Source organism: Microchirus variegatus, assembly GCF_963457635.1.
Source record: "Microchirus variegatus genome assembly, chromosome: 16".
NCBI lineage: Eukaryota > Metazoa > Chordata > Actinopteri > Pleuronectiformes > Soleidae > Microchirus > Microchirus variegatus.
Window position 1 is genome coordinate 18,486,017 of NC_139817.1, and position 60,613 is coordinate 18,546,629.

Genomic DNA, 60,613 nt, shown 5'->3' on the forward strand with positions numbered 1-60,613 from the left:
AAAACAGTCCGATTGTCTGCCTGAAGTTTAACCTGCAGTTAAACCCTTAGCAGAGCAATACAAACATCAACAATGTTAGCAAACAAGCTAACGAACGTAGCTTCAAATGACTGCTGTGCGCTGCTACGAGCCATAAACAGCTAACACGTATGAAAGCGTGAACTCCGTGGCACTGGTCAAACTACGTGTACTTATCCGTTTGTGCTGGGACCGATTAAACGAGCACAATCGTCCGTGTATTTTTAAAACGGTGAGCTTCACTTCGCTCAGCGCGCTGCTAGCAGAGAGACTAAGAACTTATCGAGAGACATGAAGTGAAGAGAAGTTATTCCCTCCTCTCTTTGCTCAATTTACATATGACGTAAGCACGTTAGTGCATGCACATAAATCCTCATTAAAATGCATTGGAGGGTATGTTTTTCGAAAAAAAATGTTTTTAACATGAGAGTCAATGGGAGAATTTTTGGGCGATTCTTCACATCAGTCTAATCGCCCTAGAAGAGGCGGAACCATAAAATGTGACTTGAATCTGATGATTCTGATTGGACAATGACTGACAATATATCTGGAACACTGATAACAACTACCTTTGCTGGCAGAGACGACTGAAAGGAATATTAGTACTAGGATCTTGGAATTGCTGAGGAAAAAAATTATCTTTCTCCTGCTAGTTGGGAGGGCGTCGCCCAAATCGACCCTATACACCGTCCGCCCCTGCACATAGAACTGTATAAATTATTGGTTGTTTTAAATAATCCATTTGTTTGTTGTTTTTGTGACGAGGAAGCATGCTAACACGTTTGCATAAAGATCGCTAGCTTAAAATGCTAACAGAAGTTCAGCCACAGTTCACTCATTGTCCGGTTCTCCTTGCTTTCCTTTGGTAAACAAAGCTTTGATGATGACTGCTTTGATGACAATCACGCTTTAATTCCACACTGCACACGCTCAATAACTGCTGGAAAGTTCCACACACTCTCTCTCTCCCTCCCCTCCCTCCCTCTCTATGCATGCATATTAATTAGCCATGTGTATTCTCCGTCAGCTGATTGGCTGAAAAAACAACAAAAGCTCTGGAATGTGAGATCGCCACACCCAAACTAGGAATGATTCACAGCGATAAAACAACCTTAATTCAAACACAAAGTTTATGGTTTTAAGACCCACAATACTGTGATTCGAAGCATGTAGTGGCTTCTTCCAAACTTCAAGTTGAACAATTTCGAAAAAAACGAAAATCCCACATTTTGAAAAAAAACAAAACTTTTTTCATGTTTTACTGGTTTTGCGCTGGGCCGACTTGCTCCCTTTGTCCGTGGTGGTTCAAATTTGAACTTTCTGATTGGGGAAGCATTTGATCAACAACTCCTGTACTGGGATGTAAAAACACTGATTTTACATTTTCCAGTTGGAAAAATCTGTCAAATGATGTGTGAAACTTTGAACTGTGGAGGGCAGCACTCATCGTACAGCCTGCCATAAATTACTAACATTAGAAGAAATGTCAAATATTGTGGATTTAATCTGGTATTAAATCATTTGGTGAGTCGTCATTTAAGTGGTTAAAATCCCTGGCAGCCATGTTTTCAGTGAGAGTGATGCTGTGTTCCATTTACACTCGATGTCAGAACTGGGAATGACGTCACCACTGGGTTCACTGGTCCAGTTGAGAAGTTGGAAATGCAAACGTATCTAGCCGTTGTAACCATTGTTGGCAACACCAGTCAATAACAACACTCTACATGTTATGTTGTGAAAGTTCATTCATGTCTCCAGATTGAACTTTAGGTAAAGGTAAAATTAAACAGTACTATGTGAACACAAGTAAACAACGGCAGTGTTGGTGCGGAGCCAGCCATCATGGAATCCTGAACTTGGGGCATGTGTGGTTGTTCCTGAGTTGGAAATCCGAGGTCACTGGGCATTCCTGCAATTCTAAGTTCTGACAACAAAAGGAATGCAGCATGAGTTTCTATGTGGACAACAGTGCACTAGGAGCAATCAGTCTTCACTGTGTCTGTACCTAATGCAACCACGTATCAAAATATCTCAACTATATTTTGAAAATAAGTCCACACAGCTGACACAATTACTAGACTATGGCAGACGTGCTCGCACTCACATTCTGGTCACATGACGGCAGTATGCAATCATATTTAAGGTAGGGTTCTAATGTTGATGTCATCTTGTTGACAGATACTGATCAGCTTGGCATTTCACAACTTATTGTGGTGATTTTTTCAACATATCACTGTTGTATATTATTGTAAAAGAGCATTAGAAAGATGGTTACATGCAAAAGTAAATCATTACATATGTTTTCTCTTTTTTTAAATTTGACTTATTTTCTGTTGTGAGTGCTGCTGCTCTGTTTTTTTTTAACTAGTGCTGTACTGACCTGCAGTGTTTATGAGGGTCATAATGTCAGGACACTTTCTGTTTTGTCCATCACTTGGAGACAAAGTGTGTAGTAGACAGGACATGTGAAATGATTTGTTGAAATACCAATAACACATTCCAACACCTTACTTTCAGACTTAATGTAGTGCTCTTAAAGCTCACTTAGAGTGGTCCTGTTGCACATATATGTGAGTTATGGAGATCTACTTACATACATTAACTTGTTTTTATGGTCAAAAACCTCCTAGTTGCTGCAAACAAGCCCAAATCTCTCCTCACTGAAGCTCTCGTCAGTCGCGCTATTTCACACATAAATCTCACACCCAGAGTTGTGATTGGCCAGCCAACGAGAGCTTTCCCAACTGTCTTGTGATTGGCCAATACCTGGAAGTGACTTAATTAGCACACCCACTCTCAGAAGCACAGCTCCCCCTCTGGAACGGTGGATGCACTGCTACTCATTATCAAAACATTGTTTTAAAAGTGTTTAAAAATAGCTTTGTCACGACTCCCCGCCGCAGTCCCTTATGTACGCCTTTGACCCGGAGTCGGACCCAGAGTCAGAAGACACTGTCAGACACTGACAGGAGATGGGATCCTTATCTCACGATTCCAGGCTTTTTCAGACAGCTTGCAGAGCCCGAGAATACAATAATCTGAATCAGAATCAGAATACTTTATATCCCTGGGGGGGAAATTGTTTCAATTTAAAACCCAGCGTTCTCAGCAGTGGCTGAAATGTTTGTTTCGAAACATCATAAACAAGGTAATGGCGCAGATACACACCAAAGACAGCGTTAATTGGAACTTCTGGTCTATGGGAGCTTTAACTGGCTTGGGAGAGTAATCATTTCCGCTCTCATTTATCTTTGTTTGATTTGGCATCATTTGCCTCTCTTTGCCTGTTTGCTTCACCACACAGGACATTGCCTGTGGTGTTGTGTCAATGTCTTTTCTTCAAAATGAGGCTGCCATTTTGATTATGGGAGGATAGTTTACCTCCTCTTACTATGCTTGTGATCATTTTAGCCATTTGTGTTTGAACCAGCTGAAAGGTAGGGTGTATCCACACACTCAGCTACAGACCATTTTCAGGAAATAATGAAAACATTAAGTAGTTATTTTGAAGATTTTGTTCTCAGCATTGTTGAACCACCGTGAACCACTTGCAAACAGAAGTTTCCTCATTATTTTGGCGACCTTCTTACCTTTACTCTCATACCATAAACATGAATTCTTTTCACTGAGAAGTTTTAGATAGACAGGAGGGTGGAAAGAGAGGGCCCAATGAATTGGTTTAAGTTAGTCAGTTTAGTCTGCTATTTTCAGCCTTCCCACACTTACAGACCTATGATTTACTTTCAGAGCACAGTCATTACTCAAGGTAGCCAACACTTGTCTTTTATATTCAATGTCATTCAACTGTATAATTCATCAGGTCACTTTCAAACCACAATTCCGCAGCAAAAATCCAATGAATATTACTGAATCAGCAAGATGTTGCTGATGACCTGTGACTCACTCTGTGTGGCTGAATGTACTGTGCTCACTGCTATGGATCACGACTCGATGATGGATAGACAGGGGAGTGGGGAGCAGTGCATGGGGACGTGGTCTGGTAGCTCACATCGTGCTTCAAATGACCACTCTTGCGTTGATAAAACCTTGTGCTAGTTGGGCAACGGTCTGATAAAAACGTGTCATTGAACAAAGAGTGGACTAAGAAAACTAATGGTCAAATTTGAATGCAGTAGCTGGTGTTTGACCAGAGAGGAGGGTATCCGCGGGGTTTTAAAAAGTCTTAAATCCAATAATTTGAATTTAAGGCCTTAAAATGTCTTAAATTCTCCTAAAATCTCATAACAGGTCTTAAATACAATTTTGAAAGGTCTTAAAAATCTATTAACGTTGCCTTTATTTAAACCATGCATAAACCTCAGTCTCGCTTTGAAATGTTTCTATTTTTGAGGATGCGATAACATAACTACAACACGGAACTAAAGTAGGCCACCTGTGCTGCCCGGTGACAATTTATCGAGCACCACTAGCTAGCGTGCTGTGTGCGCGCCGTGGTGTTTTACAGCTTAGCATAGCAGTGGAGAAAACTTAATGAAAGCCCAGAGCTGAGCCAAATTAGAAGTTCATTGATTTGTGGCTGCTTCATTTCTTTTGTAATTTTTTGCCAGTATAGATTGGAAATGGGTCTTAAATTGTTTTCATTATGGTCTTTAAAAAAACTTAAAAAGTCTTAAATTTGACTTGTTGAAACCTGCAGAGACCCTGAGAGAGGGCAGTAGATACTGAATTTCATCACACCGTGTATAATTTCAATTTCACTTTATACTAAACTGTGAAGGTTTGCACATCAATCAACAAATATCATTAACCAGATACACATAAAGACTGATTTACACCTGAAAAAGTGGTTTAGGCACGTAGTTAAGCTTTTATACCACCAGGTTTAATGCATATGTAAATAACAATTACATATATAGCGGAAATAAATACTGCCAACAATGTGTAAGATAAAGTGCTTTTCCCATTGACTCCACATGGAGGTAATCCCATCTCTCCCTGCAAATAAAGATCCCATTGAAATAAAAGCTGGGGTTTCCGTCTAAGACAGCATTTATCAGTGTAACAGAGGAGGCACAGAGTAAGTCCCACAGCAGAAAACTGAGAGGCTCAGCACGGTGAGAGAAACAGAGGGACACAGTGTGGTTCGCATCGGATACCTAAGAAGGAGGTTGACCAGGACTTGACTTATTTTGATTGGGGAGATGATGTGAGCCCTTTCACTAAAGCCAGTAGTCTCAGACACGCGGGCGGAACGATATTTTGTGGCCCCCCACTTGATATCAAAGTTTAATGTAAGTGCGGCCCGCAGTGGAGATAAGGAAGAGCGGCGCAAGAGGGGGAGAAAAAAAGCTGCAGACTGTAGCATCTATATCACAAAATCTCAGCTGTTGTCAAGTTACTATAGCAGCCTTTGTGATTCTGTTTTTTCTTATACGTGCGTCCGTGCATCCTCAGCGGCTGCGCTGGCCCGCCACACCCGTAGAGCTGCAGTCTCTCCGCCTGCAGGTGCCAGGGAGAAGATGTCAGTCCACACTCGCTGCAACCAGGATAAAACCGCGGTGTTCAACAGAGTCAATGGCCCGTTAGTGTAAAGTTCTAGGATAAGACTGTGACTGTGGGACTGCCGTAATGTGACGAAGACAGAAGCCAAGCGCAGGCTTTTAGCCAGCATGGCGTGCGGAAGTCCTTTACTGAAAAGATATTAGATGCCCTACTTTTAGGCAGGACGCCCGAAAGATGCCCTATATTTTCCAAACAATGCAGGAGAGGGAGAAGAGCACAGTCAGCATGGGTGGTGCAGAGAAAACAAAGGCCCGCACCAGATGAGGGGCACCCTCTATAATTGCAATGCCTTGACTTTAGTTTTCTAAGTACAGGCAGTCCCAGTAATTAATTTAGTTTTTTCTGGGTTTTTTTCTCCATTTTGAGTTACTTGCCCTTACTTCATGAGTCACCATAATGGTCTTTCAAAAAGCCTCAGAATGCACCATTTTTACCTCATATTTTCAAAATGGGTGAGGCAGCTTCACACACATTGTGTACAGGCTTGATGTCAATGATCAATACTGATACTAAACACCAGGTGGGGCATACTGTGTAGTTGCTTTGAATATTTTTATCACACCAATAAAGCACTTTGTGCTACAATAAGTGCTATATAAATAAAGTTTGATTGATAATTACTTTTTAAATACTAGTGCAGTGCTGATGAGCCGCTGCCTGCCTGTTGTAGCGTGATAAATCAGTGAAAATTACATTTCCTCCAAAATATTTGAAAATCAAGGATGCCCACCATCGGGCACACCATCGGGTCATGCTCAACCCATATCCAAAGTCTTAGGCCAATCTGACTAACGGTCAGCGAGATATGCCTGTCACAGACAGACAGACACACCGACGCAACTTGCTCGACAAAATTCACAATGTAAATTGTATATTATTGCATTTCTCACTTCATTTATCAACTAATACCATTAAAAAGGTTAACCAACCTATATATATGTTTGATAACTGAATTACATCCTCATGTTTTGCACAATATTTATAATTCAAATCTTAAGTGAATGGCTTAAAAAAAATGTTGATTACCCAAAATTAGTCTCCTAAAGTCTCTTAAAACAAATGTTTGACTGATTAAAAGAAAACATGACAACCTTTGTGTAGTTTTATTGAGCAGATGGAAGTGCAGCATCATTAACAGAGAGAGACAGAGACTGAACCATATAAACTGCTAAATATTCGGAAGTCATGCAGCAGGGTGGATGAATAACACACACTACTGTATGTTACCCATACATTTATACCGATGGTGAAAACAACAGCATGGCTGCGTACAGCAGCTTTAAAACAAGCCATTAACCACTTGCATTCTTTGAAAATGTTTTCAGTCATCTTTTCCTCCCTTTTGGCACTCTGTAGTTCTCTGCTTCATCCACTGAGGGTTAAACCAGCAACATCATTTGTGCCTCCAAAGTATCTGTCTTCAGGAAATGTTTGTGTAACTCAAGTCTGCAAACTGTCAAATCCACCCCTGTCCAAAAGTCATGGCGAGGTTGGAAATGTGGAGGGGTGGAGGATGGGAGTAATGGAGACAAAGGATAGAGGACTGAGAGGCAGTGCACACACACACACACGCGCACACACACACACACACACACACACACACACACACATTTAACAAGCAGTTTAAACAGGAGAGGGAAGGAAAGTAGTGAGGTGGGCCAAAAGGCCCTCAGTCAGAACTCCAGTAGATGGAGCTGTGGCTTTGGCCTCTCAGCTCTCAAAGGGCTCTTTCATAGTGAAGCAGCAGATGGGAGGAATGCAGCAGACAGCCGTCTCACTCTCTCAGCTCTGCGTGGAAAAGACACATCCTATCACTTGAATCACTTATTTTCCAGTGCTGTAGATACATGTGATCAGTCGGAGTTACAGTCTGTGACCACATATAGGAAACTCTGGTTGTCGTGGTATTTCTTAGTCTCCTGACTAAAACTATATAATTTGTTGGTTGGGTTTATATGGAGGTAGATTTGTGTCTTTATTAATCAATCAAAATATTTTTTTTCAATCAAAAAAACCTTCACTTCAATCAAAAAAAACCTTTTCAATCAAAGAAAAGAGTGTTTGAGACTCACAAAATCGCATTTGAACACTGTTTTTCTTTTATTGAAAATGTTTTCTTGTTTTTTGTTAAAAGCAACTTTTTTAATTGAAGTAATGTTGTTTTGTGTTTGGGCCATATAACGGGTAGGACATTTGTATCTGTATAATGCAATCAAAAAAGAAGTTGCTTCAAACAACAACAAAAAAATGTCAATTAAAAAAATCACTTAAATCAAAAAAAAACTTTTTTTCGATCATAGAATAAAGGTTTTTGAATGCAAAAAACACATTTGAGACTCAAAAAAACTGCATTTGAACACTTTGTTTTCGAATGAAAATGTTTTTTTTATTTGAAGTGATTTTTGTTTGAGTTTTGGAGTTTTTTTAAGCAGTGTTGTGTCGTGATAACGATAGTGAATGATGATGAATGATTTTTAATGTGCTCACAGCAACTAAGAAAAATCCTAAATTTTTTTGAATTGTAAAGTGGATTAGCTGCAGAATGAAGGAGGCAGAGTCCGTACATGGCCTCACATTGCAGCTATCACAATCAGGAAACTTTGCATTTAAACCAAGCTGCAAAACCATCAATGAATCTGTCAGTAAAATGTTAGAAAATGGTCATAATATCAATCTGTGTTTTAACCCTTTAACAGCGAGCATATAGAAAACAGCAAGTTTGTGCAAGCACACATTGCATTAACAGCAGTATGATCAGACCAGTCCAGTTTATTATTAATGTGAACATCCAGGTATTTGTCAGATGTTACCATCTCAATGTCCATTTCCTGGATGTTCACGGCTGATGGAGGAGAGTGTCGTCTCCTGTGGAAGTCCACCACCAGTTCCTTAGTTTTCCCCACATTGATCTGGAGGCGGTTCCACAGGGACCAGTCCACAAAGTCCTGTACAATTTCTCTGTACTGCAGAAATCAAAAAACATGATCCCCACAGTGCTCCCAGACTTCTCCAGGTGAGAAAGAGCTCTGTCCTGCAGGTAGATGACAGCGTCATCCACCACGATGCTACGCTGGTACGCGAATTGCAGCGGGTCCATCGCTGGTCTTACCACAGGGCGAAGATGAGACAGCACCAGCCGCTCTAGGATCTCCATCAGGTGGGACTGTTGAGATGTTTTTGGCACCAGTACCACACAGGAGGTCTTTCATAACTGTGGTACTCTGTCCAGTTTAAGGCTCATGTTGAAGATGATCCCCATAATCCCGCACAGCTGAGCTGCACAGGATTTGAGGAGCCAGGAGTTGATGCTGTCAGGACCTGCAGCCTTTTTTGTATTTTTTTATTTTTTTATTTAACCTTTATTTAACCAGGAAAGTCCCATTGAGATTAAGAACCTCTTTTTCAAGGGAGTCCTGGAGAAGCCTTTTTCGCCTTGATATTCTTGAGCTAGCGTTATCTCGGCCTGTCCTGAGGACCAATCGCAGCCCTTGTCGTCTCCGTTCTCCCTTGACGGATTGACCGACACTTAGAAAATATTTCGTGCAGTCGGAGACTACGACAGCCTCTCCAGTGACGTAGAGGGGTCTCTGTAACCTACGTAGCGCACTTTACGCAGAAGTATACATTGGGCTTTAGGTGTGAAGGACAGAGTGAAACAGTGGTTGTGTGATGAAGGGAGGTAAGCTGGGAACAGTAGGGAGGGTGTAGATGAAAGGGGTTGCAGCAGGGCTGGCTGGGTTAGGGGAGGGGTGGGAGGCTGATCAAACCTCCTATTAAAGAATAAGTTTAGGTCATTAGCCCACTGTACAGTCTTTAGCTCCTCCTTGTTTCCTGACCTAAAAGCTTTCTTTTTCTCCTTAAGAAGAGCCTTTATGTCAGGATTAATCCAAGGTTTGTTGTTAGAGAAACTTCGTACTGTCCTGGTGGGTACAGTGCTTATTGTGTGTGTGAGACTGTCGATGTCCCTCACAGAGTTCTTCCCACAGAGTTGACTCAAAGCAACTTCTGGGGGGGGGGGGCTCCATCGCTCCAGCGCGACACCCCCGTTGTCTCCTCCTCAGCTCACGAGGGACATCGGGTCGCTCCTTCAGCAGCACAGTGTATAGTGGATCGCTAACAGCTGATCCCAGCTTTTTGTTTTGGTTTTTTAAATACATTTATTTCAATGCCATATTTTTTTCATTTTAAATTGTTATTACACCATTTTAGCATAAAGTAAATTGACAATAACTATTGTTATGGGTTAGGGTTAGCGTTGTTGGGTTGTTAGGTGAAAGTTATTCTGGAAATAATGTGCAAAAATCACTTACTCACAGTACATTTTATGGTTTAAAATAAGCAAAAAATATTATACGGTTATGGTCTTAAACAGTTAACATCAGTAAATTGTAAATATCTGACAGATATTGAGTTATTCTTGCAAATTGCCAAAAGCACTTAGTCACAGGACATTTTCTGGCCCTTGTATGGTTAAAATAAGCAAAAAAGTCCAGACGGACATTTTGAGGCTTAGGTGTCAAAGGGCTGAAAACATTAAAATTATGTTTTGTTTTGTTCATAAACCAAAACTCACTCAGTTTACTCTTGCAAAGGAACAAAACTCCCAGAACATATGAACTAGTTTTTATGAATAATAATAATAATAATAATAATAATGATGATAATAATAACAATAATAATAATAATAATAATAAAACACACAAAATAATTGGAAATTAATTATTATTATTTATTATTAACTGATTAATTGATTATACAACAGTCGTCTTTCTCAGCTCTACTAGTCTACATGCCGATGGGCAAGACACGTTGCTCCTGACGGCTGTGTCAGCAGACTGTGTATGAGTATGTGTTTATAAGTGTAATTACAAGTGTATAATACTCCTATATAATTTTCGTTCCATTAGATGCTACTAATTTTTACATACTGAACCTTTAAAAAACAGTATAAAACAATATACCTGTATAGTCTGTATATTGTACATATATTTTTCCAGGACTCACGTGTGGAAATGAAACCAAATGAACTCCAGCTACAGTCAAACTATCACCTCAGTAAACACATTACCAGGATCATAGTTGTGTTACTGTATAAACATGTGGGTCGTTAAGTAATAGTTTGTTGAATATCTCCCTGTTTTCTTCTTGATGTGATGAATACAGATACAGACTGTTGTCTCATGATGAACAGGAGCAATGCACGAATGTGCAGAACATACTGTACATACTGGATTTTTTTTGTGTACATGTTTTGGCTGAAGTCTGCAGTAACAGAGCTGACGTGAGCTGGCGTGGTGTCCCAGAATGAAGCAGTTACCTGAGAGAGGCAAAGATCAAACACTAGTGTTTTGTGCTTCAACCTGACTGTGATTTAAACTACTATGATATTTAGAAGATTAGACGTGGAGGTCGAGAAGAATGGTCTTTATTATCCATATATAGTGGCTGTGAGAGTGAACACAGAATCTGCATCTGCACCTTCTCCTCCTGACGGAAACTTTGCTCACATTTATGGCTGGATTAAACTCTAATCTATAGAGGGAAGTACGGCTACTGAAAGGAATGCTGTATGGTTTTACTCACTGCATCCACATCTGTCTAACACATGCTCTGTATCACTGGGACACAAGCCAATGCCAAGTCATGTTGAGCTAATAACCAAGCCATAAATTGTGTCTACTCTTGTGTGCCTGATCCTGATTAGCTTCCACGAGAGCCAGGCTCAATCTATTTGAGCAGCCAAAGTATCAATTACATATACAAATTAAGAACAGCCAGAGTGGTTAAACATGGAAACACAAAAATATGACTTTTGCCAGTTTATGTCATATTGTTTGTGTTGACATGTTTTTTTTCCTCCTTCTCCTTCTCTCTAATGAGTCAGTGTGGTTTTCCTGTTCAGGTTCAGCCACTGTCAACCTGTCCTGCTTTCTGATTGGCTGGTGTGGCTTGAGTCATTGCAGGCTTGAATCAAATTTCCAGCAAATGTAGTTCTGGGTTTGCAGTGTCAGCAAAGCAGCAGCAGGTCTCCACAGGTTGTGTCGACTGTCAACTGATGATCATGCAACAATTAGGAATAATTGGCTTTGAGATGTTAAACTAGTTGACAAACAGATAGTTAGTGTTGGTCAAACCTTGCAATTCTTAAATGTTTCTTAATTAATCACATTGTTTTATATATATATTTCACAATGTTCCAGTGAAGTATAATTGTGCATTAATTTCCAACTTTATTTATAAAGCACGTTAAAAACAACAACATTTTAAACAAAGTGCTGTCACACTCTATAATTGCAATGACTTGACTTTAATGATGTCAGTACACACAGTCCCAGCCATAACAACAAAATTAGATTAATAAACAATGTTACAGAATTGGCATAATAATTAATTTAGTTTTTTTCCATTTTGAGTTACTTGCCCTTACTTCATGAGTCACCATAATGGTCTTTCAAAAAGCCTCAGAATGCCCCATTTTTACCTCAAATTTTCAATATGGGGGGGGGTTCTTTTTTGATTACTTGCGGCCCAGCCTCACCGAGACTCTAACTCATGCGGCCCCCAGGCTAATTGAGTTTGAGACCCCTGCTATACATACTGTGTCAAGGGGCATAGGTCAACAGGAAGGGACTCACTGGAGCCATTGGTTCAAAACACGATCACTTCCGTCTTCCTTTCATTAAAATGTGAAAAGTTCAGGGCCATCCATGCTTTTATCTCAAGAAGTGAATTGAGCGAGGAGGCCTCCTTCTGCTTTAGGGGTACATAGATCTGCCTGTCATCAGTGTAATAGTGGAAGGAGATCACATGTTTCCTAAGGATGGAACCCAAGGGAAGTAAATAAATTGAAAAAAGCAAGGGCCCTAAAATTGAGCCCTGTGGAACCCCCATGACAGGGGAGTAGATGAGGATTCTGAAACACCTAGCCTTACACACATAGTTCTGCCAGATATAACCTGAACCGTTATTGTGCAGTACTAATGCCCACTGGATGCTGTAAACGCAACAGTAAGATGTTGTGGTCCACTGTATCAAAAGCAGCAGTAAGGTCAAGCAGGACAAGCGCAATAAAGTCACCAAAATCAGTAATATTCTCCAAGATTTTTGAGAGAAAAGGCAGCTTGGAAATGGGCCGAAAATGTCTAACCCGGAGATTGAACTGGTGGTTAAGATGTAGTAATGCGAGAGTAGATTTTGTGTCTATCTGAATCAAAACTATATTGCTTAACTGAAGGATTAAAAGCATGAAATACATCAATTAAGTCAGATAAATTTGGACAGAGAGGCTGAGCTTTGAGAGTGAGAGTGAGAAAAGTGTCCAGTGGGGCTTGAGCAGTCTAAGGCGGAGTTTACAACACTATTCATATCTGCACCCATGATTATAGCAAAATCATGCATCTCAGACAGAATATCAGGTAGTGTGGTGAAAAATATAGGATCAAATTGGTTAGGTGCATACATTGACATAAATGCCAGTTTACGACCAGCAAAGTAAATCTAAGCAAGCCGCATGTTTAACTGGCCCATTCAATACATCATACAACATCCTTAGTGCAACAAGACATCTCAGTTTTTATATTTCGTCGAGCGTTCCATTTAACCCTGCGAACTGCCCCACTATAATCTCCCGCTGTTTTTCCGTGGCCACCTCTAGCATGGCCGTTAGCTTGTTTCCCTGCTCACCCTCGTCTTCGTCGGACGTGTTGTGGTTGGGTTGAAGAGGCCTGGTGGAACTTTTTGGCTTCGCTATCCCACAGGGTGGCTGTTAAAATGTCACAACACGCTCAAAAATAGAGGTTAAGTTAAAAAAAAAAGCAGTTTTTCAAATGAAATGGAAAATGGAAATTGCCATCTCAGGTGACTTTAACCACCTCACCAGGGACACCACACTCCCAACTTTCACCCAGTATCTGACCTGTACCACCAGAGAGGAGAGAACTCTTGAGGTGACAGACTGGCAGGTACTCTGTGAGCCCTATGCTGAGGACTTGAATGAGCTTACAGAGTGCATAACGGATTATATCACCTACTTCACTGACTCCATTGTTCCAGTTCAGACCGTCCATTGTTATCCGAATAACAAGCTGTGGGTAACAAAGGACATAAAGGCACTCCTCAATGATAAGAAGAGAACCTTCAGAGCTGACAACAGGGAGGAGGTGCGAATGACACAGGGGCTACTGAGGGTCAAGATCAAAGAGGCAAAGGACAATTACAAGAGGAAGCTGGAGTGGAAACTCCAGCAAAACAACATGAGAGAGGTTTGGAGTGGTATGAAGACCATCACTGGTTTCAGGCCATCAAACAGCAAGGGAGCTGAAGGTGGGGAGGACAGGGCCAACGAGCTGAATTTGTTCTTTAAAAGATTTGACAAAAAAGAAAAGATTTACCTGTCGGCCTGCAACCCCCAGCTACTCCACTCTCTCTCCCTCGCCCTCCTCCTCTCTCCAACATTGCCTCCTATGTGAGACCTGACACCCCTCCCACACCTGTCACCTTCACTGACAATCAGGTCCAGAGGCAACTGATGAGACTCTACGCACGCAAGTCTGCAGGATGGTGTGAGCCCCCTCATCCTCAAAGCCTGTGCCCCCCAGCTGTGTGGAGTCCATCACCTCTTCAGAATGAATCTGAGCCTGCAGAGGGTCCCAGTGCTGTGGAAGACATCGTGCCTGGTTCCAGTACCAAAGACGCCATGTCCCAGTGGTTCTCAGGATTACAGACCTGTGGCACTGATGTCTCATGTCATGAAGACCCTGGAGAGACTCATCCTGGATCAGTGTGTCTGACAGGTTGGTCTGCAACACCGGGGCACCACAAGGGACTGTCCTCTCCCCCTTCCTCTTCACCCTTTACACTAGTGACTTCTGCTACCGCACAGACACCTGCCATCTTCAGAAGTTCTCTGATGACTCTGCGTTAGTTGGATGCATCAGAGCGGGTGATGAGTACCGGGCTGCAGTGGACTCCTTCGCCACCTGGTGCATGCTGAACCATCTGCAGCTTAATGTGACGAAGACAAAGGAACTGTTTGTGGACTTTAGGAGGTCCAAGACAACAGTGACCCCTCTTTCCATCCAAGGATTTGATGTGGATGTGGTCAAGGACTACAAATACCTTGGAGTCCACATTGACAACAAACTGGACTGGACAATAAACACATGCCATCTACAAGAAGGGCCTAAGACATCTCTATTTCTTGAGGCGGCTGAAGTCATTCAACATTTGTCGGATCATGCTCAGGATTTTATGAGTCTGTTCTGACCAGTGCGATCCTCTATGCTGTTGCTTGCTGGGGCAGCAGGCTGAGGGTCGCTGATGCAAACAGACTCAACACACTCATCCGCAAAGCCAGCAACGTTGTGGGGGTGGAGTTGGACTCTCTCATGGAGGTCTCAGAGAGGAGAATGTTGTGCAAGTTAAGGACAATACTGGACAACAACCTCCATCCACTCCATGACGTGCTGGCCGGTCACAGGAGCTCGTTCAGTGAGAGACTGATTCCACCAAGATGCACCACTGAACGGCACAGGAAATAATTCCTGCCTGTGGCCATTAGATTTATCTAATCTAGACTTTAACTCCCATCTGTAGAGGTATCCGGTCAATGTATAATCACATTTATTCATTCATTCACATAACTCATTCATTTTTGTCATTCTTGTTTTAAACAAGGCTTTGTACTATTTTCTTTAATTTTAATCTTAATTTCTTGCACTCCATTTGTTGCTCTTTTTTAAATTTAATTTAATTTATTTTTTTTAACTTGTGTGCTATTTTTAACTTGTGTGCGCTTTCTGTACTTGCTGAGTCTGATATGGAGCAACTGTAACGAAAACAATTTCCTTCGGGATAATTAAAGTATTCTGATTCTGATTGAATAGGGAGCAAAAGTGCTACGCATCCATCCTCTCCATCCTCTGCAGGTCACATGACTTCAACAACCATATTTTTGATGCATATTCCATCGCATATGTCATCCAGATCATTGGTCCGATTGGTTGTAGTTCTACCCAACTGCATACAGAGGCATTTTGATCCATTGTTCTGTTGATCATGCCTCTTGCCAGACAAATATTCAAAATGTCAAAATGAAATGAAATGATCTTGAGCTGTGGTCTGGAATTAGCCAGGCTATAAGCAGTTGTGCGTTAGCATTTGAAAAATGTGCTACTAGTTTGTAATGATTTGCAGGTGGTGATGTAGTTTGTGTTGCTAACACACCTGTTGTGCTCTCTGTGCAGCTGATCCAGGTGTGTCAGCAGATCCAGATGCTGTGGCTGAGGCTCAGAGTGGCGCTGCACCTACAGCTGAAGGTAAGATACAAACTGCTCTTCCCTCCCTCAGTGAAAAACTGCGTTGCCTCCTGAAAAGGAATGACTGTGATGTTCAGCTGGTAAAATCCATGGTGGTGACTCTGCTGCTGTGCTCTGCATAACCTGTGTGAAATCATGGTGAGAATTATGAATTATGACACCGACTGGGATGCACACACAGCAGGAACAGTGGGTGAACCTGTGGTGGCAGTGGCACAGGGTGTGGAAAAGGGCATAGATGTGCGCGAGGGTCTCATGCGTCACTTGCTGTGAAATTGTTAATTGCCTCATTGTTTTTCACTGAACATTCAAAAAAGTTTGTACTCTCTGCAGAAATGTCTGTATACATTTTATTTGTAAAGGCTGCCACAAGTAACCGCTATAGCACCATTATGTCTGATAACTAATGTGTTTAAAAGTCACACATTTATGAAATACCCACACTTTAAGGCTAGGAATTGCTAAACTATCAAAACACCACAGATGCACATTAGTGTTAAACTGTTAACTCTTAACCCCTCATAAGTCACATTGTAGTTTATTGACACACAAAAAACACGGCTAACCAAAGTGCAAAATGTGCAACACAGTAAATCCCAAAAAAAGCTCCTCCCTCCTCAGAGCAGCCTCCTGCTTGCGTGCATCACGGGCCTCGGTGATGAGCATCTGGACGTGGCAGTCTCGCTGTGCCAGGTTCAGCTCCTGCTGCTCAATTTCGTCAACGTTGTGGTCTTGCAGGACAGCAGCGAGGTCCTGCTGGCGAGGAAGACGCTGATGGCTCTGCTGGAGAGTCGCTGCTGGTGGATGATGAACCTTCCTTGCATATGGAATGGGATTCTTGAACAAAGGAAGTGTACATATCAGCTTTAATTACACGCGCAACACTATATCTGGCAACACGTAAAAACAACATGTTATTACAAGGTAGTAAGTCTAATTCGTAACATGTGCAAATCTGGGTTATTTTACATGTTTAGGTAATGTGTTGTAGGCTGAGCACGCACTAGCGGACATTGCTAACTAGCTAGTCAGTAACGTTGCATCGTGGAGACGGGCGGACAAAGGTAGCCGACTAGCTACTGTTGCTCTCATGCTGAAAAACACTTACCATCCTCCACCATCGGCGCTCGTTCTGTATTTTCTCGTCGTTGACTAAGCACAAGAAGGTCTGGACCTCCTCGTTTGTCCATGGAATGGTGGATTAGACTCCTGCATCCTGTGTCCTATGTCACGCTCATGACGCACCCAGTGACAACACTTCTTCTTCTTCTGGCCAATCAGTGGCCGGAAGTTTTGACCAATCAGCGCATAGTACCTGTGCAGCTCACTTGGAACCTCGCCAGAGCAGGTACTGAAAATAGTACCTGGTTCCAGGTACTACGCTAGTGGAAACACTCGCTAAACCGTGCTGTGTTGCGTCGTGCCGTGGAGAATCGAGCCCTTGGAAACGCGCCATAACTCCCTCTTTGGGAGTGACCCACTCTTCTCCTTTGTGAAGAGTCCTTTCACAAATCTGAAGGGATCCTTGTAGAATGATGTTCTCGCCCTTTTCCTTCCTTTTGCCCTTCTCTCTTTGACAAGCCACTGGAGCTCTTGCTGCCTTCTGGATTTGGAAGGGGTTGATGGTGTCCTGTGCTTCTTTCCTGTCTTTTTTGTTCCAAAACGTTCTGCTCTGTAGGAGTAGATCAGATCGCCCATTTTCTCAAGTTTCTTCGCCACTGTTCCTCTGATTCTGTCAAGGATCTTGATCTCTTGATCAGGTATGCATCAATTGTTGCCCCCTCTCTCTTGCCACTGGACTTTGACCACTTTACCTGAGGTCTGTGGCCTTGAATGTTTTCCTCCAAAGCAGGTTGCAAGTGACTTGGTTTCAAGCGTCTCGGTGGAGTCGCGCAGGTGGACTCAATCACCAGCGTCTTCTGGAAGTAGGTCAACCACGCCTCCTGCAGAGAAGAAGGAAAAACACGGAGCCGCAGGGAAAACAACAGAAATGCTTGTGGAGATGTGAGTGGAGTGTGGATCGTGACAATGAAGGCACATAAAGAGGAGAGATTGACTCTGCAGTTCCATATGAACATGTTGTTCATATGGAGGAACAGTGTTTTATGCCCAGACACACTGTATGTATGACACGTTATCACCTTTTCCCCAAGGCAGTGATGATTATGGGTTTCATCACATCCTCTTACTCTGTGTGCACTAGTGTGTGCCTGTGTGTGCACATTAGTGTGTATGTGTGTACATGAAAGTGTGTTCATGTGTGACTCAAACTCAAAAACACTGCACTGTGTGTGTGTACCGCACTCACCGGTTCCCCTGGTGCTGTACTTTGTGTGATAACAGATAGAACCCTCCTTCTCTCTACACAGCACTTGCAGACCATATGAGTATGTATATATAGAGAGTCTAAGAACAATGTTCGTGTTATTTTACAAGCGCCTCGGTTTAAGTTCAGTAGATAGCATTAGCTTGCTAGCATCCTTCTCTCGTGGTAAACCCAGACACGTCACAGTATCAACATGATCTCCCTCCCTGTTTATTATCTTATTATCTAACCAGTCAATTACTATCACTCGTGTGTGTGTGCGTGCGTGTGTGTGTGTGTGTGTGTGTGTGTGTGTGTGTGTGTGTGTGTGTGTGTGTGTGTGTGTGTGCGTGCGTGCGTGCATGTGTGTGCGTGCGTGCGTGCGTGTGTGTATGCAGGTGTGCATCTCGTGAGTGTGGACCACAATAAAAATAGGCCACAGTATGATATAGTAGTATTCACAATATAGTATAGTGGTTTCATATTTTCAACAGAGTTAGTGTGTAGTAATTGAAACTAATCAAGCATCTGCAGAGCAGAGAATTCACTTCCTGTTTACAGCAGCACATAAATGACCAGGAATGTATGTACAGACACAGATCACTTCTGAGTTTAAACACTCGTCTGGATGTGGATGTTTTTTTTAGTAGCAGTATGTAGTAGTATGAATATAACCTTGACAAACACCATGGTGCCAGCATGGTGCAGTGATGGCTCCTTTTATACACACAAGTGAATGTAGCATCACCTTCATAGCTCTTGTCATGGTTCTTTAACACAGTTCACATGTGTTGGTTTCTCGTGAGTTTGTGACGTCAAACCTGAAGCACTAGAGGGAAAAACTGTAAGGTGACCGGTGTTTAAAAAATGTGCTTTTAATTTAGGTGTGAATGAGAAATGAGTCATGCTGACATGGTGTTCAGCAGGAGTTGTGGAAATGTCCACACAGAAATGAAAGATTCTTCAGGCACTCTTTCCTCCACAGGTCAGTGTGAGTGGTCAGCTCATGGAAACAATCAGGCCTCTCAGCAGTAATAAAGACTTCACTAATGATTCCAAACAGATCTGTTAATGGCTGTGCCTTCTGGGTTTTGCAGCTCTGTGCTCTGGGCTTAGCTTTGTCGTGCAGCATGGTGTGTGTTCAGATTGGCCTCCATGTGATCATCAATCATGTTCTAATTGAAGGGGAGGCTTCAACACTGCTGCAGCGGGGTCTGTTTAATAACAGGCCAGGAAAGAGGAATGGTACAATGTGAGGACTGTTTGTGTTGTTTGTCGAGGGAGCAGTGTGAACTGAAGTTTTTCCTTATTTTAGGAGCAGCTTGGAGGCACATTGTTGATATACCTAACCTGTATTAAGTGTGTTTAACATGTTCACTGAGGCCCTAGTATTTCAGTGAAATTGTTTATTATTGGAACTACCATGAGCAACGTATTCTCATGAAGGGTTTGTATGAAAACATACCAAAAAGTATGTACCATATTTTTTGTGCATTATCAAATCCAATGACATGAGCATGATTGCATGCACACTCGAGCTCTGTGAACGGTTTCTCAGTTATTACGGAGATTTAGGTTGCGTTACGGTGACTGTTATGATTATGGTGACGGTCAACATTATACTTCTCAGACTGCATAATGCGACCACTCGAGCCTTCATACTTCTGCGTCGTGGTGACGGATATGCACTGCAATTTCCCGCCCGATCAATAGGGGTCCCCACGCAAGGTTGTTGTGCTTCTGGCTACAGTAAGCAATGGCGTCCGAGAGAGAAAGAGAGAGAAAGACTGTTGTTGTTGAAACAGTGGCCGTTTCTCACTTTTCTGTGTCACGGAACGCAGTTTTAAGATAATTTGAGGCGAGAAATTGGCCATTTAGAGTCTAAACATGTGCTGTGTGTATTAAAATATGACGTTTTTATAGTTTGGCAGCGACGTTGTTGGCGGTGATTAGCTCCACCTCTGTGGATGCTCGGTGCGCACTGTGAGCCGGCACAGAGCAGCTTAGCTCGGTCTGTCTTGAGGACCAAACGCAGCTCTTGCCGTCTCCGTTGTCACTTAACGGAGTGACGGACACTTAAAAAATATTTCGTGCAGCCGGAGACGACGCAGTGACTCTCCGAGAGACTCTCCGTCGACACAGAGGGCTCTGCGTAACCTAAGTAGAGCATTTTACGCAGGAGTATAAATTGGGCTTTAGGGTAAAGTTAAGGGACAGGGTTAGGAGTTAAAGCACATCGTCACGTGACCACGGCTCTGTGGCAAAAAAAATACTTGCGAAAGCATAGGAAAAACACCTTCCATCACTTTTCGTAGCTTTCAGTACGAATCTTTCATGAGAACAGGCTGGTTAGAGTGATGTTCAAGGCACTGATGTTCATTCTGGAATCTTCAGTGTTGAGATAGTAGACATTTCCTTGCTAAATGTTGGAGATTAATGCCTTAATGCATTTTTTTGTTTTTTTAAAGTCTTTTTTAACACTTTGGCATTGTTCACATTGATTCTTTTGTCAACGCTACATATAGTATTGGCTCAGCTCGCTTGGCATCTCGCAAGAATATGTAGCAAAAAAAGTAACAGGTACCAGGTTCTTATCACTAATGGAAAGACAACAAAACAATGCACTGGGTAGTGGAAAAGCGCCATTTGATCAAAGATCATCTTGAGACATCTTTTCTACTGCTCCCATTAGGACATCAGTGGAATGGATTAGATGCCAAAAGATTGCAGACTTTAATTGAATTATGTTGAATTATATTTGCACATATTGGATGTGCTGCTGATCATGTGTGTGCCTATGAAAAGCAAAACATCACAACAAACTGCAGACACATTTTCATACACATTCTTTTTTTTGGGTTGCTTACAAATACACTGAGTTAGATAAAGTTATTACAATTATATAGACTGGCAGATGTTTTTTTTCCCTGTTTCCCCTTTGTGACTGTGTAAATGGGTTGTCATTAGATGCCCTCATAGAACTGAAGCTTTCCTCACTAGATTTCTTTATGAGGGACTCTGGTTGAAGGAGAGTCCGCTGGCCCACTTGTCAAACATGGAGCAAATTTTTCTTCTCATATTTCTTCTTGACATGTCTTCATTCATTAAACAAGCAGCAGCCTCTAAAAACATAACACAGACACACACTTGTGAACTTTAGTTGTAGGTAGGAAGTCAGATTTCCAACTCAGCGCAACCTTACAAACCCAACATAGGATTCTCAGATTCTCCCATCAACAGTAAAACACTTTTGTTTATTTGTTTCACAGGAAGCCAGTCATACACATTCAGTAATATAGTTGCTACGCTGTTGTGGCCACATTATACTTCTGCGTAATGCGTTATCCGACTGCGTTACCACGGAGACCCCTCGAGCCTTCATACTTCTGCGTCATGGTGACGGATACGCCCTGCAATTTCCCGCCCGATCAGTAGGGGTCGCTGGGCAAGGTTGTTGTGCTTCTGGCTACAGTGAGCTATGGCGTCCGAGAGCGAAAGAGAGAGAAAGACTTGTTGTTGAAACAGTGGCCATTTCTCACTTTTCTGGAACGCAGTTTTAAGATAATTTGAGGCGAGAAATTGGCCATTTAGAGTCTAAACATGTGCTGTGTGTGTTAAGATATGACGTATTTATAGTTTGGCAGCGACGTTGTCGGCGGTGATCAGCTCCGCCTCTGTGGACGCTCGGTGCGCACTGTGAGTCGGCACAGAGCAGCTTAGCTCGGTCTGTTCTGAGGACCAAACGCAGCTCTTGCCGTCTCCGTTGTCCCTTGCCTGAGTGACGGACACATAAAAAATATTTCGTGCAGTCGGAGACGACGCAGAGGTGCGCTTTATGCAGGAGTATAAATTGGGCTTTAGTCCTGTTGTCCAGGGAGAACACCTCCACCATGGTGACAACTTCAAAGAAGGTCATAAATGAGTGAGCCAGGGTGAAAATGTGTGTGATCAGGTGGTTCATTGTGTTCCACAGTAAACTCCTTGGTTTCAATGCACTCCTTTATGCACACATTCAACTTCTCCCTCTCCATTTGTGTTGCATTTCTCTATTATTACAGCACCGTGTACGGGCATGGAATGAATAGAGTGAATTATCGCATTTAGAGTAGTTTTGGGGAGTTTCGTGTAAATGAAGACATTTGTTAAAACCTAAATCACTGAGCCATTAAGTTGCCCAGTGTTGTGTAAATGTTTGTGTTAATGGGGAAAGCCTGTGTGAGCAGATAAGAGGCTGACACTGTTGTATGATATGTCTCACCTATGACCCCATAATGTCATGCTGACACGCTGCCAAAATTCACACATGTTTGTGTCTGTGTCGACTATGTGACATAACACAGGATCTTCTTATCTGTATGGTGGGGCCCCATGCTGCTGCTGCTACACTGAGCACACAAAAAGTTAAACAGGAGCGCATTTCTATGTCAAGCTTCTCATTTCAGGCCAGGTGCAAAAATCTGGGAATGATTTTTGAGTTTGAAGCAGTTTGAAATTTGATAATCAGATTGACTCAAACCTTGACAAGGCCATTCATTCTTGTATTAGCTCAAAATGGATTATTGCACTGCAGTTCTATGTTTTAGCCGATCTTCCATTTCATGCCCCAGCTGCTCGCTTCATAACAAACACCCCTCAATGTGAACACATCACCCTTGTTCTCTACTCTCTTCATTTTAGAATTGTATTGTTTGCCCTTAAATTAATTAATGGTCGTGCTTGGTGTTATTTGACAGAGATTTTAAGCCTACACTAACATAAAAGACATGTCATGTTGTGGCCAATTACCTTAAAGCGGACCTAGAGTGGTCCTGTTGCACACATATGTTAGTTATGGAGGTCTACTTACATACATTAACTTGTTTTTATGGTCAAAAACCTCCTAGTTGCTGTAAATGAGCCGATAGAAATCCTCTTTTCTGATGCCGTGCTGAGACACGATATTTCAGACATAAATCTCACCCCCAGAAGACAGAGTCTTGTGATTGGCCAATACTATTCAGCACATCCGCTCTCAGAATCGCAGCTACCCCCTCCGGAACGGTGGATGCACTGCTCCTCATTATCAAAACATTATTTTAACAATGTTTAAAAATAGCTTCGTCACGACTCCCCGCCGCTGTCCCTTTTATGACTTTGACCCGGAGTCAGACCCAGAGTCAGAAGACACTGTCGCTCGTGAAACACCTCCACAATGGACGTTTTTCTTCTTCTGCGGTTGCAACCGGATGTCCGGGAGAACTGCTGTTTACGTAACCGGACCAAGTTTTTTCAGAGATCTCACTGAGCCCGAGATTACACAGCGTTCTCAGCAGTGGCTGAACTGTTTGTTTAGAACCTTCAGGGCTTCTTAAACAAGGTAATTACGCAGACACAAACTAAAAAACAGCGTTTATTTGAACTTCCGGTCTAGGTCGCTTTAACATGGTGTTGAGGTCAGTGGGACAACCTTTACTAGATGTACAGAGGTGAAGGTATAAACTGTGGGGATATCATTCCTTTACTTCCCCTGATTTATGCACAATCTTTGACCTCACATTTATTAAATCTAAATCCTGTGACATGACCAGCCTGGTGTGCTTTTTTGTCAGGGGTCAAAAGCTCTGACCGAGCAGAGACCTTTGACATGCAGAGTTCATTGTGCAGCGTGTTCTCTACTCCTTCATTGGAGATGCTTACAGCACAAGGCCAAGTTGTTTTTGTTCCACAGTGCTTGTAATATCAGCAGACACCACGTCATTAGGCATAATAAGCATGCTTCTCTCAGAGAGGTTGGCTTTTATCTACATATTGACATATTGGTATCTGGAACTCCAAATTTTAGTATTTCACATATGATTAGAACATGTTAAGATCTAGAAATTATTTTACTACACATCTATGTAGTATTCCTCAAACTAAAGTTGGAGCCAATAAAAATGTGACCCCAGGCGACAAATTAGGAATGACAGTATGTATAACTACATACTGTCATTGTAGTTGATTATCTTCAATGTGGTGTTAACTTTCCTGCTCTGCTTCTGGGAAGCAGGTGGAAACTCAGGTGATCTAGAGGAGTCTGAGCATTTATTTCTCTCTACGCTTGGAACACAACACATATGTACCCCACTTTATAGTGACTAATGCTAACTCTGCCCATACGCCAGCCTCTCTTCACACGCACGCACGCACGCACGCACACACACACACACACACACACCCCCACACACACACACACACACACTTGCCTGGCTCTTACAACAGTAGTTTTCTGACTCAGCGCATTTTTTTTTTTGCATTTCCATTAGTGATAGAATCTGGCATTTTTTGACCTACTCTTAGGATGTTTCAAGCCAGCTGAGCCGATACTATACGGGACTTTGTCAGACTGCCGTCCCTGGATTGGTCAGAGAGTGTCGTCACTGGAAGAATCGTGAACTGTAGAAATCCTGAAAACATCCGTTAATCTCCAACATTTAGCAAAGAACTGTTTAAAATGTCAATATTTAACAGAGGAGTCTGGTGTATTTAGTGACAGCACTGCTGAAAGCTGCCGACCGCGAGCAGCAGTGGGCATTAGTGGGCATACAGCTGCACCTGCCCACTTTGATGATATTCAGTGTTTTGTGGACATAAATAAATAGCTGTATTGTCGTTTAAGCACGTATGATGTTGGTAATATATTATCCTTCTCTAATTTCAGAGCTACTATAATTATGACAAGAACTTGTGATGAGAACGACAGAGGGGGAGGACAGAGCTGACTTGACAACACATCAGCTTACGCAAACAAATATTGTGGTAGTGCAAATATTAACTACAGTATATACCAGTGGGTCAGTTTGGATGGACATAAGACATTATTTAGACATATAGTTATACATTTTTATTGTGAGAGCCAAATAGGCACAATTATAATAGATTTGGAACAGTTTTCCCTGATTACACTGAAAACTTTGGTTGAAAATGGTGTACAGGGGCCTGTAACAGGACAGATTTAGCAGGCACTTGTCTGGGATCATGAGCTGAGGGAGTTGTTGAGGTTTGAGGTGTGTTTTAGGCGACCTGAAACTGTAGTTTAGAAAATGGGTCCCAGAGCGGAAACATTCTCAAAATGCTGTTTTTTCATGTGACAACTGTCTCTATCTTCATCATAGTGCTGTGTTTGGCGATTGTTTGACAGTGTTACCAACTACTGTTAATGAAAATAATCTACAGTTAGTCTGAAAAGGGACTAGATGCCATTGCTTTTATCGAGCCGCGAGAATTGAAAAACAAAGAAGCATGAAAAATTGATGCTGAGCGAAATGGTCAGAGGGTAAAGGAGGGGAGAGTTTTTATGACAGTGAGGATAAAGAGGTAGACAATGGATGGATGGATGTTTACAGTGGTGTGTTAAAAATATTTACTCATGAAACTGTGGGGGGAGCTGTGTATAGAGTGGAAAAAGCGACCAGACTTGCAAAGTTGGGCTTTAAAATAATCAGTATTTAAATGATCTGCATTCAGAGATGTTAACCCAATGTGAGCCACTGCACATAAGATCCTCAGACCTCCTGGCTGTTCCAAATGCTCAACGTTGAATCATTCACGTTTTTTTTAAATCACATTATAAAATTGTGGCCTTGCCAGCAACTTTGTGACCTATTTTGGTGTTTACATGAAAACAGAGTAGTTTGAGTGTAGCCTGAGCCTGGTGACGGGGATTCGAATTTGTCAAAAGAGAAAATGAGATTCCCTGAAGGCAGAGTAGCTTTGATACTGAAGAGTTAGTGTGGTGTTGACTCTTTTAATCACTGCTGTGTTTGGTTGTTTTATCTTCCCCTCCTGTTCTGCACTTACACCTCTCTCATTTCGAAAGTTTCCCTACATCCCTTAATGACAGATGCAAACTGTCTAATTAAAGAGCTGCTGTGATATCATCACTCATGGTCTGGTTGCTCTGACATCTCTGCTGTGGCCTGGTTGGGAGTCTGGGCACACAGATCTCTGTTTTCCATTGCGTAAACACCAGAGTCGTTTCTGTTACACACAGTGCAGATGGTGCTCACTGTGTGTGTGGGTGGGTGTGTGTGTGTGTGTGTGTGTGTGTGTGTGTGTGTGTGTGTGTGTGTGTGTGTGTGTGTGTGTGTGTGTGTGTGTGTGTGTGTGTGTGTGTGTGTGTGTGTGTGTGTGTTTACCATTGTTACTCCTCTTATTTGAATTCCTTATTTAGGAATCTGCAGAGCTAACAGTGATGTGAGCAGAGTCAAGAGTCCTGCAAATGTCTCCAAATGAGCTGAGCTCCTATAAAAAACCCTTTGATCAGCTCTTTTATGTTGTTTCAGTTCAAATTACATTTGTTGTATTTTTCCCTGATGTTCAATGCCACGAAGCACCACGAATAACCAAGGTGGTGCGGTGGCAACACACAACAGAGGGCTGTAATATCTTTCACTTCAATCCCTCTTAATCCCTTTTAATTTCAGTGATTTAAGATGACGGAATCGTCAGTGGACATGATGAAAAGTCACAGACTCAGTAACCGGACATGTTTACCCACCACAGATGGATACACATTACATGATATCATGATATTATGAATCACAAATAATTTAGTCAGGATTGTGACATAACATTGTCATATTGGACGTGAATGTGGATTGTCTCTTTTCTCACTAACTGCATGAAAAATAAACATGATTACATTACATCACCTCATATATACTGGCTATAGTATTGCACAGTACAGTAAAAGTTTTTTAACTGGGGTGAACCTCCAGCAACAATGTGAAAATCACCAATAAAAAAATCCCATACATTTAATAATAAAACTGTAAAAAGTAAATCAGTCATTGGATGTACTTTTTGATGAAAAGTATGATCAAGATTCATGAGAATAAAAGGACTCTCTGTCTGAGTCCATGACTGCTTAAGGCAGCATTATTTGGATCAACAGTTGGTGAGTCGCCAGTAACTTTTCAGTCCTCCCTCCACAAAGAGGAAATGCTGCCGGAATCATTTTCCAATTGGTATGTGAATGGCTGGCTGCCCAGTCCTGAGTGGCCTGCTAATGTTATTGCCTTTGTCCTCATATACCTGTTTATTCTCTCCTCTTTTGCCTTTAGCCACTCACATCCTGCTCTCTTCTTGGTGCTCAACTGTCAATTCTTGAAGCCATATTGTCCACCACTGTGGACTCATCAATGCAATGAGTCAAAGTAAATAAATGTAACATTATGGTTGTGTGAAAAACAGAAAAATCAATAGAATAAAGTGTTTGTAGTCTGAGAGTTTTTCCTCTCCTCTGAGAAATGGGAAATAATGTGATGACCTCACGTTCATAAACTTTGTTGAATCAACAGTAAAGAAATAAAAACATATCCGATGACTCACTCACACAGACAGTTAAGTGTTGGACAAACATTCACATTTGCCAGCAGTTTTTTCAATAACCTAATGAAACAGATACAGTGGCTTTTTTGGATACGTTTTTCTTCTCCCACAGTCCAAAACATGCAGGTTAAGTGTGGATAGAAGGGTGATCCACTGTGAGAGTGTGAGAGTGAATGGTTGTTCATCTCTGTGACGACACACAATTCCACATTAATAACCACAAGTGTGAGTTTTGTTTAGGTTTAATGCTTGTCTAACCCTTAAACAATACTCTTCTTTAATTCATTTCCTCTAGGTTATTTTCTGGAGTTCCAGGAGCCCGTCAGCAACATCACCCACTTCCAGGGCCAGACAGCCATGCTGCACTGCAAGGTGTCAGGAAATCCACGACCGTCCATCCGCTGGCTGAAGAATGATGCTCCTGTGGTCCAGGAGCAGGGACGCATAACCATTCGTAAGACAGAGGCAGGGTCCAAACTCCGCATCCAAGACCTGGACACAACGGACACTGGCTATTATCAGTGTGTTGCCTCCAACTCATTGAAGGTCATCTCTGTAACAGGCGTCCTCTATGTCAAACTAGGTAAGCTTCACATGACTTGGCCAGTGACTCTGTGTTTATGGAACACTATATGGACTAGGGGTTTCTCAATTTTGTCATTACTTTCATTTGTAGTCATTTTAGTGAACAAAATGTTTTCATTTCAATCACGCCAATGTTATGTGACATCCATGCACACTGTACGAATCTGTACATGTAAGGATGTGAGGCGACCTTGAGTGTCTTGAAAGGCCCCTTCAAATATAATGCATTATTATTCTTATTATCATTATTATTATTATTATCAGTACCCCAGAAACATTGATCATGGCTCTACTGACCTCTATATTTGCAGTGTGAACACTTTAGTTTTTATGTTTATGTTTATTTTGTGTCGGCTCCACAGGACAGATGCCCACACACAGTCCTGATGAACCGTAAGTGAACAGATTACACACTCAAAACAGCAACACAAATATCTATCTATCTATCTATCTATCTATCTATCTATCTATCTATCTATCTATCTATCTATCTATCTATCTATCTATCTATCTATCTATCTATCTATCTATCTATCTATCTATCTATCTATCTATCTACATTAAATATTAATAAGGAAGAATAGCAGTAAACCGTCCTGTGGTTCTACCCATTTACTTGGTCCATACCAAGTGAAGCATATTGAGATCATTGTTAGTGTTCATTGCTATTACTATAATATCCTTACTTACTGTCATTAACCATTAACCAAGGTATATGTTTAATGTATGGCCTATTAATAGTAGAATATACAGTAATATAAAAGTGCTTTGTAATAAACTAACATAATAAATGGTCAGTGTCCCATTAATATGCTGCACATGCATGGTGAATATGTTTAGTTCTGTTTAAAAAAAAGTTTAAGAGAAGTAAAAGTAAAAAAGTAAAGAGAAGTAAAGACAGTTTCTTATGAAAAGTTCACTCCCAGCACCTTACACATTACATGACCAAATTTAGACATTTCTGTGTGTTTACTGAACCTCCAACATCCTCCTCTCTGTATTCTGTCACTTTGAATTATGTCATGTTTACACTTAAGTGAAATGAATGTGTATTTAGCTAATACATGTTCATAGTTCAGAAAAAAGTCATGGCCCGTGTTTCTTCAGAACTTGACAAATAAGTTCCACATCTTCCTCGTAGAATCAGCAGGTCTGAACTCCTGAAAGAAGAGTCACAAACACTAATGAAAATGCAAATGAATACTATAGTTCCATTTTCCATGAGCACGGCACCCCTTGCCTCGACACGGCACGGTATGGTTATTTAGGGATAGCAAGGGCATCAGTTTGTTTTTAAAAATGCCAGGGACAATAACCAGAAGCTTGAGTGTGGTTTGAAAAGTGATGTAAAGCACTGTAAAGCACTGTAAACGTTAGCACAAGCTAATGCAAAGGAGCGCTATTATAACAGCCTCTGAATCACTTTTTACATTTAGAATACACCTTGAGATCCAATAAGCACACTCAACAGTATTCCGTAACAAACAGCCCCGGCCCGTGAATCTTCGGAAAACGACGCCGGCCGCTGGTGAACTGTGGCTGAGGAACGAACTGACACACAGAGAACTGGTGAACTGTGGCTGAGGACATGAATCTCGTCCGCGCTGTAACTCACTCTATGACCCGCGGCGCAAAGTACTGCACTCAGGGAGGACGTGAGTCACGTAGCAGCGCACTGGGCTCCTGCTAAGCACTGAACGATTCGGTGAACAAATCTTTTGAATGAATCATTTCAGTTCATACACTCAAATGAACTGCCGATCCCATCACTACTGACCGGAACGTGCCGGCGCAAAACCCACACAACCCTCACATACACACACACAGCTCCAAAACACCAGCAGAGAACACTTGTTAAAAGTGACAAATTGTCATAAATAGTGCTGGAGACATGTCCCCGGCTTCCCTATGAGTGATAGTACCTGATACCTGGTACATTTTTTTAGCACCTGCTCTGGCGAGGGTCCAGGTGAGCTGAGCTGATACTATAAATGACATTTGGCCACTGATTAGTCTGTGTCTCTGTGCCGGCTCACTGTGCGCACCCAGCGTCCACAGAGGCGGAGCTGATTCCCCGCCGAGAACGTCGCTGCCAAAATATAAATACGTCATATCTTAACACAAACGGCACATGTTTAGACTCTAAATGGCCAATTTCTCGCCTCAAATTATCTTAAAACTGCGTTCCATGACACAGAAAAGTGAGAAACGGCCACTGTTTCAACAACAACAGTCTTTCTCTCTCTTTCTCTCTCGACGCCATTGCTCACTGTAGCCAGAAGCACAACAACCTTGCGCAGCGACCCCTACTGATTGGGCGGGAAATTGCAGCGCGTATCCGTCACCACGACGCAGAAGTATGAAGGCTCGAGTCGTCTCCGTGGTGACGCAGTCGGATAACGCATACGCAGTCGGAGAAGTATAATGTGGCCTTTACGCAGAAGTATAAATTGGGCTTAAGTTAGATCGACACTCCCCTGGAAGCAGTGGATGTGTGTTTATCTGGGTCCCATTCACATGTAAATGACCAGGCACAAAACCAAGCGTTCTGAAAAAGGCTGTTTTGGCAGGGTTATTGAACTGCTATTGTGCTTCACCCTTATGATATTTTGACTAAAGCATGACACAGACATGTTCATTCGGGCACCAGGACCTAGTTTAACTTGGGTTAATAGGGTATAATATGGGACCTTTAACAAACCTAAAAACGAGAGTTAATATCCAACAATTAGCAAGGAATCATCATTTAACAGAGCCACATCATAACCCCCGCCACTGTATTTCAGGTCATGGAGGTCATGGAGGAAGTACTGAACAAATCTTTTTAATTAACTGATTCTAATGATTCATTTACACTGAAAACAACTAGAATGGATATGTGAAGACACGTCATACCTCCACTGCCTCGACTGTTATAAATGGAGCTGCTGCTGCTGCTGCTGATGATGATGATGATGATGAGGGAAACAGGACATGCAGCCTTTCTCTCTGCTCTCTCTTGTGTGGCTTTGGCTCACCAGGACAAACAAGGCTCAGCAGAAATTCTTCCGACAGCAGTCAGACTTTTAGCCGTTGGTTTGGATGGACCTGCACCGAGCTGGAAAGAATGCTGAGTAATATCCTCAGTCAGACCAACTCGTTTTGAATGAGCTGATCTCACCAGGCAACAATATGACTTCTTTAATGTCCTGAGTTCAGAGGATGAAGAGTATTCATTTTTGATTGAAGCTACTGCAGTGTTTTATCTTGATATTCATGAACGCATGACTCTTCTTCCTGGATCATATCTGAAGTACCAGATGTGATTTGACAACTTCAGCCCAACTTTATTTCAGTTTGAAATAAGTCATGGTAGTTCAGCCTTGTCAAAGTATCTTGGTGAATGTGTTTGTTTACATTTGTGCTTTTCCAAACCTGTTTAGGCATGAAAAGACAAATCAAATACCTTTATTTATTTATGAGTAGGTTTACTGTTGCTGTGTTACATTACACACTTACTTACTACTGCCCACATTCAAGATTTAGCAAGAATATAATGGGATTTGTTTATTCAATGAACACACAGTTCTTCACAGATTTTTTGGACCACCTGTCAGCATAAATGTTTTAGAAATATTTCAAAACGTGTAATTTATTTGGCATATAATGAATTCAACTTTTTATACTCAGAAGAGAGAGAAGAGTTAATATAGAAGTTAATCATAACACTCAAAGGAATGCAACAAATGATAATACAAGTACATTTTAAAATTCATGGATAACAAGGATAATAATATTTTAGCATTAAAAATATAAAAATAACCATGACAGAAACATGGAAAAAAGACTGTGAGCAGCAGCAGTGACCTGTGCTCTGTGACCAGTAGTGGTCAGCTGTAAGTGGTGATCTGACTGTAGCCAACATGCAGCTATTTACTTTGTGTTTTTATCTGCTGCTTTGGCCTTAGCCTGTTTGTTTTGTGGATTAAGACTTAATCCAGGACTACAGGCTAATTCCAGCATAAACATAACACAGGAGTGACTCCAGCAGAGAGCCAAGCTTAAAAATAAGACCAGCACACTTAACTAGTGTCAACACTGAGCCTCTTTTCTGTGTTATAGTGGTATTCATATATAATGTTTGAGGCTCATTTCTCTCTATTGTCTTATGATTAGGACATCTGTAGAGACGGGTTTGTTCAAATGTGGAGGATAAGGCGATAGAAGATGGATGGATAGATAAATTCTAATCCAGTTTGATACAAGTTTACAAGGCAAAATAAATGGGTATTTAAGAGAACTAAACTTTTTTATGAAACCAGAAGAGTCAAAGTAGTTAAGAGGTCGAGTGGTATGTGAGCAGCACCCTCTGTTGGACAAAACAAGTTCAACACCAGACTGGGTCCTGCTCCAGGTGCTGGTCTTCATGTCTCATTGTGCTTTGTGCTGGATTGATTATTGTGTTGAATGTGTTGTTTATCTATGCTTGTATTGATGTTTTGTCAACAATATATACATCTCAAATGTGTTACTGTTACTTTAAACCTTGTAACACAAAGTGAAAAACACTCCATATAAACTTCAGCTTTGTCCATATCTGTAACTTGGTCCATTTTTTGTTTAATGGCCCCATTCATAATGCATTCCAAATGGCTCCTGTGTCACCGTCGAGATATTTAAAGTTCACGGTGTTTCTTTGTTTTTGATTTTCAGGTCACGTGAAAAAGGTTTCTGTCAACCTTACCGAGGCATCGCCTGCGCTCGCTTCATCGGCAACCAGAGCATCTATGTTGAGTCCCTGCAAATGCAGGGGGACAGTGAAAACCGCATCACAGGTAGGAGAATTAGCTGACATGTTGACATATAATGTTCTGGAGACAGGTAGGAGAGTACTTGATGTCTGGAAGGAAAGTAGATAAGGAGACTTGGTGGTGGAATGGGGAAGTGCAGGAGTATATAATAATAACATTATTTTTAAAGAACTTCTCATACATTAGAAAATGTAGCACAAGGTGCTTTACATATTTAAAAACGGCACACCCCACCCCACACTCACACATGCACACACAAAACCTGGCGTAATAGACGTTTTTACAGCAGATATCTATCTAGAAAGCAAGTTGCCTCTGTGTGTCTGTCTGTCTGTCTGTCTGTGACAGGCATATCTCGCTGCCCGTTAGCCAGATTGCTCTAAGACTGTGGATATGGGTTGAGCATGGCCTGATGGTGTGCATCCTTGATTTTCAAATGTTTTGGAGGAATTAAAATTTTTACTGATTTATCATGCTGCAATTTTGCTGATTTATCACGCTTCACCAGGCAGGCAGTTGCTCATCAGCAACAGCTGCGCTGTCTGGAGCGGGGAGGTGGGAGTGAAGAGGCTGTCCTCACGGTGGGTGAGACATTTTCACACGGTTCACCGCAGAACATGGTGTTATACTGAAATGACAAGGTGTCCATTCACCAATACGCAAGCAGATATTTATTTTGCATTAGCATGCTACTACTTTGCGGCTAACTTGGCGAACCCGTTTCCAAATGTAAGCTAGCGAGGCTACGATTAGCATTAGCGTAGGGCTAACATAATACAAACGGGACCGTACCTATGTTCCCCGGGTCCTATGTTCCCCACTTTGTATGTGACCGGTGAACATAGGACCCTTTCTCTAACCCGAACCCTAACCCTACCCTTTTTCAAAAAAAGGGTCCCATGTTCCCCTGTCACATACAAAGTGGGGGGACCTTTTTTGGGAAAAACGGGGAACATAGGACCCGGGGAACATAGGAACGACCCCAATACAAACACGGGACAACCTCATCAGGCACAATGCAAATGTTTTAATTTCCGATTAGCATAAGCGTAGCTGGATGTTGTGACTGTCAGCCAAGCCACAGTGTTTGTATAATGTTAGCCTTTAATTAAGTTTCTTATCATGCATTACCATAACTGAAAAATCTTCAGGCACTGCACTGGTTTCTATAAATGAAATTGTAGGCCAAACACAAGATTTGCCAATAACATTAATTAAGTTTCCACTCCAGTATTAACAGAGCTGTGTTATTGTTCAAGTGCAAGGGTAGATTACGCTAAATACTTGACACCTGTAGAGGATGTTTTTTTGTTTTTTTTTCTGGAAAAAAGCAAAAATACTTCATACATATTTTCTGGACGTGTTCCAGTAAAGTGAAATAGAAATAATGATCCTCTTTTGTCATTATAGCATTGCTAAAACAACAAATCTAATGGTGGCCTAAGACTTCTGCACAGTACTGCACATACACACAAATAAACAAGATTTAAGAAACGTGTTGCTCGATACAGAGGAGCCAGGTCAGGAAACACCATGAGTGGCCCTCAACAGTGAAGCACTGCCATAGACCCGATGTTTGCCATGAGTTAGAGACATCCCAGCCAATAGCAGCCCCCAGCACAGAGAGCTCCCACTGAGGAAACAATATAAAACTGAATAAAAACCTAAAATTAATGGATATATGGAATAAAACCATAAAAACTACACAGGCTAAGAATATAAAAATAAATAAATGAAATAAAATAAAATACTACTAATAAAATAGATAAAATGCAAATAAAATACCATTAATAAAAATAGATAAAATGGACTGTCATAATTGGAAATTAAAAATATATACAAGATATAAGGGGCTAAAATATAAAAACTGACTAAGAAGATAAGACATTAGTTAAAAGCCAGATTAAATAAGTGGGTCTTTAAAAATATTGACATTCTCTGCAGCCCTAAGGTACTCCAGCAGGCTATTCCACAGACGGGGGCCATAGTGCTTGAAAGATACCTCACCGTAGGTTTGTGTTCTAGCTTTGGGAATTATTAAAAGTCCAGTGCCGGAGTATCTCAGGGTCCACGAGGGTTCATATGGTCAAAGCAATTCTAAAAGATAAGAAGGTCCAAGACCCCTAAGGTATTTAAAAACCATTAAAAGGATCTTAAAATCACTCCTAAAACACACAGGAAGCCAATCCACTGATTTTAAAAGCGGTGTTATATGTGCCTGCCTTTTGGTCTTCGTCAGCACTCGTGCCGCTGAATTTTGTAAGAGTTGTATCATTGTATCATATCATTGTAATTTGTTGTTCAAATGCAATGTTTTATCTCAAATATTTTTTTGCATTCAAACACTTTTTTTGTTTTATTGAAAAGGGTTTTTTTTGATTGAAGTCAAGGTTTTTTTTTTATTGAATAATAAAGACACAAATCTACCTCCATAGAATGAGATGGTTTGGTCATGTACAGAGGAGGGATAGTGAATATATTGGTAGAAGGATGCTGGGGTTGGATCTACCAGGCAGGAGGTCTAGAGGAAGACAAAAGAGAAGGTTTATAGATGTAGTGAAAGGGGACATGAAGTTAGTTGGTGTGAGAGAGGAGGATACAGAGAACAGGGCCAGATGAAGGAGGTTGATTCGCTGTGGCGACCCCTGAAGGGATCAACCAAAAGGAAAGGAAGAAGTTAACATACAGTACTATGTTCTCCAGCAAACACCTGAACTAATCAGAAGGGCTGCAATCTGTTTGTTTGTTGAAGTGCTCTTTGTTTTATGCTATTTAAAGGTCCAGTGTAGGTGATATCAATGGAAATTGAATACAATATTTAAAATTGTGTTTTCATTAGTTTATTATCACTTGAAAATTGAGCCTTTTCTGTTCCATCAGAGTAGGTTCTCTTCAATATTTGTGTCATATTTGTGTGATTTTTGTATATTACTATTCTGTTTGGACATTTGGTTGTTTTCTTTTCCTTGTGTTTTTAGTTCTTTGTGTCTGGTTTTCTGATACCTTTTTCTCTGCAACCCTCCCCCTACAGTTTCACAACAACACCACCGTAAACATCCATCCATTGTCAACCTCTTTATCCTCACTATTGTAAAAACTCAACCTCCCTTCCCCTCTCCTGACCACGTGTCAGTCAGCATCCATTTTTTTTTTCAATATTTTTCTCTGCTTAATTTTTGGCTCGGCCATGATGAACTTCTAAAATAATACTATATCTGCCTTGATCTTATAGCCTTATTTGTGAGACCTCCTGATTCTGAGGACTGCTGGTCAGATGCCCTGGCCCCTGACATGATCATGTTGAAAAAAAATAACAACAAAAAAAACTATGAATATTGAACAGATGCTTTATGTGTCCTTGATCCCAGTATTTGGTCTCACCTGACCAATTGTACAACTTTCCTAAAGCAAAAATATTGTGTTTTTCATCTTATTGCCAAAAAAAACCTCCAAATAGCCTCCACACTGAGCACCTGCACAAATACAATTGTTGATCACCACTTTCTTTGTACTTTTGGCACATTTCCACTTCATGGTCCTACACATCACAACCCCTTCCACTGTATTTCAGTTGTGTTAGATAGAGTCTGTTCTCCGGTAATGTAGGAGGTACTGAACGATTCTGTGAACAAATCACAGGACGGTATGGCACCGTGCCGTGATTTGACTATTTAGTGGAAAAGCGCCATTTGAGTGGTTACTTCAGTCTTTGTCAATAGTTAGACTAGTGTATGTCCATCAGCCTGATGTAACACATTCCCATACACACAAACACAAACCTCTATGTTGTTTCATGGTTTAAAAAGTTTACAAATATTTTCTTTGTATCAGTTAAATGGTCACATACTGAACACTATTAATAAAATTATATCACCAATAACATAGCGATATTTGTCAGAAAAAAAAATCATATTTTCCCCAAACATTTTCCTTTAGGTATCATTCCATGATACATAATGTATACTATATTATATGATTAAAACACAAACATGTGTCTCTGTGTTTTTCTCTCAGCTGCTTTCACTATGATCGGCACCTCCACCCATCTGTCAGACCAGTGCTCCAGGTTTGCCATCCCGTCCTTCTGCTACTTTGTCTTCCCTCTGTGTGATGAGGGCTCCCGAGGCCCTCGGCGCCGTCAGCTCTGTCGTGATGAGTGCGAGGCCCTGGAGAATGACCTGTGCCACGCAGAGTACACCATCGCCCGATCTAATCCCATGATCCTCATGCAGCTGAAGCTCCCCAGCTGTCACCTGCTGCCACGGCCCGGAACGCCTGATGCCGCTTCCTGTATGAGGATTGGAGTGCCACCAGAAAAACTAGGTTCATGTAGGTTGATGAATGCACACGCGTGAATGCTGACACGTTAATGCGATGACAAATGAATCAATTGTAGTTATATGTATAGTAAAGTAAGTGTAAATTGATCATCTGTTCCACAGACGTAATAGTACCAAGATATCTCATCCACCATGTAGAAACACCCAATCAGTGTCTGTTGACATTATGTGCAGAGCATCACTCACAACTTCAACTAAAAATTGACTTCCATTCAGTTTTCGCTAAGTGGAAACTTGACATTGTAAAGGTTTCAGTCTTATTGCGTAGAGAGCCTTGAGATAATGAACTGTACTGTGTTATACAAATACAATTTAATTGAATGGAACTTAATGGGTCCAGTCACAAAAAAAAATTAAGTCGTGGGTCATTTGAATTCAGTTCAATTTAATTGGTACAACATACATTATCTCAAGTATCTGTACATAGTAAAACAGAAACGTTTACAACATTACAGTTTGCACATTACATCTCTGACAGAACCAGACTCAAAGATGTACAGCATCTGCCTCGACAGGTTGGGGTGAAAGGAAAAATGGGGAACAGAAAGGGGGGAGAGAAAGGACAAGAGGGAGATGAGGTAGAGACAGAAGACAGAGACAAGGAGCAGATATGATATGACATGTTTATAGCTACAATGTCTTTTATAAAGGCAGCAGAGATTGTTGATCAAAAATTATACTGATATCGACTTTAATTACAGCATAATGATGATACCAATATGACTGATAGTGATGTAATAATAATAACAATAATGATCAAAACTGGATCTGGATCCTACAGCCTACAAGATGAGGACAGAGAGAGAGACAGGACAGGGAGGAAAGGAAAGACACAAACTAGGGAGACAAAGGTCAATGACACAATGATGTCATATTCATTCCCTGAGTATGAGAGAGGAAGTGTGAGTGAACCACAGGAGTCTAGGCATATAGCAACAGGATGTGATAGTCTAGTTTATTTCATAATACTGAAATACTTCAGTGCCACACGGTGGATTAGTGGCGAGCACTAAGGTCCCCAGGTTGGATCCCAATTCAACTGAGGGCCTTTCAGTGTGGAGCTTGCATATTTTCTCCATGTTCTGCAGTTTCCTCCCACAGTCCAAAAATATGAAGAGGTTAATTGTTGACTCTAAATTAACTGTAGGTGTGAATGTGAGAGTGAATGATGATGGAAGAACCTCTCCAGGGTGTGAACTCACCTTTTGCCCTGTATCAGCTGCTCCTGATGCCCCTCATGTGGAGGCTAATGCAACAGAAAATGGATGAATGAATGAAAAACATTCAAAGCATTGTGAAAACTAGTGAAATAAAATAAGCTGGAATCTCCAAATGAACAACATTTCTCATACATTCAAAAGTTTAAAGAGTTGCGTCCTGGGGCTCTAACTCACTGAACACACGTGCAGTCATTTTTCAAAATGTTACAAAGTCAGCTCTCTTGCAGTGTTTGAATATTCATATTGAGTCACTGGCTGCTCCACAGATTCCCCCTCAGATCACATCTGCTACAATGGAAGTGGAGCTGACTACAAAGGCACGGTCAGCATCACTAAATCTGGTCATCACTGTCAGCCGTGGAGCTCTCAGTTCCCTCACAGCCACCACCTGTTGCAGGAATACCCCGAGCTATGGGGGAGTCACAACTTCTGCCGCAACCCAGGAGGTCAGATGCAGGCACCGTGGTGCTTCACCTTAGACCCTCATGTCAGGGTGGACCTGTGTGACATCCAGCCCTGCAGTAAGTTCCACAATCTAACAACTCTTCTCTTCGTATCGCACCTTTTAAAGGAGTGCTCTTTGAAAATGAGTATGAGGAACAATTTATTTATTTATTTATTTATTTATGTGCCTCATCTTCAGTCGTAAGGACATTAATAACTTTGTATGTATATATGTATATATATAAGTGTATTTCATTGCAAACGAGACACAATAGTGTGATAATAGTCTTTACAGAGTCTTTGGACACAAGGGGAAGATGCTGTATATCTAGGCTGAGGACATGTGCTTCTGGGTCTATTTACTAACATTAGTAATAGTGTAAGTGTTTAGTAGGTCAGGATTCAGTCACTCTTAAATTAAAATGGATTCCACCACTTTTGATAGCAAATTTGTAGTAATAACTGAATATTTACACATACTTTAGAATAAAGTATGTGTAAATATAATAACAAAGAGTCACAAAGAATAACAAATGAGACGAATGGCTTGCTTAGAGAGGATGATGATGTCACAATAGAAAGAGAAACCTGTCATCCACTGAAGGTAGAGACACACTCTACTCTTCAGATGAGGACCACAACACTGATATTCATTCCTGGCACAGTTTCTGACATGACCAAATAATCATAATCACAAACTTCCACCTCCATCTCTTCCATTTATGTAAGCTATTTTGCTGCAGGGTCCATGCAGAGTGAGGTGGGGACATCATACACTGCCTTTAAAGTGATAGTTAGGAATTTTGGACATAAGACCTATTTTCCAACTCAGCCGGTGTGATGGAGACGTCTGGAGACGTTTTCAAGAAATTTCATTCAGTTCTTCTAGTTGCCGAGTTCGCTGGTGCTATGGCTAGGCTTTTTTTCACACTGTCTGACATTAAATCACATTAAACTTTAACTGTTTTAGGTCAAATAGGATTACTAAAATTATATCTATTTGCTAAATCTCTGTGTCCCAGAGATGAACATGCTTTGGTCTGAAATGTGCATATCAACCCAAGAACAAAAGCAAAAGATCTTGTGAAGATGGCTGAAGCTGGTAAGAGTGTTTCATTATCCACAGTGGAACGAGTACTGTACCGACATGGGCTGAAAGGCCACTCTCCCAGGAGGAAGCCATTACTCCAAAAGAAACATAAAAAAAAGCAAGATTACAGTTTGCAAATGCACACAAGGACAAATACCTTAATTTTTGGAGAAACTAAAATTTTATTGTTTGGCCATAATGATCATTGTTACATTTGGAGGAAGCCTGAGAACACCATCCCAAATGTGAAATACGGGGGCATCATGGTGTGGGGTTGTTTTGCTGCAGGAGGGACTGGTGCACTTCACAAAATAGATGGCATCATGAGGAAAGAACATTATGTGGAAATACTGAAGCAACATCTCAAGACATCAGCCAGAAAGTTAAAGCTTGGGCGCAAATGGGTCTTCCAAATGGACAATGACCCGAAGCGTAGCGCCAAACTGGTTACAAAGTAATAAAAATTGTCTAAAAAAATATATCTTATTATTATTCTGGCATTTAGCAAATAGAAATTATTTTAGTAATCCTAATTGACCTAAAACAAAGTTTAATGTGATTTAATGTCAGACAGTGTGAAAAAAATGTATACAGTGTATGTAAACTTCTGGTTTCCACTGTACATGAGAGGGGATGAAAGCCACAAGTGTGTCAATGACACTATTACTGTGTTTCTGTCATGGTACACTTCAGTTTGGTCCAGTACAGTATGGTTCAGTTTGAAATGTCCAAAGTCCAGGGTCAGGCTTGTGTGTGGACTGAGAACAGTACCTTTACGTGAGGGCTGTGGCCGATGGCCACGTAACATGACGTAGTACCGGTGAACGCGACACAACAGTCAACAACACGAGACAGTCTTCGTATGAGAACAGACAGAACGTTTGTCTTTACTTCCGTGGGATATTTACACCCATCGTTTTTCCATCGCTCATTCACATGACTGGTGTGAGTGGAGCCGGTCTAGCTCTGCCCTGGTGTACCATTTTACTCTGGTGCCTGAAGGGAAGGGTGCCAAAGAATGGAACGGCTGTGGCTGGTTATTTTGGTACTATTTTTAGTACTTGCTCTGGCGAGCAGTGACGTCACCAGACTGCCGGCCATTGATTGGTCATAGTGTCGTCACAGGAAGAGGCATGAGCAAGATGTTCGACACAAGATTCAAGCCGAACAATGTCGAACTGTAGATCAGTTAAAAAGACTTAACAATCCTAAAAACGTGGGTTAATCTCCAACAATTGTCAAAAAAATGGACAAAAGTCAAATTAAAAAACACTTGTTAAACAAAGGAACAGTTAACACACCTGAGGCGAAAGATTCAAAGTGATTATGCATTATGTGTTTTATCTCAGAGTCTGTGCAATGTAGACACCTTACATCCATGTACAGTATATTGTTGCATTGCCTTCAAAGAAAAGAATATTGGTATGATGATTGTTTTTCACTGTATTTTTCTCTATAATAATAACAACAGTCTTCAGGGGATTAAATACTTGTGTTTTGGGAAGGAGGCTCTCTGTCCTAAGCTCCTCCCACCATAAAAACACAAACACATGCACTTCATATGCAACACATGACCCAAAGTAATCTCTCCATATTGACACGTTTCATGTCATTGTCTGAAAATAATGTGTCCAGGCTTCAATAAAAGAAAAGAAAAAGTAATGGAAAGGAAAAGTGTTTGTCACCTCACAAAAGAAAAGAAAAAGTGTTCCTCGGGAGATGATTATCCCTGATCTTCACCATACGTGCCTTCTGGGTTCAGCTCCTTGTCTGTAAATATCTGGAATGTGTTTGTCTCTTTGTTTCATTTTTGGTTCCAGGCTCAGTTGGTCCTCGGTTGTTTTTCCACAAACCTTGATTTGCTTTTCAGAGAACAGATCACATTTGTTCCAGAAGAAGTTCACTCGCTGCAAATGGCAAATGAGTTCAGTTCCATTCTCCGTCCATGATGAAGGACGTGGCTTCTAATGAATACTATCTACAGTGACATGATATCAGTAGACTAATGAGAGTAGATTATCTACCTGTTATCTAACTGTTGAAGGCGATAATTACACACTTGATAGCCGTACCACAGATAATCTGTTCTTTTCAAAGAATGACTGTTGTCAGAGAAATTAACTTACTTCCATCTGTTTTTATTTCCAGAGCCTCCAGAGAACCCCAGGAAGGAGATCCTGTTCATTTTAATCCCTGCTATTGCCATCCCTCTGGTCATCGCCTGCCTCTTCTTCCTGGTGTGTGTGTGTCGTAATAAACAGAAGGCTTCGACGGACACGCCACCTCCCACCCAGGACGTGGAGCTCTCTCTGCTTAACCAGCAAAAACACCAGGTAACATATACACACAGTGATGAAGAGCTGTCTAATTTAAAATCTATCTGGTGGATCACCTCCAGATCAAGGTTATAATAGTTTTGGAAAATAGATTTTTCCTTAGTTTTATTTAAACAGTATTAACTAGATTTAATTAGTTTGCTAGTTTTTCTTAGTTTTTATTTTTTGTACAAGCTAAGTATTAGTTTTTTATCCTTTTTAGTGTTAGTTTTTTGTAATAAGGTGCGAGATTCAAAAAGGTCATAGTCAGTATTGTGTCATAAAAACCCAGCAAAAGATGCCATTTTAAAAGTTTATAGGACACATGAACAACCATCCCTGATTCAAATATGACAGTCTGATAACATCCGGTTGCGTACATACATCCACAGCCATACTGTAGCCACTTATCACCTATTGTCATGCACCATCGTCCCAACCCCCGCTCTGTATACTCCATAGTAATGTCCGTTTACCAGTTGTTACTGCGTTTCACCGTAGTGCATAGAGTGACCACGGTGGCTTCTTGGCTTCTCGCGATCATAAAAACATTAGAATCGAAGAAAAACAATTAATGCGCCGCGCGGCATGTATGTAAATTCCTATGCTAGAAAAACACCTTGAATGCACCAGTGTTACTACAGCTGCAAGTGACGTGTGTGGATCAATAATATGAGGAGAGAACGTGGAAATACGACAGAAAGGCAGCCTTTGGTTGAGAAGAAATGTAGGACAACATCTACATCTTTCTGCAGTGCTTTCAAATGCATGCTCTTCATATTATTGATCCACACATGTCACTCGCTGCAGATGCACGTAACTGGTGCGTTCAAGGTGTTTTTCTAGCGTAGGAATTTACATACACGATCAACAACAAAGGGCTTGTGAAGCTTGTGAACATTTTTTTCATAAATAAAATATATCCACTGGACACACAAATCCTCTGAGCTGGAAGTTTGTGTAAAACACTGTGCTCCGCTGTGCAGCCACTCTTCCTCCCTCGCCTGCACTCTCGTATTTCACATGGAGAAGGAGGAGCTACGGTGGAGCTGTGAAGTACTCTGCCTGGCGGGGTGCCAACATTCACAGTGAAATGTGTCGCTATGTCGTAATTCCGCGGGAGGTTTAAACATTGCGTGTTTTATCGCCTATATTTACACTAAGTGGAACCACTAAAACATGACTGAGTCTTGTTTTTTCACATTTTGGGGACTGGTATGGCCCCCTGAGTCCCAAATATCAGTACTAAAATGATTAAAAAGTTGATTTTGCACAATATGGGCCCTTTAAGAAAGGTTACTTAAGGGTTTATAGTTTAATGGCTAATATTGAACTGCTTATACTACATTGTTTTTTGATGACATGTACCTGTGCTTTGTCTCTGCAGACCAAGCTGAGGGAGATTAATCTGTCAGCAGTACGATTCATGGAGGAGCTTGGTGAGGATCGGTTTGGCAAGGTTTACAAAGGCCAACTGTATGGCACCACACCTGGTGAGCAGAGCCAGGTGGTGGCCATCAAGACATTAAAAGACAAGGTGGATGTCACTCTCTGTGATGAATTCCGCCATGAAGCCATGCTCCGCTTTCAAATACAGAATCAACATTTAGTGTGTTTGCTGGGTATTGTCACCAAAGAGCAGCCAATGAGCATGATATTCTCCTACTCCAGTCTTGGTGACCTACATGAGTACCTGGTGATGCGCTCCCCCAACTCAGATGTTGGCAGCTTAGATGACGATAAGACAGTGAAGTCCACTTTGGAGCAGGCTGACTTCCTTCATGTTATCACACAGATTGCTGCTGGAATGGAGTATCTTTCCAGCCAACAAGTGATCCATAAAGACCTTGCTGCCCGAAACATTCTGGTCTTTGACAAACTCAACATCAAGATTCTGGATCTAGGCCTCTTCAGAGATGTCTACTCTGCCGATTATTACAATCTAATGGGCACCAGCCTTTTCCCTATTCGTTGGATGTCCTCAGAGGCAATTATGTATGGCAAGTTCTCCACCGACTCTGACATCTGGTCTTACGGTGTCCTGCTGTGGGAGACTTTCAGTTATGGTCTGCAGCCATATTGTGGCTACTCCAACCAGGATGTGATTGAGATGGTCCGCAACCACCAGCTGCTGCATTGTCCAGACGACTGCCCAGCATGGATTTACACTCTCATGCTGGAGTGTTGGAGTGAATTTCCAGCTAGAAGACCTCGCTTCAAGGACATGCACACACGCTTGCGCTCCTGGGAGAGTCTGTCCAACTATAACAGCTCTGCGCAGACTTCTGGCACCAGCAACACAACCCAGACCAGTTCTCTCAGCACCAGCCCTGTTAGCAACATCAGCATGAGCACAGCTAATACCTCACGCTACACCAGCCCTAAAAAGGGCTCACCATTTCATCAGCCCCAGTTCATGCCTATGAAGGGTCAAATGCATCGGCCCATGGTGCCACCACAACTCTACATTCCTGTCAATGGATACCACCCCATGTCAGCATACCCATACCTGCAGAACTTTTACCCCATGCAAATACCCATGGCCATGCCCCATCAACAGATGCACCACCCACCACAAATGGTTAGCAAAGCGGGTTCTCACCATAGTGGCAGTGGATCCACATCTACTGGCTACGTCACCACTGCCCCTTCCAACACATCAGCAACGGAGCGAGCAGCTTTGTTAAATGAGAACTCCAAGACCACTGATGAGGACTTGGCAGACCGGGTGTCCCAGGAAGAAGCAGGCCTACATGAGGACTTGGTGCCTGAAACGGAATTGCTAGGTGATAATGACCCTTCACACACTGATGAATTGGTTGTCCACTTGTCAGACACATAAGTCTCTCTCCTTCAGTTTGAAAGACAGCAGAGCCAGAGAATTCAATGAGAAGTATAAAGTGAAAGAGAAATTTTGTGAAACTGTGACTGAATGTTTTTTTTAGATAGCATTGATACATTTCAAGTGTGTCTCATGTCTGTACCTCTTACATACCTGTGCTGAGTATTAAGCCAAACTAATTGTACCTTGCCTCTGGCAAGATTCTCATCTTCAACACGTCAGATGCCATTTTGTCACCTCCAATGACAAACTCCTCTATGCAGGCAGCCATACTGATGGCTTTAGATGCTCCTTCAACATATTTCCACCAACTTATAATGGCAGTTTTTTTTTATTAGAGTTTAAATCCAAACCAGTAGATTTGCTACTAGGGCTGCCGCCAATAAATGATCATTAATCAATAACATAATAAAGAAATCGATTAATTGCTTTTTTCAGTAATTAAAACCAGTATGGTCTGTGGACAAAAACATACATTTGGGACTTTGAGAAACACCAGTTGACATGTTTCAGCATTTTATTGAACAGACAATTAATCAATGAATTAAGGAAAATTATCAACAGATGAATCAATTATGGAAATAACCGATGTAACCCAGAAGTTTAAGTTACTGTGAGTTCAAATCTGTGTTAACTATGTTTTGTTTATCTCACTGATCTAGAGTATTATCTCTAAAACATAATCTCTCTGTGAGGCTAAATCTCTGAGAAATGTTTCCAGTCTCCCAAAACACTTTATCCAACCAAGAGATAGAATGCCACATAGAGGCGGTCCTTTCTGTGTATGAGGTTAGGCTGTTTGTTGAAGGATATCAAATGTATTCATGAGGTAAAGTAGAGAGGAGGGAGGTTGGGAGGAGAATGCTAATGACAGAAAGTAAATGAGATAACTGACTGCAGCTGTAATCCACTGTGTCTGTGTTAGTCGACACATGCTTTGCTTGTGCACCCCCTTAATGGCAATGTGATGCTGTTTTTGTTGTTTGTTATTTTGTGATAAGTAAAAGCCACACTTATAAAAGCATATGATTTTTGCTGAATGAAAGTACTGTAGGTTTTGAAAGTAACTTGAGATTCAGATTATGTTACTTTCTTTCATAAAATAACACAAATAGAATTTTATTGAATCTCCTTTTTGTTTCATTCCACATGACATTATTTCCCACAAGGCTGATAATATTCACATCCATTTTTATAGCTGTATGATATGTAAGTTATGTACTTTGGTTTTGAACATTCTATGTGTTTATAGTTTTTCTGAGTCAGTGAAAAATACTAAGCCTATAATGTCTTTTTAAGCTTTTTTTTTGTACCGTGCATTCTGTCCTCTGTCTGTGGAGTATTAAGGCCCTTGTAAAGCAATAAAAAACTGACTTCTGATGCAGAAAATGTGTTACTAACCACCTTGTCAAATGTGAATGATTAAAAAGTGTTTAAAAATGTAAATTGTAAAATTCAGCAGCAACCTCTGCTCTGAAACACTGCAGGTGTTTCTACTGGAGGAGCTGATATCACACACACACATGCAAACATATATTACAAAATCTGTGAACGTCATGATGTTTTGTTTGCAAATGAATTTCTTATTTTACAAACATGTAGAGAAGAGGCGGTCACCTGCTTTGGCCTCGACTAAAGTCGGACAGATATAGACACATGACATGACCAATATACCGGCATGGCACGTCATGGAACCTTTTTTATTTTTTGCTTTTCCATTATCGATAGTACCTGGTAACCTGGTTATTTTTTTAGTACCTGCTCTGGCGAGGTGCCAAGCGAGCTGAGCCGATACTATACATGAGGTCATCAGACTGCCGTCCACTGATTGGTCAAAGTGTCGTCATTGAAAGAGTCATGAGCACAACACAAGAATCAAAGTGAACAATGCTGAGCTGTAGATCAGTTAAAAGGACTTAAAATTCTGAAGACATGCGGTAATCTCCAACATTTAGTAAGAAAATGTCTCAAATCTCAACATTTAAAGCAGAACTAGACCGGAAGTTCCAATTAACGCTGTTTTAGTGTGTATCTGCATCATTACCTTGTTTACGAAGCCCTGAAGGTTCTAAACAAACAGTTTAGTCACTGCCGATAACGCTGTGTTTTATTGTAATCTCGGGCTCAGCGAGATCTTTGAAACATCCGGTTGTGTACATTGAACCACAGAAGAAGAAAAACGTCCGTTGTGGAGGTGTTTCATGAGCGACAGTGTCTTCTGACTCTGGGTCTGACTCCGGGTCAAAGTCATAAAAGGGACTGCGGTGGGGAGTCGTGAAGAAGCTATTTTTAAACATTGTTAAAACAGTGTTTTGATAATGAGTAGCATTAATCCGTGCATCCGCTGTTCCAGAGGGGGGAGCTGCGCTTCTGAGAGCTGGTGTGCTGATATGTCACTTCGACTAGTCCGCAGCTGAAGTGCTGTTGAGCAAGGCACTTAACCCCCTCACTGCTCCCCGAGCGCCGCTCACTGGCATGGCAGCTCACTGCGCTGGGTTAGCATGTTCTCCACCTCACTGTGTGCTGTGTGTGTTCACTAACTCACTGCAGAATTGAATTTCCCCTTGCGGGACTTAAAGGGTTCTTAAAGGGTTCTTAATCTTCCAGGTTGAGAGATTTGAGTCTCAAACTAGGAGGTTTTTGACCATAAAAACAAGTTAATGTACGTAAGTAGACCTCCATAACTAACATATATGTGCAACAGGACCACTATATGTGAGCTTTAACAGAGGAGTCTGGTGTATTTTGTGACTGCACTGCGAAAGTGTACTGAATGATTCTGTGAACAAATCTTTTTAATTAACTGAGCCTAATGATTCAGTTACACTGAAAACAACTGCTTTACAAGTCACTAGTCACTAGTGTGTGTGTGTGTGTGTGGGGGGGGGGGGGGGGGGTGTGCGTGTGTGTGTGTGTGTCGTGTCCAAAATGAAGTCAGTTTGAAGTGAAATTTACATTTTGGTCACAGTTGAACAACATGCACACAAACACAGTTTCTCTTACTACAGTCCTGCTCTCTGTCTCCCTCTTTCTCTGTCAGTGGTACTGCAGCCTCACAGCAGCAGTCTGCTCTTCTGTCTGTTCTTCTTCTCCTCATCTTTGAGATTTTTTCATAAATTGTTTTCTGTGTCACATTTTTTTATTTTAGACAAAAACATCTCATATATATATACTGTATGTATATATATATATTATACTGACCAGAGGACTGGGGACAGAGCTGAACTGTTCCAGTCTCTACTCGGTACTCTCGGTCACTATCTTCCAATATTCTGTATATATTGAGTGAAGAGGAGAAACTGTTTGCACCGTCTTTAAATAAATTCATTTAAAGAAAATTGTTTATTTCTCTCTGATAAAAAAAAAATATTGTATGTTGTGATCGTCTGTCAGGCACATGAAAACATGAAGTAACAAAAATATAATTTGAAATTTTTGATTTGATTCACAAAATCATTCAGTACAGACTCCTTCTGGCACAGTCCCTGAACTGAAACACAGAGGCTGGGGCTGTGATGGCGTTCGCCACTTGCGCGAGCACAGATTTCGCAGTGAAAAAAATTAATGTATTGATATGACATACAGACATATTTTTTCTTTTTTTTTCACTTTTTATTCTTGTCATTGTGTATTGTATGTTTTGGGTAACATCTACTGCACGTCTGTCCGTCCAGGGAGTGGATCCCTCACCTGTGGTTCTCCCTAAGGTTTCTACCTTTTTTCCCTTTTACAAGGGTTTTTTTTTTTTCCCTGGTAGTTTTTCCTTACCCTGGTCGAAGGTCTAAGGACAGAGGATGTTACCAACCCTGTGAAGTCCCGTGAGACAAACTATGTTTTGTAAACTGTGGGCTATATAAATAAAGATTGATTGATTGATTGATTGATATGAATAAATTAATCAAAGGGAGCAACAGCATCCTTTTTGGGGAGCACATATTATATACATACTGTATATGTAATGTATTTATTTGTATATTCAGGACCAGCAGTCACGCATCGAGACCAAAACCTGGATCCAGGGAGACAGGACCTAATTTTTGCTGGATCGGTTTAGGGCTCAGATTTGACTTGTGATTAATTAAGGTATAGGGAAAAGACTGCGCTGGGTATCATCGTCCACCTTTGAGAAAATGAGAGCTCAGATGGGCCAATCTGGAATCTTTGCTTTATGTCATCATAAGGGGAAAGGTTACATCTCCTTTCTCTGTTGTGCCTGCCCAGGTAATTTGGCTCACTGCCTCACCCATGTGAAAATGATCGACGACTGTGAGAGTGCTGAGGCTGTCAAAATTGCTCCAAAATTATGTTTGAATATTTCCTCTAAAAAAAACATAGGTTCAAACCATACAAATATCTATTTGCGCAATATGTCAATAACAGGTGGACAAACTAATACAAGGAGACATAACTACTTGTATGGGTATTTTTTAGTACATACACATTACCTATACCATAACACTTTTAAGACTGTAGACCTCTTGTTTGCTCACTCGCCCGTTGTTTTGAGTCCACATGTGAAGAGGCCAGTTCTGCACACACTAGGCTTAGCCTGTCACAACTTGTAGAAGAGACTCAGAGGCGCAGTTTGTGAACAGGCAAGGCAGGCAACTGCTTGGGGCCCAGAGCCGATAGGGGCCCCCGACACTCGGAGCCTGAAGGCTGTTTTTACTGAAATGTGCAGTAACCAGCCGCCTCCCCGTCCCCCTTAAACAACAATGGGCAATTTGCAATGACATATAGGAAACCTCCCTAAAGGGGCCCCACCTCACGTTAACCTCTGTGAAGTTATCGTTCTGCAAGTTGGAAAATTAAGAGGATTATTTACAGTGTAATGCATATCCTTTTTACTCAGTTTATATGTTTTTTTCAGTTATTTACAGTATTTTATTGTTCTATATATTTATATTTTCACATACTTTTTAATTGCAAGGTTTTTCCATGTTATTTCTTTCATTTTGAAAAAAAATTATTTTGAACTCATACATTTTTCGTTGGTGTCAGATTATTTGTAACATAATGGTGATGAACACTGGTTGGAAGGAAGGGTCCCCTGGGAATTTTAGCTTAGGGCCCCTACACACTCTAGAATCGCCTCTGAAGAGACTAGTTTGTGTCTGACAGCGTGGGGGCATGGTTCTCCATCCAGATGTCAGTCAGGCAACACTTATTCATAGTATACATTTACAACTTTAATCTCGTAAATAGAAAACTTTATTCTTGTAAAGTAAGACTTTATTCTCGAAGTCTGTGATTTTTTTTCTCAATGTGACCCTAATACTCGGTTGTAAAAAAATATTTTTTTGCTAAATGGAGTTTTGAAAATTGAAAAACAAAAAAAAGAAAGCCTGAAAGCAGCGCACATTGAGTATGAGAGTGATTGGCTGAACGGTGGATGATGCTGCACTGTGATTGGCTGAACGGTGAAGGATGGTGCGCTGTGATTGGCTGAAGGGTGGAGGATGCTGCACTGTGATTGGCTGAACGGTGGAGGATGATGCACTGTGATTGGCTGAACGGTGGAGGTTGCTGCACTATGATTGGCCGCAGCACCTGTCATTTCATCCATGCTGCCAATATACTTAAGCATTGACCTACTAACACAGATCCATGAGTCAGTAACCAGTGAGTCCACCTTGAAAGGAAGAGTCGTCGGGAGGCGACAATACTTGGTAACGAGTAGCCTTCTATCTCCTCGCTTGATTCGTTGTTGTCTGATGTGAAAGTCACATGTTGCTGATACGCGGTGGAAAAGCAGAGCACTTCATCCAGCCGGCTGTTATAAGAGGTACTGTTTTGCTTTGAGTTCAATATTAAAGCTTGTCTTATTGTTGTTTCTTCCAGTGATAATGTGCTGTGGAGCAGAGCAGCGCAGCTAACGTTAGCCTTTATTTCACATTGTTACAGTGTCGTTCGGCTAAAGAAGAACTAAATAGCTCATAAATGTTCTACCAACAGCAAGTTCGAGACGTTGTTATTGCGTTGAATGAAAAGTGTACGTGGTACATGACGGTCGGAGGCTGGATAATGGCCGTTATCAGAGACACAGCATGTAGGTGTTTGTTTGTTTATAGTCAGGCACACGGAGGCCAACTATGGTGAGCACGGCTGTTGCAACGGTGTTGTAACAGTGTCTGAAAACTCGTGTGTGTCGGTTATGAGCGACGAGGCCGCGTCTCTAAAGCTGTAGCTCATGTAGTTTGTCTTTAGCTCTGAAGACGGACACGAAGCCCGTGGTTCAGTGTCATGAGTAAGCAATGCGATGATGTCACGTAAGAGAATGTGCACAGGGACTGCTGCTTACAGCACCTTCTTACACGCACGCGCAGCGTAACAGTACCACAAAGGTATCATTTATTGATAGAACATGTCATATTTCTACGCACGCGCGCAGATACACAAAGACACACGAGGTCCACTTGTCCCAGTCACCACACAGCAAACATTGCATAATGTCTGCAAGTACACACATTAGTGACGCTTGGAAGGAGTGACTGTTGTGTAACGCGGACACATAATCAGAGAACGTGATATGGAGGACGCACGGCCGGACCCTGTGTTTCTGCCCGGGCCGGACCCAGTGTTCTGCCCCTGTGTTAGGCGAGAGCGAAGCAGTGTCTCCTACCACGTGTCCTCCAAATTCAGTCCTGATGTCATAGAATGTTTCCTCTAGAGCTGAAACGATTAATCGATGAATCGATTACTAAATAAATCGCCAACTATTTTGATAATCGAGTAATCGGTTTGAAGCTTTTTTCATGATTAAAACAGGATTTCTGATTGTTTTAGCTTAATAAATGTGAATATTCTCTGTGTTTCTTTGCTCCACATAACAAAGAAATCATTAAAACTGAATAATTTTGGCTTGTGGACAAAACAAGATGTTCGAGAACATCGTCATTTCCAGCTCCAACGTTTTTTTTTTAGCATTTTCTGACATTGTATGGACCAAACGATTCATTGATTAATCGAGAAAATTATCGAAAGATTAATCGATTACGAGAATAATCGTTAGTTGCAGCTCTAGTTTCCTCGTTAGAACAGACAAAGGTTAAAGATGATCCAACACTATACGATCCATGTTGGGAAAATTTCCCCACTCATCTTTCCACGCAATAGGGAAGAGAATCGCTATCAATCAGTTGTATTGGTCCGATACTGGTCAAAATCCTTAGATCAGATGTACAGATAAAAATTTAAATGCTTTGCTGTGCACAGTGAAAATGTAAATTAAAATCTGCAGAAGCATCTAGCTGAGTGGTTCATTTCTTTATTTTGGGAGAGCAAGATTTGTTTCACAGTTGGAGAATTAGGACTTTGAAATAACAAATTTGTGTTGTTAACATATTTAAATGGTCAAATGAGTGTTCAGACTAATATTGGTAGATATTCGAGTTTGTGGTATCGGACACAAAACAGTGGTGTTGTCCCGCACAAGTATTTGTTAAAACATTCTATATGATATAGAATATATACTCAATATGAGGATGGAAAATGCCCCAAAAAATGTTGTAATTATCTTTTTATTAGGAGATTATGTAAAAAAGATACACGTAAACAACATATAACAATTTGGAAAGTGCCAAAATTAAGTGAATACCATTAATTAATTTAATGTGTCATTAATAATTTAAAATACCAATTCATTTTATGTAAAAATATATAATTATTTCACTATTTAACAAATTATTTAATGGTCCTGTGTTGCAGTGCATCATGAATTGGCAGTAAACTCATTTTCGATGGTTAGGTTTCAACTGTGATTGTATGAGATACTGACACACAGGCACAGCTTACTTTGCCCTAAATGTTGCCAGGATGCTGACACAAAACACAAGACACAAGCCCCCAATGATTAAGGCTGCAAGTCTGACTTATGTCTCAAGTGTGCAGCTGACAAGACCAGTGTTGGCTGCATACTTGAGACAGAAGTCAGACACTGTGTGAAATAAGAGACTAACGCATTTAAAGCTCCAATAGAGTGGTCTTATGGCACATATATTAGTTATGGAGGTCTACTTACATACGTTAACTTGTTTTTATGGTCAAAAACCTCCTAATTGCTGGAAACGAGCCAATAGAAGCTCTCGTCAGCTGCGCTGTTTCCGACTAAAATCTCACCCCCATAAGACAGACTGTGTTGTGATTGGCCAGCCAGTGTAGAGCCTTCCCAACTGTCATGTGATTGGCCAATACCTGGAAGTAATGTAATTAAGCATACCAGCTCTCAGAAGTGTAGCTCCCCCCTCTGGAACGGTGGATGCAGTGCTACTCATTATCAAGACATTGACACGTTCTCAGCAGTGGCTGAACTGTTTGTTTCGAAACTACAGGGCTCCATGAACGAGGTAATGGCGCGGATACACACCAAAAAAACAGTGTTAATTGGAACTTCCGGTCTAGGTCTGCTTTTCCCCTTCTTCTTCTCTTAATGAATTCCAGCAGGCTGTACACTGAGAGGTTAAATGCTGCCCGCCACAGGTTAAAGTCGTGAACCACACTTCTTCTAACTGTTGGTTTTATAGCCAAAACATCCTAAACAATTAATAAATAATTTCATTTTTCAACATAGTTCTAGACCTAATAATAATATTTTTTAATAAGTAATTGTTTAGTCAGTTCAAGTTTTGTGTTAAACCAGTTTTATTAGTTTTGATGGAGCCTCTAGTTATTTTTATTGTTATTATTATTATTGTTATTTTCATGTAACAATGGAGTTAATGGAGTGTGATGTGTCTCGGACTGAGAAGCAACAACAGACAAATATAAACTGATTACAGTTTTTAGATTTTTCTTGTTCAGTTTGGTCATTCAACAGTGATACAAATTAGTAAAAAGGATAAATAAAATATGAAATGTTTACTCTTCACTACCATGTTTGTGGAGACATTGCACATTAGTGAATTGAAAAATATTTATAATTTCCTTTGTATCAATGTGGCTCTGATATTTAAACCTCTCTTGTTTCAATGTTTCACAGATTTCCTCAAGTGGATGAAGTGGATGTGGTAGTTGCCATTAATCTATACATGCAGTATGTTGCACAGCTGAAGAGCCATCAGCATGTTGTCAGTTGTTGACAGTGGTAATATGCAATCAGTCAAACAAGAGGCTGACTCTAGTGAGTCCTATAATGGAGAAGATGATCTGGTCCTGGCTGTGGCTCTACAGGGAGCTAATGGAGACCCGGTGGGCCCCCAAATATCTTCAATTCCATTCAAGGCCAAAACCTCTCGTCGCAGGAAAAGAGAGTTTATCCCAGATGAGAAGAAAGACAACCTTTACTGGGAGAGGCGTCGCAAAAACAATGAGGCAGCCAAGCGATCTAGGGAGAAGCGGCGCATCGGCGACATCGTGCTCGAGAACAAGCTGATGGCTCTTGGAGAGGAAAATGCCTCGCTCAAAGCTGAGCTGCTGTCGCTGAAACTTAAATTTGGCTTGGTGAGCTCAGCTGCATATGCACAAGAGGCTCAGGAGTTATCCAGCTCCACAGGAGTCAACCTCTACCAGGAGCTTGTTCCACCCTCTGCTGACAAAGGCTCTTACAGCATGGTCGTGGAACCTCTTCATTTGCGAAGTAGCTGCATATCGGTAATTAAGCATTCACCTCACATGCCTGAGGCATTCACTGCAACTCAGGGAACCCTCAGCCTCTGCAGGAGCACACAAGTCAAGCAAGAACTAGCAGAGAATGGCAGCTTTGTACAGGAGACCAATACCTTTGACCTGTACAGAAACTGCACCAGCATCCCTCTCTCTGGTGTCTGCTCACAGCCTGCCTCTTTCCTGCAGGTCACCAACTCATCCAGTAACTCCCCCAGGGGCTCTGACGATGGTGCTGTGAGCAAATCATCAGACGGTGAGGATGAGCAGCAGGTCCCCAAAGGGTTCATATCGACTGCAGTCGGCCCAACAAGCGTCATTGTATCCACACACAAAGTGCCCGATGCCAGTTCTTCAGCTTTGCCCCATAAACTGCGCATTAAAGCCAGAACCACCCAAATCAAAGTGGAGGCCGTTGACCCTGAATACGAGTTCCCGAGAAAGTCTGGTCCAGTTGGCAGCACAGAGGCAGGACGCTGCCACAGCACTCGGGACTGTGCAGAGCACACACAGCCTCCAGTGTGTCCTTTGTCAGTACAGGTCACCAACATGCAAGGCTGGAGCCAGTGCTCTGAGCAGTGGCACAGAAACAGCACAGAGACACTGTGGGATGTCTATAAGGGCAGCAAACTCAGCCCAAGCACCGCCTCCAACAAAACCTCTATGGATGTAAGAGAAACTTCCTCATTGGCTGAGGTCTCAGACCTCAACACTCTCCCTTTGAAAAGACCGTGGCAACACAGCAAGGTTCTGTGATTGAGTCGAACAAAACCACCGGCCTCCTCTGAATAACCTGTGTCTGTTTTCATTTGCTATTGCACTGTGTGGTTGTTCTTAGGGTTAAATCATGTTTCACTCACACAAGGACACGGTGCAAACAAAGGCTACTTTACCTCCACACACGAGGTTTATGACACATCATGTGAACAGAGCTGTGTCTCTTATCACACACACAGGGCTCAGGGCAAAATACCGTTGGAATATCTGAATTTGCTTTTGATATTTGCATACCAGGCCCCTGCCTTAAAATGCAAGTCTAAAATGGCCAGCTCGGCATCTGTAGCACACAATTCTTCATTTGGTCCTATTGGAACCCATGCCGTTGTTTGTTAGGGCAACAAACCAAGAGCTATGCTAACTGGCTAGCCTGTTTACAGAACATCTTTTGGTTTTTACAGATGTGTTTTTCATCATGGATACACTTGCAATGACTACAGACATTGTGGACATTTGTGGTTGAAAGATGAATCAGATCATCTACTGACAGTAGAACACACATTTTAATGTATTTTTTCTGTTCTGTGTTTAAACTGTTGCCGTTAAATCAAGTATTATTGAAAGTAATTTCTCAACATTTGATAAAAAAATTGAGCCTTTGTAGCAAGAAGACCCGGGTTCAATACCTGGCCGGAACAAGGGTCTTTCTGCATGGTCATTTGCATGTTCTCCCTGTCTGTGCGTGTGTGTTTTCTCCAGGTTTGCTTTCTCCCACAGTCCAAAAACATGCAGATTTGGGGATAAGGCAAATTGAACACTCTAAATTGACCATAAGTGTGAGAGTGGTTGGTTGTTTGTCTCTATATGTGGCCCTGTGATGGACTGGTGACCTGTCTAGGGTTTGACCCCCACCTTTCACCAAATGTCAGCTGGGATTGGCACCAGAGTCCACACTACCCTCATGTGGAGGATAAAGTGGTAGAAAATTAATGAATGAATGATTTTTTAAAAAGGCCTCCAAAACTATCCAAAAGTCTTCCAAATCATAACTCACAGAGGTTAAAAGGTCCTGTTTAAAAAGAAGTGAATTCCAGACCTTCTCACACACACACACACACACACTTTTTTATTTTCTTCTTTAACTCTGTTTCCATTCACTCTGTAACTCACTACTATCTGTAAAATAGTTTTGTTTTCTGCTGTTTTAATGTTACCACAAATGAAAGGTCACAGTCATGACTGACACAAAGTCAACGCTGACTTCATAGGTCATCAAACCTGGAAGAGGGAATGAAAGACTCTCCCACACCAAAGTCCACAGAGAAAATCAGTGATTGTAGCTCACAGAGACACAGGAGCTGCTGGTCTACTGCTGCCTCGTGTGGTCACTTTGTATCACTGAGGTAAATCTCAACAAAGGATTTCAAATGCTGAAGTCACAAAATAAGACATTTGAACGTACTGATGGAGACAGCAGTGGATCAACAACTCCTGTGTTGTGATCTAATAATGACGGTTTTAAAAATAAGAAAAAACTTTGCACATCCACTTCTTTAGACCGGTGCATAAAGAGAATAAATCAACTCAAACCTGTCGAAACCTGCAAGAATAATGTTATTAATGTTATAACGTTTCTGTACCAGGCCATGAGAAGTGGCTGTGAGTGTGAGATGAGATTAATGAGATTAATTTGTGATTGAATGTATGATTATTTGTTAATTTCACTGGTGATGGTTTGCACACCAACGGCCACTTTTCGTGTTTTAAACTGACTGATCAGGCTTGTGCAGAAACATAGAACAAACATGGAGGCAGATATTTCTTTATTATTTGGTGAACTGTTTTATATAAACCTGCTTCAGCCTTGATATTTGGTGGATTAAATCACAATTCTGTGTTCTGTAAACCGGTCACATGATGGTCATCACTGTGTTTTTCTTGAACTCTTCTTAAACGGTAACTGCTGTCTGATAACTGAGCTCTAACTATCATTAAACACCTACAGTCACTGAACACTGCTGTGCTCTGCTGTTCTTTATCACCTGCTGATGTCTTTGGTTTTACAGCTTATATCTGTATATAACATTAAATGGTTATTTAACAACTTGTTATTTTCATCCATCCATCCATTATCTACCGCTTTATCATAATGTATCAAATTTTATTTGGCTGATTATGGCTCTAACGATGAATTCATAATTAAATTAATCTACAACCTTTTACCAGCTCCATTAATGTAGATATTTTCTGGTTTCTTCCATAAGAAGTTCAAAAATGTTGATTGTTGTTTCTCAAAATGAAAACATATTTGATGAGCAAAGAAAAACAGAATCTATTCACATTTAAAGTCAGAGAGGTTTGTTTCATATAAAATAAATGTATCAAATCAAAATGGATAAATCGATGATTAAAATAGTTGGCAATTAATTAAATAATCACTTCATTTGTTGCAGCTCACCTTTCTTCAGCAATACAACTACCAAGTGTGAAGTAGACTGGCCGAGTGGTTGTCATGGAAATGGAAGGACAGACAGAGAATCCTTGATTATAAATCATAAGATTCTTCGGTCAGTGAACAACAGCTGAGCTGAACATGCGGGGAGAGGTGAAATTGAGCTTTTTCTTTCTTTAGAATTAGGATCAGTTTACATAACAGTTAGAAAACAATAGAACCATCAGGACTGCTCTGTCTTGTTGTGGTCAACCACATGACCTGACAGCGACCTGAGTGACTGACCCCACAGTCCACCGCTCACACACACCATCATCTCTGCTGCACTCCTCACCTGTGTGCGCGCGTGCGTGTGTGTGTGTGCATGCAGAGGCGATCCTAGAGTGTGTAGGGGCCCTAAGCAAAAATTCCCAGGGGCCCTTTCTTCCTACCAGTGTTCATCACCATTATGTTACAAATAATCTGACACCAACGAAAAATGTATGAGTTCAAAATCTTTTTTTTTTTTCAAAATAAATGAAATAACATGGAAAAACCTTGTAATTAAAAAGTATGTGAAAATATAAATGTAAAGAACAATAAAATACTGTAAATAGCTTTTAAAAGACTATATAAACTCAGTAAAAAAAATTAATTACACTGTAAAGAACCCACATAGTAAAAAATATAAATATATAGAACATTAAAATACTGTAAATAACTGAAAAAAACATAAACTGAGTAAAAAATGTAAATAATCCTCTTCATTTTCCAACTTGCAGAACGATAACTTCACAGAGGTTAAAGTGACGTGGGGCCCCTTTAGGGAGGTTTCGGGTGGGCCCCTATCGGCTCGGGGCCCCAAGCAGTTGCCTGCAGTGCGTGCTTGTATGTGTGTGGTAACTGTGAAATTATGTTTTATGTTACAGCTATAAGGACATCTAATTTATACAAAGAGACTTAACCCTTTTAAACCCGTTTTTTGAAGCCTGAATATGTGACCTATAAACACAAACACACCAAGAATGTCCATATAAGGAGTTGTGTATTATTCCTACGGCAATTAACCGAGGGTGCCCCTGCGGCACAGATCCATGCCACATGAGCACTTAGAGTTAAAATAATGCAGTTCATTTCAAACAAATATGTGTGCATTGATGATAATTATGATGATGATGAAGATGATGATGATGGCAACATATAGTCCACCTGGGGGTTCCTCTCAAGATTTAAATGAGAGGAAGAGGTTTGCAGATCACACAGGAGACGCTTATGCTCACCAATATTCAGTAAACCACTCAGTAAGTCATTTAAGTCGATCACCATTGACAGATTTAGTTGATTGTAGAGGTGATTATTTTTTTTACTATCATGAATCGTGTCATGTTTGTCTTATTTTAGTGGCCGCACATCAACATCTGTCCATTGCCCATTGCTTTATCCTCCACATCAGGGTCCACATGTTTAGAAATGTTGCCTGAAATACAAAACAGAACTATAGAAGAATTGAGAGTCACTTTCTGACAAGAACACTGGAAAATGTCCACATCCAATTTTTCCAAATTTTCTTTCTGAAGTTCAAGAGAAAATAGCTTGAGTCCACAGACTAAATGTACTTCTGTGTAAATGATGCATTAATTAACAAAAAATGTATATGCTATTGCTTTAGATTTTGTGGTGGCATGGGGTCAGAGTATAATATAAAATATGTGGTTTTTCAATTCAAGCAAACAATAAAACATAGGTATAATATAAAACACAGGCTCTGTCACCACTTCTCTGCTATGCTACTTTAAATAACCCCAATCATTTGTATCAACTGATTCACTGTCTTGTCTGAATCTATAACTTGATTGCATTGTTAATGTATATCTAATCCTGGTCTTTCTTTTTTTCTGTCTCAACCTTTCCTCCCTCTTTCCCTTTTTCTCCCCCATTTTTCCTTTCACCCCAACCGGTCGAGACAGATGCTGCACATCTGGTGTCTGTTGCTGTCAGAGATTTCTTCTTCTGTTAAAAGGGAGGTATACATATAAAGAAACAGACATTTATTTTAAATGACATAAATAATAGTGTGGACAACTGTAATTAAAATTCGTACCAGGAGCTGTTTCAGCCACTGCCATTAGTGGCCCTAACAAGTGTATTTATATATGTAATTGAATGTTGTATATGATACATTTAATAATGGTATAATTACGACCAAATGTCTTATTATTACTACTAATATTATTATTATAAAATATTATATTCTATCACCTCGCTGGCAGCTGTGCCTCAGCTACACGCTGTGTTTAAAAGAAGGTGAGGTTGTGGGCCATGTTTTCATTAAAACATGATATTAAGTGGGGGGCCGCATGTGGCCCCCGGGCCGCCAGTTTGAGACCCCTGTTGTAAAGGTTCCTGTCATATATGTATGAGACACTTGAGATAATGTAATGTTGTGCTATACAAATAAAATTGAATTTCCAAATGTTTGAAGGTATATTTGGTGCAAAAGTCACGAGCACATTTAACTGCAGATTTCACATGCGCACACTAAAGTCCCACATGTGTAACCGTAAAGTTGAAGTTGTACATTTTTTTTATACCTTGTTACAGGTACACAAATCCTATCCTGTGTATCACAAATTCCAGCAGTCATGCACTCGACACTTTTGCTCCAATAGTTGTGGTGCAGTTGGTGCAAAACTCATTCACACACCCGTGTTTCATAATCTGAGAAC

At 41.1% G+C, this 60,613-nt stretch overlaps 2 protein-coding genes across 2 annotated transcripts; both read left to right on the top strand.

The window, feature by feature from the left end:
• Nucleotides 1-13,379: 13,379 nt before the first annotated feature.
• Nucleotides 13,380-45,139, top strand: ror2 (receptor tyrosine kinase-like orphan receptor 2; the record flags this gene model as incomplete). The annotated part of the gene is made up of 12 exons (XM_083902363.1): nucleotides 13,380-13,863; nucleotides 13,953-14,333; nucleotides 14,423-14,570; nucleotides 14,810-15,030; nucleotides 15,780-15,857; nucleotides 27,809-28,096; nucleotides 28,461-28,491; nucleotides 32,791-32,912; nucleotides 36,903-37,217; nucleotides 38,715-38,969; nucleotides 42,131-42,315; nucleotides 43,685-45,139. 12 exons carry the CDS (start codon nucleotides 13,380-13,382, stop codon nucleotides 45,137-45,139), a joined length of 3,963 nt encoding a protein of 1,320 aa, XP_083758489.1.
• A 5,638-nt stretch (nucleotides 45,140-50,777) lies between these two features.
• nfil3 (nuclear factor, interleukin 3 regulated) lies at nucleotides 50,778-57,429 on the top strand. Its single transcript, XM_083902633.1, has 2 exons — nucleotides 50,778-50,924; nucleotides 54,117-57,429. Exon 2 carries the CDS (start codon nucleotides 54,200-54,202, stop codon nucleotides 55,493-55,495), a length of 1,296 nt encoding a protein of 431 aa, XP_083758759.1. The 5' UTR covers nucleotides 50,778-50,924; nucleotides 54,117-54,199; the 3' UTR covers nucleotides 55,496-57,429.
• Nucleotides 57,430-60,613: the final 3,184 nt, after the last annotated feature.

Coding starts and splice junctions, on each gene's coding strand:
- nfil3 (XM_083902633.1), top strand. CDS start 54,200: ATGTTGTCAGTTGTTGACAGTGGTAATATGCAATCAGTCAAACAAGAG.